Genomic DNA, 72,089 nt, shown 5'->3' with positions numbered 1-72,089 from the left:
AATTTCTCGTCTTCAAATATCTTCGATTTTTCAAAACAAACATGCAGTAATTTGAGCTCCGCAACGACGAACAAGATTCTGAAAGGGTAACGTAATTGAAAATATTCAGGACATATTTCCCGTGGAAAAGTCGATGGAAAAGGAGTAAATCACTTATCTCTAACTTATAGGAGATAGGGTAAATATTCAAGTTCAAGAGTGTAGAATTATAATCACCAGTCATGCCAATCCACTTAATGCAACGCTTATTTAAAGACTCCAACTTCTGAAGATCTGTTTTGCTTGCGGACCAAAATGGAGATGCATAAGATAAAATGGAGAGAATACAAGTTTTGTATAAATTAATTTTGAGTGATCTAGATGCACTCATCGGAACATTTCTTTTCAGCATAAAGAAGACCTTATAGCACTTCGAAATTTTGTCAACAACGTGGAGGGATCAACCTAAATTCGAAGTAAAAATAACACCAAGGTCTTTAAAACTTTGAATGCTATCAAGCAAAGTATTACCGATATAGAGAGTCGTTATGGAACAGTGAAAAAATGAGAGTATTTTGCACTTCTCTGGATGTAAATCAAGAAAATTTTCAGTGCACCACCGCTGTAGAGCGAACAAGTCAGTCTGTAAGGAAGTAGAGTTTACGCTGCAGTATTTGAGATCATCAGCAAAGAGAAAAGGAGAGGTGCTAAGGGTTGAGGGAAGATCGTTTACAAACAGTAAGAATAATAAAGGCCCTAAAATGCTACCTTGGGGCACCCCACTTGTCACTGAGACAATTTCAGATAGCATGCCATCTATGTGCACACGCTGGTAGCGATTGGATAAATAACTATGTAGAAGTTCTAGGAAATCATGATCAAGGCCATATGACGCAAGTTTATAAAGCAGCCGTTTATGTCGCACTGAATCGAAACCTTTCTTTATGTCAGCATAAAACACGGTAGTAAAAAGACCCTGATCATGACCTTCAAAAATATTATCACAAAAACTCAAAAATTGAGTTACAGTTAAACGCCGAAACATGAACCCATATTGCGATGACGAAACTTTGTACCGGATTTTCAAATAAACATGATCAAATAAAACTCATTCTAGACCTAGTGATAATTTCGGTAATAAGCTGATTGGCCGATAATTGGTAACATCAGTGTAACTTTCTTTCTTATGAAGAGGTGAAACATACGCAGTTTTTCAAGCATCAGGCTTTGTGCTTCAAAATATTCTCGTAAAGCGCAATAACCAAGGGACACAGTTGATTAGAGCAGTACCTTAGAAATGCAGCAGGTACATTATCACAGCAAACTGAGGATGAATCATCAGCAGAGCTTAAGAAGTTGAGAATTTTATCGAAAGAGATATCAATGGAAGTTAACGAAACTGACGAACAAGTATAGAGCTGTAACACATCGACCGAACAGGAGGGTTTGAAGACTGAAGCGAAAAAGCGATTAAATAAATTGGGTTTTTCTAAAATGGTGCGAGCTTTAAATGACCCCCAATGTAAGGTGCCAGGAACTTGTTGGAAATGCTCTTGAGAATTTTGAAACAGTTGTTAACATTCAAATTTGCAAATGAGTTGAGATAACATAATTTATCTAGTTCTAAGTTTCGGTCAAGCTCAAGTGCCAGAGAACTATGATCGCAAGCCGGGAATTGTCGTGTCTTTGAAGTTAGTTTGTTAATAAGGTGAACGGTAGATGAACTGTAGTAAAAAGGTAGTTGTTGTCGTTTTTTCCGTTTCAGCTGTGCAGATGGTGCCACTGCACCTGATATTGTAGGCATAAACAGAGTTGAAAAAATTTGGATAACTTAATGCATCGTAGCATGCATCTAGGAAACTATTAAAAGCAACGAAATTAAAAGAACTTCTGGATTAAGATGGTGGAAATAACTCAGCGTTTGTATGCATTGAAAATGTAACCCCAACGGCACGGTTATCAGAAAGTGCACAATCAAAGACAACAGGTTCATTTTCTAGAAAACGGTCAGTTAGAAGAATGTCAAGTATATTCCCACTATTATGAGTTGGTTCATGAATCAATTGCTGCAGATTGTAATCTTGGAAGATTGCAATCAAACTCTTGTCAAAGCTGGAAGAACTGAAGCTAATGCGCCAATCAATATCCGGTAGGTTTAAATCACCGCCAAGTAAGAAATAATTATTTAAACATCCAAGTTTTGAACATTCCGTCCGGTAAGCAGAATATACTAAGGATAGGAAATATTGAACTTCTGAACAGGGTTGCCTGAACCTACAAGATGCAGGAGGATTATATACTGTAGCAATGCATAAAACATATGAAGAACTCGAAAGTAAAGCAGCGCATCCAACATTAGAGTTGCAATGAACCGGTATGATATCAAAATGTGAATTTAAGGTAGATTTCATGGCTATAAGAGCACCCCCGTGTTCGCCATTTGATCTATCAGATCGAGCAATAACGAAATAATCAGAGAAAGGAAAAACGTGATTAAATTCGGTAGGGTCATTCAGCCACGTTTCGGAGGCACAGAAGATACCACAGTTCCACGAATTTAACAAGTTAACAACTTGTAGTCGTCTATTTAATGAAACAAAACTTGGGCAATTTAAGAACACTATAAATAATTCAGAATATAGTCCGTCTTCATTGGAATTTATTGGAACCTCTTGGCCATCCAAATAAAGTTTTAAATCTCTAATTTTAATGAGACTTTTGTCATGCCCAGATTCGCTAAGTTCAAATCGCTTTTTCAGAAGGGTTCTTTCAAGTTCTTGGCCAGTTTTTGTGAGGGACTTACTAAGGAATACGGCAGATGAATAGTCTTTCAGCTTGTAGGCTTTGCTCAATAACTTGCGAGCAGACCACGCTGAATTCAATTTTACAATGATACTTCGGGACTTTCCTGAATTGGGTTTCAATTTGCCCGCCCTATAAACGTCTTGAATACAACCTGAAGCATCCTTTTCAATAAATTCCAGCACAACGGTGACTAGTTTCGAATCAGCTTCGAATCGTTTTGCTGTGATTTGAGATGAGCTCTCAGGTATGCCTTGAATTCTGATTTCATCTACTTTATGGAGAGTTTCAGACTGTGCAGAGGTAGAGGGGTTGGAGATGACGGTTTGGACAGCAAGGGTGACTGGCACAGACTTGATAGATTTTTCTACCGCAGATATCGAATCGACAATTAAGGTAGTGGACTTCACCCTGGACAAGCCTTCGCGTAATAAACAAGTGAGATTGCTTTTAATGACAGTGGCGAAAAACTTATTCAATTCTTCAGGATTACAATCAAGCAGCTCGTCAATCGCAGGATAATAGTCCTTGGTAAACGATTACCGCCCACGTCCACTATCGCCGTCCACCATGACAATCAAATCAGTTGTCTCTATTTTAGCTCTTTAAAATAAATCAAGAAGAAGTATCGGAAATAAAGCAGAGAACGATAGAGTTAATAACCAACAACGTCACGTAAGTGAAGTGAATATATCTTTTGTTATTCTAGTTCAAATGCTGAGTACCATCAACCGGATCTCTAAAACCCCTTAGCATAGTGCTATCCACGTAAGTATCCGATTTGCCGAACAGTGCGCTCTGAAATGAACTTATCAAATAGCAGCTAGTGCTAATTAATAAGTTTATCACAACAATTTACCACAACAAATTTGCAAATGAGTTGCTCCAAGTTTTCAAATTGCTTTCTTGTTGAATTTTGACCCCCGTAACTTTACAAAAAAAAATCACAGGTGAAATATCTTTTCAAATTTGAGCTGAGGACAACAATATTTCTCGAATGATATTTAAAAAAATTCCGTCAAAAATGGCTAGTTAAAAAGTCGAAATTTGTCTGAAGAAAAAAACCCACCCCGAGCACAAATATTCCGTTAGTTTCGCATCGAAAGTCGGAACAATAAAAGATCTCGGATCTTTTCCACGCCCCCTCCCACGTTTGAATTTCAATTTCGAAAAACTATTTTAACCTTTTCCTGACGCAATGAAATTTTGAATATTGAACAAACTAATCATGGTGAACCGATTTTTTCTTTATAGTGTACATCGTGACATCATGCCTTTAGCCATAAAAACGCGTAAAACAACTAACAAAACAAATCTCGAAATGTGAGTTGAAAGTTGAAAAGAGGCGAGATCTCTTATTCAGTTTTCCCTCCTTTTTAATAAAAAAGTCCATTCATTTTTCAGAGAAAGAACCAACATGAGTTTTTTTGTTTGTTTTTTGAGGAAAACCGTTTTGCTCACGACTGAACCCACATGCATTTTTTAGTTTTGTTGCCTCATAGTCAAGCTATGAGCGTGGATCATGGTAGACCTGCTTGGGAAGCAATTGATCTTTCGACTTGAGAAACTGCACGTATCAACGCGAAGCTCTGAGTTTTCAGACTGGCCTCCAAATTGAACGAAATATTTTTTTTTGTCAATGAAATTTTATTGTTTTGATCTTTTTTGTCCCTACCAAGCATTTTGAAGTAAAAATGATTTAGTTCTCTCGTAATTTTTTGTTGTTGTTATTTAGACTCACAGTCGTGCCGCATTTGAGTTTCTGGGCTGTTAGAATTTGTAAACTATGCGCTAGTATTTTTTTATACTTGATAAAGCAAGTGTCTCAATCGGGAACTAGACTTTTTCTCGTCAACAAGTTTTGTTCCAAGTTTTTAATTTGCTTTCTCGTTGAATCTTAACAACTTCGAGGTTTCTTCGCAGTTGGCCTAGAGGTATCGCCATTGCCTTTGCATTCTAAGATCCGGGGTTTGAATCCCGTTCGCATCACGTTTTTTTAAGTGTGTATGCAATTGAAGTTTTTTTCCGGTAAAATTGATGTGGCGGACGTTAGCTTATCTGCTTAAGTTTTGTCGGCTTAGCTGCCATGTCACAGATTTGTTTTGTGCCGTAAGCAAGTATCTTGTTATCTTATTGATTGTAGGTTCAGGGGGACTTAAATCTTTTTAAAGTTGTACTGAAATAATTTTTTTGGCTCTACTGGTATCTGCTCAAAGATTGTCAGCTTTACAGCTTTATTTCTGCTCGGTAATTTTTGTTCCGTTGCCAATTTAAAAATCAAATGTCTTGCTCGGCATGTTTGTCTAGGATTTTTATTACAAGTGTAATGAAAATGAATGTGTTTGAGTTTGTTAAAGATTTTTTTAACCGATTTTCAAAAACGGGTGTTAGCGGAACGACGAGCTACTCCCCTGTATGCCTGCATTTTATCCTTGTCTCTTTGTACTTCAACCCTCTGTCTACATCCTTCGAAACAGTCTGCAGGGAAAATAATTGACCCATTTTATCTCAAAAGCTAGCCTCCCAAATCTGAGATTTTGATTTCAATGAAAAGAACGAGTTTTCAGAAAACTCCACTGCAAAGGCGGCTACCTCCAGAATTTTACTCACAAAGTTATGTCCCCGGGTAAAGTGAAATTTTTTATTTTTTGTCCGTTTTTTTTAACTCTTTGATTGTTCTCGGAAACTAGCCTGCCAAATCTGAGATTGTGGATTCACTTGAGATAACTGATGGTGGTAAGCTGCCCTGAATTAGCAGCCATTCACAATAGATTTATACAAAAAATATCGCACTCAGAAATGTCAAATTTTTGATTTTTTGACCGTTTTTCAAATTTTTGTTTCATCGAAAACTACCCTGCAATATGTGAGATTTTGAGTTCAAATCAAAATATGAGTTGTGAGAAGCCCCTTTGCATACGCGACTACTCCCAAGTTTTTTTTATACAAAAATTTTTGGCCCTCGTGAAAGTCAGTTTTGAAACTTCGACAGTATTTTGGAAACGTTTTGTTTTGACTCGAAAACTAAAGTGCTAATTCTCAGGTCAAGTGTTCAATCGAAAAATTCGGCTTTGGGATTCTACTCTAATTGAGCGGTCTGCTCTATGAAGAAAAAGTTTTGGATTTCGTACCGTTTATAAGAAGTTTTTTGAATTTTCTTAATAACTACTCTATCAAATCTGAGATGAAAAGTTCTATCGGAAGAACAGGTTACGAGAATTTTTCTGCAGAAGCGGCGAATTCTTATTTTTAGTAAAAGAAATTTTGTGTCCTTTGAAAAATTTCAGTGTCAATTTTTTCACTCTTCTCAATTATTTTTATTTGAGACACAACTAAGGTTTGGGCAAATTATAAATACGTAAAATTTCAAACATGTAGCTCCTGCTTTAGCTGGGCCCTCAAATGTCTTCTGTTGAGACTACTAAAGTTTTTGTTCGTCTAGGTTTTTAAAAACTTTTTCTTGTTTTTTGACCTCTTATGTTTGTGTGGTATCGCAAGTGGTGCGAACCTCCGCTTCGCCTCTGATAAATAATATTTTTGCATTTTTTTGAGAGAAATAAACTAGTTTTCAGTTTTGAAGCTTATGTATTGATGCTTTTGCGATTAATTTATCAATGCATTCAAACTTTATTTTGGGTGGTCAATTCTTTGCTGGGGAAATTAAACTTCGGTACAAGTTTTATCGACACACAGACAAATAGACACACAGACAATTTCATCGAGTTACACGTCGGAAGAAAACTATTTAAACGTTTTTGAAACTAAGCTTTCTGTTGTTATGTAATTCCAATTAAATCACAAAAGTAGCCAGTTGATTTATTAGAAAACATTAGCATGGTGCTATCGCAAAAACAAACATTCAAAAAAAAAACTTTTTTTTCAAAAAAAATTCCAAAAACTTAAGAAAAAAGCAAATGTTTGTCTCGAAACAAGTTTTTTTTGACGCTTTTCAAAACTAGCAAGCTGAATGTCAATACTTGTTGTGACCGTTTGGTGATCGTAATCAGAACAACAATACTTTCCGGCTCCTGTACACATATCACGCAGTTGTAACTTCGCAAAAGATCTATTTAAACAAAAAACTATAAAAAATCGTTTTCTGTTTTTCAATTTTGTTTTTCGATCTGTTTTCCAAAATTTGTGTGCGTGTGGGGTGGGAATAAAATCCGGATGAAAGCCATCTAGTAATCGTTTGATAAATGAATAAAGAAATGAGCAACTCGTGGTTTCTACGTTATTTTTGGTATCATATGTGAAAACCGGAGCAGTCAGCTTCCGGAACATGTCAAAGAAGTTGTCTCGATGAATGGTAACATTTTGGTTTTCTGGCTTATTGTTCCGACTTTCGATACGAAAGTAACAGAATATTTGTGCTCGGGGTAGGTTTTTTTTTTCTTCAGACAAAATTCGACTTTTTAACTAGCCATTTTTGACGGAATTTTTTTATATCATTCAAAAGGTATTGTTGTCCTGAGCTTAAATTTGAAAAGATATTTCACCTGTGATCATTTTTCGCAAAGTTATGAGGGTTTAAAGATTGCCATTTTGGCCAATTTGACCAATTTGGGACAATTAACGCGCAATATAATTCGCACTACTAACGCGTAAGCGGAGATTCAATCCGTCTTATAAATCGTTCCAAATTGGTTGAACGAAGCTTATTTGCCATAATTGATTTGTTACAAGGAACGAAATCTATCTTTTTGTAATTTATAATATGGCGTGTGGGGAGATGATTTTTATTAAAAAAAAATTTCAAATTTTAGAAAAAAAAATTTCATTTTATTTTATTTCATTTATTTTTTATGTATTACTGCTGCTCAATAAACCAATAAAACCTGATACGAGCAGTCTTGTTTATTTTTACTGTGGGACAAGGGACGGTTAAAGATATATTATTGTTCCGACTTTCGATACGAAAGTAACGGAATATTTGTGCTCGGGGTGGGTTTTTTTTTCTTCAGACAAATTTCGACTTTTTAACTAGCCATTTTTGACGGATTTTTTAAATATCATTCGAAAGGTATTGTTGTCTTGAGCTCAAATTTGAAAAGATATTTCACCTAAGATCATTTTTTGTAAAGTTACGGGGGTTTAAAGATTGCCATTTTGAGCAATTTGGGACAATTAACGCGCGATATATTTCGCGCTACTAACGCGTAAGCGCAGAGTTAATCCGTCTTAGAAATCGTTCCAAATTGTTTAAAAGAAGCCTATTTACCATAATTGGTTTGTTACAAGGAGCGAAATTTATCCTTTTGTACTTTATATGGCGTGTGGGGTGATGATTTTCATAAACAATTTCAAATTTTAGAATTTTTTTTTTCATTTTGTTTTATTTCATTGAATTTTTTAATGTTATTAAAAAGCAATCACTCAAAAAAAAGTCTCCAAAAACCTTAAATGGCAGTCGGAACAATCAAGGCTTCGCCCTGATACGAGCAGTCTTGTTGTTCCGACTTTCGATACGAAAGTAACGGAATATTTGTGCTCGGGGTGGGTTTTTTTTTTCTTCAGACAAATTTCGACTTTTTAACTAGCCATTTTTGACAATTTTTTTAAATCATTCGAAAGCCATTGTTGTCCTGAACTTAAATGTGAAAAAATTTTTCACCTGTGATTGTTTTTCGTAAAGTTATGAGGGTTTAAAGATTGCCATTTTGGCCATTTTGACCAATTTGGGACAATTAACGCGCGATATAATTCGCGCTATTAACGCGTAAGCGGAGATTTAATCCGTCTTATAAATCGTTCCAAATTGGTTGACCGAAGCTTATTTGCCATAATTGGTTTGTTACAAGGAGCGAAATCTATCCTTTTGTACTTTATATGGCGTGTGGGGGGATGATTTTCATAAAAAAATTTCAAAGTTTAGATTTTTTTTTTTTCATTTTGTTTTATTTCAGTGAATTTTTTATTGTTATTACTGCTCCATAAACCTTAAAAGGCAGTCGGAACATTCAGGGCTTCGCCCTGATACGAGCAGTCTTGTTTTGTGTTGGTGTACTCTTATATTCGTTGAAGGCATAGCATGTTAATGATCATTAACTGTCTTATTATTAATATCGGTTGTGAACGTGATTGTGACATCTTGATGTCTTAAAATGTAAATGTGAGCATACCTTAGCATTTGACTGTAGGATAAAGTTGGGAACTAAATATGAGAAACCTTGGAATTAAAAACTTAAAAGACTAATGGTTTAAAGACCATGAAGATCATAGAATATTCAACATGGGCCAGTCCTCAATTTTTGTCTTTGGTTTTTGTCTTTGGTTAAAGTTATTTGGTTAATTTGAGCGTGTAACAGAAATCTAACGTTCTAAGTGGATTTCGGGAAAAAATTTTAAATTGGGCGTAGGTTCCTCCTCTAGTGAGCCATTTAGGCTCTTTTTGAACACGGAAATTATGTTTTAATTTATATTTTAAGGCTCAATGGATGATGTTTTACTTCATCGGGGTTTTACTCAGTAACCTTAACTCAAGCATAGTCCGTCGTACTAGAATTCTGGGGACTACATCAAGAAATCTCGAATGCCGAGAGCATTCATGAGGTGGCAATACAACAAAAAAGCTTCCCTTGACTAACTGAAATTATAGTCGGGTCTGGTCTTCATTATTTAGAATATGAAGATCTTATACTTTGGATTTCAGAATGCGAAAAGTTTAGTATGTCTCGAGGGAAAACAGTTTCTTCCGAAAGATTCAAAAGCTTTGCACGTCAAAGAAGTTTTTATTGCCTGGTCTAAATGTGGGAGTTTTGATCAATTTTTTGTTTCTCTTCTCGTATTGTATGTTGAATCTTCGTACTGTATGATGAATCTTTGTATGTTAATTTTTTGTTGAATCTTCGTACCAAAAGGCTATTCAGAAGGATTTTGCTGTGAAGGCCCAAAATTGATTGTAAAGAAACTTTAGTAGTTCGTAAAAATATAGTTACACAATTCGCGATCTAAAAATCAGTCCTAATATTTTGAAAGCTTCGTTCGAAGCAAAATCAACCCTCAGTTTTTTCTGTAATAAGTACAAAGGCAGCAGAGAGCTTTATTTTGTGCCTTCATATATTAGAATTCTGTGTTGAAGTAATGGTTTGATGTTTTAGACACAATAACTCAAAGAGTATATGCTTATGAACGTCTTTGATATTATACCGCACTTGTCTTACGGAGTCTATTGGAACCTGATCTAAACTATATTTTATGATTGGATAAATTAAATGTTTTACCAATGTAAAGTATTTAATATTAACCAATCATGATCCATCTAACTAACAACCCACTTATTTGTAAGTGCTGAAGTTACTTGTAATTTCAGCACCAGAGAGATTTGAATTTAACTTAGAAATTAGTTGGACTCTCCCGAGCACTTCAGCAGCCGCAATAAACCAGTATACCCTAGATCTATTGAGCCTAGCAGAGACTAGTTAAACAACCTGAGACTAGATAGTATAAGAGTAAGATTAGGATCGGTATTAGACTAAGAAGTTGCACGAATCTATCCGGCCGAAAATAAGATAGCGTGACGAGCAGACGGTGTACCCTATCCGAAATTACTCTATGAGTTACACACCAGTCCTAACTCATCTGGTGCGACCATAAGTCTCGAACAAGACCTTATTAGATTAGAATTAACCAAAATTAGATTAGAAATTAGACAAAAACATTTACAAAATGTTATACGACAATAATTTAATTGAAATGTCTCTCCGACTCAATAGATCCGAGCCAATATTCCGAACCATAATAGAACTACCCGGAATTGGAAGAAGACATCGAACCAAAGACGACATACGACAAAGTAGAAACTTGCCGTATAGTTACATGATAGTTCGGCAAAAGCCAGAACAAACTTTTATATTTCGAATACTACTTGCAATGAATTTAGATTTCCATTTGCAAACATAAAACCTTGAAGTAAATCTTCAAAATCATTTCAGGCGCTAAACAAAATTAATATTATACAATAACGATTGATAAAAAGATCTAAGATCGTTTTCCTAAAATTCTGCAGTATTATACAAAACATGTTTGAAAAATATTTATTGGAAAATAAAAATAAAAATTAGTAGCATGACAATAAATGGTTAGTAATCATAAATCATCCTGTTGTTCCAGCTTCATCACCTAAAACATAACAGCAATCATCAACTCACTAATATCATAAAATACTAAATCCTTCCTTTACACAAATTTAAAACCTCATTAAAACTTAAAGTCACTTAATTTTAAAACCAGATCATCAAGGCTTATCCTTGGATCTTAAATCATTTTCTACTTCATTACATTTTAAATTTGATCATCAAGGCTTATCCTTGGATCAAACAGAACAACTTTGTTCTCCCCCACCCACTTAATTAGTGTCTAACGACCTCAAACGTCGATTCACTACCCAACCCTTTCTAAAGACCCAAGACTAATAGAAATTTTTAAACAAAACTAATCATTCAAATTAGGATAAACAGTGAAGAACTTCGGTTATTCATCCTTCACTTGATCCCCCCTCTTACCAGACCCAGGATAAATCTTAGACTTAGTAAGTTTAAAATAGTATCTAACGAACTACTCGCGTTCTAATTATACCTGAACCTTGTGGATCGATTTACTATTCTCCAACCCTTGAACACAATCACTACCCCTAAGTAAGATTAAGTAAGTTAACACCTTAGCTTATACTAGTCACGAGAAAGTAAAAATCATTCTTCGGAATCGATATACTTTTCTCTCCAACCCTAAACAAATAGACCCAGGTTAAGCTAACCAAAAAATCGTAAGAACTAACAGTTTAGGAAAATAGAAATCATTTAACAACCTTTTGCACCCGTCATCCTAAACCTTATGTCATTTAAAAACCTAGGGAATAAACAAACAATCGTTTTACACAATTGTGAAATAGATAACAAAAAATACGACCTTGTAATCACACCTCATACACAAACAGTTGGATACATTCGAACAAAACGACAAACACTAAAGAGAAAAATAATCACTAAACAAAGACAAATAACACGAAAAAGATTTTCAAAAAATCGAAACGCATTTTCAGAATCAGAAACCAACAGTTTAGACGAACTCTACAAACTAAAAGAATCAATAGATAAAAATTACCCACAACACGATCAATTATATTTTTCTGACTCAGAAACAACTTCAAATTCATCACAAAGAGGAAAAAGAAGAATAAAAAAGCAGTATAAACACAAACCAGTACATCTATACAACTGGAATCAACCAATTCGACACATTAATAATTACATATTAACAGTCATCGAACGAAAAAATGAGTTCAACGCACACCCCAGGTGACGAAACTCCAGATGATGATGAAATCTTTCCTTTTATAGTAGATGCAGATACTGATAGAGGACAACACATATTTTGTCAAAATTTACTCGTAAATTTATTTGAACCCGGAATCAGTCCATGTAAAACAGAGTTCCCCGATGTAAAAATCAAAAGACAAATCATAGATCACTATCTAAAAGATATATGCAACATAACACAACAATATGGAATCTACTCTATAGAATTCACTTCCCCAAACCATAATAATAGAACATACACTATTCAAACAGACGACCTTGATTTAGAATTTTCAAAAGTTTTTTCAGAATATATAAAAAGCATACAATACCATAACTCACAAAGAGCAAACTCCATTTTCACCAATGAAGTTTTCGCACTAATATATAGTTATATTTCGATATTAGAAAATGAACTCCCATTAACAAATGTCTCACCGACAGAAACATCTAAACATTTAAGAGTACGACATGAAATCACACTACTCTCTAGTTATTTAAACATCATTAAAGAAAATTTCACGAAAGACGACGTTTCACAACATACCAAACACGATTTACAAAAAATTTTAGCATGGTTCATAATAGATTATTTTACACACAATATTGATTTAATTGCACAAGCAAGAAAAAATTTTAGACCCCAAAACTCGAACGATGATACAGCTATCACAGAACAATCAGATTATGTTTGGGACCCCGAATGGTCTCATCCCGTATTTATAAACTTTCCACAATCAATCTCAAGTCAAGCAATAGGTACAATATCTTACATAAGAGATTATGTAAGAGTAATACCATTAACAATTGATGCAACACCATTAAACTATAATACATTTTTACCCGATACACAAAATAATAGTTTAAACTCTACAGTCATACACAATGAAAACCTCAATGGAACTAGGAATCTTACTCAACAAGATATACAGACACCATCACACTTCATAAATGAAGAAATTGTACACACAACAACTACACAACAAAGTATTTCACCAATACGCCCAAATTTAACAACACCAAGAAATACAAATCCTTCACAAACACAGGTAACCTTACAATCAACCGTTAAACCTTCGGTTGCCCCTAAATATTCACATATGGATTACCAAACATACAAACCCATGACAATACCATCAAAAACACGCAAAACATTCACTAGAAACAACTTTGCAGACCATAATTATAATTATACACATCCATCAAAAACAAATTATAAACCACAAAGAAATTTTAATCAATATACAAAACCTCGAAACTGGGATAACCCAACGGCCCAATATAATTCCTTAAATTTTCAACCAAATCCTCCACAGGATCGCAGTGAAAATTACCCATTTTTTCAACAAAATAAAAATAAAAAACAAACATCTTATCAAATGGATTATTTATCCTCAGATGAAGATTTCTTACAACCAGATATATTTGCACCAAATACTCAAGAATATCGTAGACAAGGAATACAGAAAACACGTACAAACCATAGAAATTTTTCTCCACAATCAATAGATGCACAATATCAACAACCAATTCAACAACCAAATCCAATTAATATACAATCTTTTCAACCAATTCAACAACAAAATCCAATGACTACACACTCGTATCAACCATCACAAATGCAAAATGAAATACCACTCCCGTATTATCTTCAACAACATGAAATAACAAGAAACCAACTTTCAAATTTTTCTCAAATGCCAAATGCAGCTGAATCATTACAAATGACAATGAATCCATACCTTATGGGTGGATCATCAATAACATCAAATAAACCCTTAATGGTTTTCACAGGAACAGACCCTGAATACTCTGTAGAAGATTACTTAAATGCAGTAACAGCAAATTTAATTTTAAATATTGGACCTGAACCAATTAACACGCCACTACATCAAAACTGGATACATCGACGCACAGCGTTGATACAAACAACCTTAGATGGCGCAGCCCAAAAATGGTTTTCAGTACTACCTCAAGAAATAAAATCAAACTGGAAAAGATTTACACAAGAATTTTCAAAAATGTTTGACTCCGAAAGAAACAAACAACAACAAAGAGTTTTATGTAATGAAATTCGCAGATTACCAAACGAAACCATCAAGCAAATAGCAGTAAGAATCAAAACACTAGTTCGAAAAGCATATTCACTAAATACACATGACTATAAAAACACTAAGATGACAGAAATCTTAATGATGACCTTAACACCACAATTAAGGAAAATAGCAATAAAAAAGAGAGCATCACATCCTTCTTCAATTCGAGAACCCGATTTAGATTTTAGAAAACTAGTAGACAAACTAGAACAAGCAGAAATCACAATGAAATTAGAAGAAACGGAAAATCTGAAATTACAATACGTTAACAAAATTGAAACGACTCCCACTAATATTAATAATATACAAGAATCAGAAACAGATCTCGTTGAAAAAATCACTGAAATACTCAATATTTACGAAAAGAACCCGAACTTTAAAGGCAAACCATCTTTCAAAAAATGGTGTAATTATTGCCGACGATACGGACATAGTATTTCCGAATGTAGACAAAAACAACAAGATAGTCAAAATAAACCTCAAAAATACAAAGAACCAAATAAATCATTTTATCAATACATGAAAAAAGATCAAAACCTACCAAACAAAAATGTATACAGCAACAACAGTTCAGGAAAACCACTCCCAAACAATACAAGCTATACAAGAAATCAATCTCCATATAACTCAAGTTATAGAGGAAGATCACCAGAACGAAGAAACACGTATAATTCATCACAAAATCACTACAATAGACCGAATAGTCGAAATAACTACTCCAGATCAAATTCAAATACACAACGATTTGTTTCTAGATCTAATTCTCAATCAAGAAATAACTATTATCCAAACAACCAATCACGAAATTCATCATACAATAGGAATAGAAACTACTCCTATAATCGAAACAGAAGTTATTCAAACAACCGAAACCAGAATTACCCGAACAACCGATCAAGGAATAACTCATATAATAGATCGAACTATAACAGACCAAACAATAATTACCAAAACAGATCGCGAAATAATTCACAAAACCGACACCCAAGTTATAATAATCGCTATCGAAATTATTCCCAATCACCACACCGAAATAATAATCACTACAATAACTCTAATAATCGTCACAGAAGCAGTACACCTAAACATCAAAGACAAATCAATCAAGTACAAGCTAACCCAGAAACAACATCAGACCCTCCAGGTATTGATGACACAGTAACTGATACGTTACAACTCAATCAAATAAACTGTACATCATCAGATTCAGAAAGTGATACTGAAAACACTCTTGATATCAATATGATAAAAGTCGAAAATGACTATGAATCTGTCATATATGAACAACCCTTTCCATCACATATATATGAAAATCAATCACAAATTCTTCAAAATCATTACACTACACCCATAAATTCCACACCAACGACGCAAGAAACAAATGAGATAAACACTACAAATCAAACCAATAAAAATACCAAAACAAAATGCTTGAATACAAACCACATTTATCAAAATATACAAAAAGAACAACCCAAAGAAAAAATTTGGACAATACCATTTCTCTTAGAAAGCCCAAGAAATAAAGAATTTCAACCACCAGACCTTGAAATAGATTTTTTAATTGATTCAGGAGCAGAATCAAACATAATAAACATTCCCACATGGAATGAAATAAAAATCTTACACCCAAAGCTAACACCTCTTGAAACCTCCAGCAAACTAGCGACAGCACAAGGATCAACATTGATAAACTACGGAAAAATCCAATTATTTCTCCTCCCTACCAGAACAATGGAACAAAGTAAAATTTTAAATAAGCCATTTAAACAAATATTCCATATCACCGATATTAAATATAATATCATTGGAATACCATTTATTTCAAAGTATATACCAACAATTAACATACTAAATAGTAAAATATTAATCAAAGATAAATATACAAAAACAAAAGAAACATCCTTAACATTTTTTCAAAGATTGAATAAACAACCACCATTCTTTTCAAAATTTTATCCGATATTTAACCAACAAAGAAAACACCTGAAACCACTATCAGGAAACATCTATAATTTTTCAATCAAACAAGTTCACCAATATGATAAAGCACAAAACAAACAAAAATTTTATATGTCAGATTTTGAATTCAAACCGATTCATAAATTTTTCAAAATCACAATCTCTTCAATAAAATATTTGAAAAATTCGAATTCAGATATCATCTCCTTACATGTCTATAACAACACACCTTACCAAGTAACATTACCATTAGGACTTTTAGGATATTGTGAAACCAACGCAACAATATCACCAATACACGAAAAAGCCTATCGCGTAAATAATATACTCCAATTACTAGATATTTGCCAATCTACAATTCTTAATGAAGAATTATCTATAAATAATATAATAAGTAACGAAAACAGAAATACGGATTATTTCACAAAAACTCCATATTTCAAACCTACATTCAACATCAGTAACTACACAGAGGACCAACAGAAATTTTTAACAATGTTTAATTTCCAACATTCACAAATAACACAAGACGAATTTGAAAAGTTAGCCAAACAGCTAATTCAATATTCATCAGTCTATGCAACATCAAAATTCGATGTTGGCAAAATCAGTTCATCACTACATCTCCCATTAAAACCAGACGCAGTTTTCAAAAAACAAAGAGCAAGTAAAGTACCAATTCACTTACATGATAAAGTAAACAGATTACTCGATATTTTAGAGCAATACAACATTATATCACCGGTTAATAAAGAAGAACAACCAAAAGGCAACACATTCATCAACCCCGTTATCATTCTAGCTAAAGGAGAATCGTTAAAAATCGTTCTCGATGCTAGATACCTCAATTCACTCATAGATGAATCAAAATGTAATTGGCCCATTGAACCAATACAAGTTATTTTAACAAAAATAAACGGCAAATACTTCACAACCGCCGACATGAATAGTGCATACAATCAAATGCCACTAGATGAACAATCACGACGTTTAACACAATTTGTTATCGGAAACCAACAATATGAATTCAACCGCTTATTCTATGGAATATCCATAGGACCAGCAGCATTTTCAGCCTTTATGAGCAAAATTTTTAGACCACTAATACTCAAGAAAAACGCAATCACCTATTTAGACGATGTTTTTATGCAATCACAAACAAAAGACGAAATGTTCAAAGTTTTAGAAACATATCACCAAATACTTCAGAACGAAAATCTGAAGGCCGCCCCCGATAAATCACACTTCTTTTTGACTAGAGTTAAATTCTTAGGACATAATATAGAAAGAAAAACAATCACTCCACTGAAATCACGCATTGACGCTATTCAAAAACTTCAACCACCAACAAATAAAAAGAAAATCCAAGAGTTCCTTGGAATGTTAAACTTTTTAAGTAAATATGTTTATAAAATGCAATTATACCTACGACCATTTTATAACATCCTTAGACAACAAAACAACTTTGAATGGAATACAGAACATCAAACACGATTCGAAGAAATAAAGAAACTTTTAACTGAACAAATTTCAAACACAATTCCAGACCCTGATCAACCATTTTATGCAATGTGCGATGCTTCGAACTTTGGCATCGGCGCAGCATTATTACAATCACATAATGGTACAAATAAAATGAACCTCATATCAGCAAATTCTCGATTATTCACTCAAGCAGAGCTACGACTCTCAACTCTAATGAGAGAATGTACAGCCATAATATATACACTTACAGAATATGAATTTCTGATACTTGGATCAAAACATCCCACAGTTTTGTTCACAGACCACAAACCAATCATCTTTCTTTTTACACAGAAATCTAACCCAAACCACCGAGTTTACAGATTTCAACTAATTCTAATGAAATTTCCAAACTTACATATAGTTTGGACTGCAGGAAAAAATCTTGCATTACCAGACACCTTAAGTCGAAATACACCACCTGAATTACTTACACGAAAAACAACAGTTGAAATACCCAAAAATATAAAATTCTACCTTGCAGAAAACGAAACATCACCTCGATTAGAATGCAAATATGCAGTAAAAACTGATATTGAACAATCACAAATAAATAATTTACAACATTTCCCACTTTATTTAGATTGTCAAAATAATCATTATGAAGTTGACCTACTTGGAACATCAACTTTTAAACCAATTCCATATTCTCAATGGATAAAAAATAACACCCAACAAAAACGAACAAAACAACACCTACCTAAAAAAGACCATTTTCCACTAATTGAAAAAGAAGATTTAACTGATAAAATAAATTTATCAGGACCACAAACAAATGATTCAAAATACACAATAAATCAAGTTTTTGACCTTCACGACCCACTTGATACGATACCATTATCTAAATTAGAAATCGAAAACATTTTTCTCCCCCCAACAGAAACAATTACAATTTCAACACTGAAACAATATCAAAACCTTGACCCAGTAATTCGACAACTAAAATCATGGCACAAATATAAAACTAAACCTATCAAAGCAGATTCAACCATTCTAGGAAACAAAACACTCCTCCGATACTTTCGCAAGTTTAACAATACAACAATTAACGAAAATACAGACCTTTTAGAGTACAACCTTAATGAATCTACAGTTCCCTGTCTCCCTATAAGTATGATTCTTATAGCTTTTAATATTTCACATACACAAAACATTAAAGGACACTCTGGATCAGAGAAAACATATTCAAATTTTATACAAAATTTTTACTTCCCAAATGCACCAATTTGGATAAAAGTACTATGCAATGATTGTATAGTATGTCAATTAAATAAACCTTACCCAAATCAAAAACAAATAGCACAAAAACAAGATTTTAAAGGACAAAGTTTATACTTTAATCATCGTATCTCATTTGATACTAAAGGACCAATTTCACCCTCATCAGAAGGAAACTCCTACATTATGGTAATTGTTGACGCATTTACACATTATGTAGCACTTAACCCAGTACCACATTGTAACGCTTATTACGCATACACAACACTTTATGAACACTGGATAGCAAAATTTGGACTACCAGAAATTTTAGTCACAGACAATGGTACAGAATTCATAAATAATGAAATAATAACACTATGTCATTTATACAACATTAAACACAAACCACGTACATCTCATGCACCTTGGACAAACGGCTTAGTCGAAGGTATGAACCGTTCACTACAAGAATATCTTAGATGTATCATCAACGGAAATGATACCAAATATACCGAATGGTCAGCAGATGTAAAATTATTTCCATTAGCATATAATTCACAAATCACGACAACTTTAGGAATGTCACCATACGAAATGGTTTTCAACCAAAAGCCACGCAAACCAATAATGTTTACAGCAAATTCCCATAAAAACGCACAAGGTTATTGTCAACCAAATAAAGACTCAATTTGTTATAACCTACCATTACATACGCACGATGAAGATCATTTTCATCACCCACAAATCCTTAAATTAGCCTCCGGTACACACACCGAATGGATTTTAAATAGAGATAAGAAACACAATGAAATTTACCAAAAAATAACGAAAAAGTTATTACAAAGACAAAACATAAATGAACAAATCAATTCACGTTTTACACCAGCTTCCGATTTAAAAATTGGAACATTTGTTTTAATACCTAATTTTAATACTCAAAAAGGAATTTCTAAAAAATTACAACCCCTCCGAAAAGGACCCTATCAAATAATTGCAAAACCCACAGATGTCACATATAAAATTATCGACTCAAACAAAAAAGAAATCGTTCAGCATCGAAACAACCTATTACCTTATTACCCAAAAGAATACGCACTCCGCGAATTAACCCAATTATATTCTTTCACAGGATTAAAAATTATTCAAAACGAACCACATCTGAAAAACACAGAACAAAATGATAACCCCACCGAAAATCAAAACACAAAACCAATCGCTACCAAAAACAATACACAAAACCATAAAGAATCTCCAAAACAAAGAAAAAATAGAAAAATGACAGAACAAATAATACCCCAAGAAGAAATAGACAAATCAGAACATAGAAAGACAACAAGACTCCGAAATCAACCACGTAAAAACTACAAAATGTTCATCCCCCAATCTAAAATATTAAAGAAAGTAGAATTTAAAAAGTAATTTTAAAATTTTATACTTCACAATCTTGAAACCTCCGTAACATTTTTCATTTCCATTTTTCAAAATAACATGCTCACAAGTACGCAATAATTCTAGTTCAAAATAGACCAATAGGATTCATCCAATCCGCCACTTTCTCTAACTCAAACTAAGATCAATTAGACGAATAATCTAGAACTCCAGGCACATCTCTAACTATAACTTTACAACCTCCAGGTCAAAAATAAGCAAACCACTCCAACTTGACAGCTAAAATAAATATCACCATAATACCGTACCCCTCCCTTATCTAATAACCCAAAGATCAACAATATTTCCCCAACTCAGACCACGAATACCCCCAAAACAAATTTGATAACTTAGCCTAAAGTCACAAAATGAAGATTTTAATTAGCCTAAAGTATAAAAATCTCACCATACCCCGGATCATTTGACAAACAAAAATAAAGAAAAAGACGACCTCCCAGTCACCATGAAAATTGCCCCCAACAATTTTTTACGAAACTCAACCCACTTGTCAAAAAACTAATAAATAATTCGACCACACTAGAAAATCGCCTCAAACAGCAAAAAATATTCGACAAAGAGATCATTTCTTAAATGCTTTTCTCTCAAACAGTCGCTCAAATATTTATCAATTTTAAACATTTTTTTTCAATACTTCAAGTCTTTATAATCTTTCTTTTTGATATCATCGAATCTTTTCTAATAATCATAATAATTTTTTGTAACATTTTTTTAATTTTCTACACAATAATTGAACTATTCCTCCAACTTTCCAAAACCCTTGAATATATCCACAGGTACGATTTTAACAACTTGTCTAAATGATACGAACAATTTTCAGTAGAACTGATATTTTTTTATTGTTTGTAATTTTCATAACATTTCTATCATCCCTCATTTTGACAATATGTAAATGTATAAAGAAAGCAATCATTACATTTGCCCTAGCAACAATTTTTCTAATTCTTTTTTTAGAAGAATATTATAATAAACATAAACCCTCTCACTAAAGTAACAATTTAAAAATCCATCAAAAATTGCTACCCAACAGTCACAGAATCAGTCTTCACCGACATCATCCCAAGATAATCCAACACCACCTTCAACTACTCAAAACCCTCAAACATCTACACGAATTTCTTTTCAAGACAATCCATACACCTTTGAAGAAAGGCACGCTCGTTTATCTGAACCACTAGAACCAGTTCAACGACAAGCATCCCTAAGTGAACCAACATATAATCTTTACCCAACACTACCACAAGAACTAAGTAGAATACGAAACCTTAGTCAAAACCAAAACACAGCAGAAATAAATAGACAAATTATACATCCTCGACGAAATAGAAATTTTCAAACTCCCCGAGTTCATTTTGATATACCTCAATCCCCAACACAAACCACTCCAGAAAACACCACTGGTATCACACCAGAAACTCCTACACTTTTTTCACAACGAAGCACTTCAAGTCTACCTTCAGACTACTTAGGTTCAACACCAACATCTGAACAGATACGTGAAAATCCCTTTAACCCCCCAAACCTAACATCACGACTGCCATATTGGACTACAAATTCATTCACACAAGGTGAACCAAATTTAGTCAATGACCCCATAGATATTTCTACGGATACAACAACATCCTCATCACTACCAGAAACATTATCACTACCATCAACACCATCAATAAGTCAATTTTCACCACTACCCTTTAACTTAAATTTTCCAAATAATCTCGACGCCAGATATCGAGAACAATCATCAATAAATATTCCTTTAAGATTAGATTGGAATACATTCACAGCACCTCCACCACTATTTGGACAACATCAAGAAAGTAACCGCCTTCATAACTGGGCACTTAATAGATTACAATATCGCCAAGATATTCACAACGATATCCGTGATCACAATATTCAAATACTCCAACAAAACAGTTTACAATTAAAATTTGAAATCACAGTTAAGTTAAATAATATTACCCAACATCCCTACCCATTAAATCCACCTAACATAACAGCTCAATCACTACCACCACCGTTTATAACTACTGAAGTAATATACAAATACGACAGATACACTAAAAACACAATTGGTTACATTACATTTTATAATCCATACTCAGGATTATCATACACATGTATATTCTAAAATTATTAATTTTTCTCCAAACCCTTTTTCTAATAACCTCAAATCAAAATATAAACCCTTCCCCTCGTACAGGACCACAAGATTTATTAGTAACACATTACGATTGCGAAGAAAATGAACAAAAAACACTACATAAATATGCAATCAATCAGGTATCACAATGTGAAACAGAACCACAAGCTATAGAAACCACAGATATAATAGCAACACTCTATTCAAAAGCCCGAGCAACAACAGTTACAGGTTATAAATTCACAGCAACATTTTCCGAAAAGAAAGTACATTGTTCACAAGTCTCGAACGGAAACAAAAACCGACTTGACCATGAATCATTCTACCAAAGTAATATAGAACGTCTTTTACATCTCAATCCCGACGATTGTAAAAATGAATTACTTAGACTAAACATCACAAAAAATAAAAACTCCCAAAGAAAATTAGTTAATTTTCAAGTTTTTTCAGACTCTGTACATCAATCACAACTTGAAAGACACCAAGGACATATAAGACTAGACGAAAAATACCCGTATAACGGCGCACACGGACGATTAACCTATGACCTACATGATAAACACTGGATACCACACATTGGTATAAATAACCCATCAAACTGCAAAGCAGACACAAAAAATAAAGGATACCAAGAAATAATGTTTTTCGATTGGAAAATACAACTCGAAAAAATACAACTCACACGAGATTTATCTGATAATACAATGATCTATCAAGGAATCCGACTACCTTGTAAAAATGATCAAGGATATTGCGACCCTACAACGAGAACACAAGCAACAATTGTTTGGTTCCCCGAAGACACATGTACAACATTTCAAGTAGCAAAAATACACGCTCGTATGATAAAATTTCACGAAAAATATTTCATACAATCAATTCCATATGAACAAGTCCATCCATCACGCAAACTAAGTTCCGATTTTCGAAACATAGACAATATAGAAAATAAATTGACACGTTTTCAAATATATCAAGAAACAGAACTTGCATGTAAATACAGGAATCCACTTCACAGAACACAATACTCTGAAATATTAGTTGAATATGAAAAAGGATTCGACATGACCACTGGTAAAGTAAAAATCGACCCATACGCCACAGGTCATCCTCTAAACGAAGGAACATCCTATATACCAGTTAATTTTGAAAAAAGCAACGGACAACCTGGTGGACATCTAAAACCTTATGACACCAGAAGCACACGCTTACAAGAATTATCACTAATGAATACTACATATTTTGGTAATATCCACTATGATATTCATTTGGATATGAAACTAGACTATACAATTAGCCGCATTTTTCAAGAAATGTCACTCTCTGAATTAGAAACACTACATCAACTATGCGAATTAGAACGAACACAAATACTACAATCACTTGCACTAGCAGTATTAAAAATACCCTACGCAGGATACTTATTATCAGGAAATAGATCAAATTTTTTAGACTACGAAGGAAACATCTTATGGTTTTATACTTGTACTAAAAAAGTATCACCACTATACGTTTTTGAAGATAAACGATGTTATAAAAGAATTCCTATCTTTTATAAGAATAAAGTACATTTCGTGGATACACTTTCACGAAGAACATATTTCTGGGATACCGCAGTCCCATGTGGATCAGAAAATAGCCACAATGTAGTACAACTAAACCCTGATGAAAACAAATATTATCTTCTCACTCCATATCCCACATTAATGCAATCACTCAAAAAATTTTCACCAGAAAGCATTCGCGCTATTGCTCGAAACCCAAATATAGACTTACAATCAATAGGAATCTATTCAAAATCAGATATTCAACATCACATTAGAACACAACAATTCCAAGAATTATTAACACAAATGGACACTATACAAAGACAATCAATAGACCAAAACTTACGCAAACTTGCAGAAACCGCAGGATTTGCCGATATCTACACGCAAGACTATAGCGGATATTTTAAAGACATAAAAGATTATATATATCTAAACGGCGAAAAATACCGTCCCCAAGATATATCACCAATTAACATTTTTAGCTTTGTTACACTCAAAAATGAGATCCTAGATTTTCTAGGATGGCCCTACTACATCTTAGAAAAATTGACTATTTTATACGCAATGTTTAACTTTATTGGATTTCTTTTCTCACTCTTAAAAGGAATCTACAATACATGTGCTATACACACACAAGTAAACAGACAAGCAAGCGTAGCACGCATACTCTTTGCAGGATTTTTTGGAATTTTTTCCACATCTATAAACAAAATTCTTTTAGACGCACAAATAAAAGAATATAACACAAAAATAACAACACGACAAAATACATACGACGAAGAACATAACAATGTCGACACACAGCCAACGGCACCACAATTACCACCCCTACCAAATAACCATCCACTATCCCTAGCCCCGCGAAATTTTAGAAATTTAGCAATCACACATAATCCAAATTTTCGACTCACCACATCACAAAGTCCCGTCCAACATATAATGACACATCCATCACAAGATGATAATACTTATGAACAAATTATTGAACAGCCCCATACCACCGCTTTTCAATCTCAAAATAATAATTTTTTTAGCCCACGATGAGCCGCCAACTTGGATCACTCCATCGATCAAATTCCCATCCAACCAACCTTACCTCTTCAATCCCAATAATACCACTTTTTGCTTTTCCGCCACCCGATTTTCCATCTAGCAATGTAACATCAGGCATGAATTCCGACACTAACTCACAAATTTCAGTTTTATACTCCATTTCACAGCTAAATAACCCGAATATTGAAACCCCCGACGATTTTGCCGACTCAGAACCATCTCCATCCAATAATTTTCATAACCCTTCTCATTTTTCTCAACCTCCTTTTCAACCCATATTATCAAATAACCCTGACCCAATCACTCCTACACCCTCTTATGCTTCCCAAGTTACCCCAACCTACTCCTCATACCATTCTGACCAATCATCTCCAGACACCCCCCGAATCTCCCCAGAGCTAGACAATTTTATTACCCTCCAACAACAACCCTACCACCTTAACACCCCGACCATAAACCAAATCTCCTCCACTACAAATTCATCCAATCCCCCTACACCCTCTTCAAATTATACCGAATCATTAGCACCATCATCCACATCAACTGAATCCTCACTCAACACTAATAGAGCTTATCGCACTTTTAAAAGAAAGTTCCCCAACCATCCTTTCCCAGCAAAACCAGGAACAGCCCGAGAATACATCAACCACCCCCAACATACTAACACTAGAGAATTTTTAGCCATCACTTTACCCTCATTTCCACAATACACCTTAAACACCCCTCATGACGCTAACGAAACACGCAACTTTGTAGACGAATACGTTTTAATGCCCACTCTCTCTTGGACCTCATACTATCATTTCACTAACCCTCTTTGCTTACCTTTAACTAACACATCCATTGATATAGACCGAAACAAAGACATGCTATATCGACTAACTACACCACTCACCGCTAGACAATTTACTTACGTTGGATATAAAAAATCACTAAAAATACACACTGCACCTAGAGCTAACGAATACACACTAGAATACTATGATCACAACATCATCAGAGCTAACCAAGATCAATTCTTAGACGACGATCGCTTCGCTAACCCACAAATCACCGAGAAATTTTTCATCAAGACACCATATGTATTTACACTAAACATCTTCGACCGAAAGTTTGATCACATTATTTCAGAAGCACTAACAAGCACACAAGCGTACGAAAGTTTTAAAGAACGCTTCCAAATCTTTTCACTAACCTTTCATTTCCTTGCACCACACGAAAGAGATTTACACTGCTCACACGATATTATGTTGCGAACTAAACAAACACATACATACAGTTACTATCGTTTCATCCAAAATCACTTTGACTTCCACACACCCTCTAGACAACCACACCATCGCTTTCAATTCATCAATTCAAAATACACTTCACCGTATTTCCTAAATTTCACATATTGTATTAAAAATACTAACCTTCATGGTATTCTTCGTAATTATGACCCCATAACCCAAATGTATATTTTCTGCCCCATCACCAAGACCTTCAACGCAGAAGAATCCCGACCCTTCCTTATCCCGCACGAGTTTGTACAGCCTATAGAAATCCCCATTTTAGAATTCATCCACAACACTAAATTTAACCACAAGTTATATAACTTAATCCAAAACACACCTTATGAGTTTGCAGTAGGCACTGAAGAACTAACCACTATTAAGGCACTTCAATTGCTTTGGCCACTACTTCAAACTAAAAATATCATCCGCATCTTAGCTAAACTACTAACAACTTCAGAACTAATTCACGATATCTTCCCCCACGGTTTTTTCCCCGACGACTAACAGGTAAGTATGAACTAAATGAATATTACTAACTAATTAAAATATTGAAAAACTCACCATTCCTTATTCATGTTTTCTTTAGATTTTTAGCCTTCATCTTCAATCATCTGAAAAATTCACAAAAGAAAAATAAAAAATAGCAAACTTCTTCAAAACTATTTAAAACCCTATTTAACTTTTGCACCAACAATTAAATAAATATAATACCAATGCAGTAAATTAATTTATAAAATTTTCCCCTAAAAGCAGTAAATCTACATATGATGAAAATTTGTATCTTAAAATTCCCCCATTACTAGCAGTAAATTTCCAAATTCTATGCAGTAAATTAATAAAATGCAATTGCAGTACTAACCTTTTGATATTTTCATTCATTCGCACAGAAATTCTATCCACACTCGCACAGCTCGCCCACGAAGAATTGTTTAAAATAATGAATTTCAGTTTCAAGTTTTCACACTCAACAACTCTAACAAATAATAACAAGTTTCAAACTTTCCTTTAACCCGGTTGGAAAGGAATCATATACTAAACAAAACTAACCAACGCAGCTTACTAAATACCACAAATCATAAAATAACAGCATGACTAAGAAAAGGAAACCAACGGTACCCAAACCGGATTAACCCAGTTTAAAACTGGATAATTTATTCTTTTGAAGACTATTACAAAGTCTTAGAAAGAAATAATAAAACACAAAAAAGTCAAAAGACAAACCCATACCACAAACAATTTGCTTTTTGGAAAAAGTACATAACCAACAAAACATAAGTAAAACCACAACAAACCCAACATAAAATGTTGTCACATAACAGGACCCCTCATAAAAACCGCATGAAATCATACTCCCACACCTGGCCTAACCCACCAGGAAAGGACGTCCTGAGCATGCTCTATAGCCGGCCTAACCCACCGTGCTACATCCACGCTTTGTGACCACACCTTTATTTTTAATAAGAGCTACTCAAGGGTGAGTAACTCTTCAAAATAACCGAACTAAAACAAAAAGCTTTTGTGAAAACAACTAACTAAAATCATAATTAAAAAATATTAAATTAATAAAAGTTTTATAAAATGTAAAATCACATGATGCAATATATAGATCAGAATACAACACCAAGGACGAACATCAAAAGACAAGACGACCTCACTACACTCGAGAGAGAATGACCAACTATAATCGATATGCCGCTCACAATCACAACTCAAAGGATTTAGAGTACGACTTGACCTCGCAGAAAAGGACTTCATTGAACTAGACCAATGACCACCTCGATGTTCAAGTATACGTACAGATCCGAGTAACCAGGCATCCCCTCCACGCACAATCTCCACGCCATTCCCGAGCTAGATCAAACACAAAAGAAGTTCTCTCCGAAGAACAGAAAAACCTGACATAGCCAACCATTCTGAAACCAGAATTGATGCTGTTGCAGAGACTCAGTCGTTGTCACAAGAAGAACACAACGTCTTGTGTCCTCAATTCCAGATCCCTGGAACTTCCTTAACAAAAAGGAAACAAAAGAAAAATGATGTTCGCCAAATACCAACGTCCATCATCCATCCTTGAACTACAAAAGAACTGTTCTAAAAAACTCTGTAAAACCCGGATGGGTGGAACCTGATCTAAACTATATTTTATGATTGGATAAATTAAATGTTTTACCAATGTAAAGTATTTAATATTAACCAATCATGATCCATCTAACTAACAACCCACTTATTTGTAAGTGCTGAAGTTACTTGTAATTTCAGCACCAGAGAGATTTGAATTTAACTTAGAAATTAGTTGGACTCTCCCGAGCACTTCAGCAGCCGCAATAAACCAGTATACCCTAGATCTATTGAGCCTAGCAGAGACTAGTTAAACAACCTGAGACTAGATAGTATAAGAGTAAGATTAGGATCGGTATTAGACTAAGAAGTTGCACGAATCTATCCGGCCGAAAATAAGATAGCGTGACGAGCAGACGGTGTACCCTATCCGAAATTACTCTATGAGTTACACACCAGTCCTAACTCACTATATGAGTCGAAAACCTTTGTTTGAATCAATAGGGATGCCCAAATACTTCAAGAACTGGAAAGCTTAGATTGCTGGAAGCACTTTTTGATGCAACTTTCACCTGATACATTTTATTTAAGCTCAGAGAAAATTTATCGACATTAATTCAAGTGCCGTTTGCACCGAGATCACTTTTTGAATCATCAATAGAACAATTGATACCTGTAATTTAAGTTTCGTCCGCAAACAGCAAAAACTTCGCATTTTGTACGTTTTGGGAAGATCATTAGTATAAATGAGAAAAAGCAAAGGTCCAAGAAAGGAACCCTGGTACGCCGCCTTCAACTTTTAGCCAGCTTGAATGACAGTTTCCTGTTTTTGTTCCGACTTTCGATACAAAAGTAACGGAATATTTGTGCTCGGGGTGGGTGTTTTTTTTCTTCAGACAAATTTCGACTTTTTAACTAGCCATTTTTGACGGAACTTTTTTATAACATTCGAAAGGTATTGTTGTCCTGAGCTCAAATTTGAAAAGATATTTCACCTGTGATTAATTTTCAAGAAGTTATGCGGGTTTAAAGGTTGCCATTTTGGCCAATTTGGGACAATTAACGTGCGATATATTTCGCGCTATTATAGCGTAAGCGGAGACTTAATCCGTCTTAGAAATCGTTCCAAATTGGTTGAAAGAAGCTTATGTGCCATAATTGGTTTGTTACAAGGAGCGAAATCTATCCTTTTGTACTTTGTATGGCGTGTGGGGTGATGATTTTCATAATAAATTTCAAATTTTAGAAAAATTTTTTTTATTTCGTTTTATTTCATTGAATTTTTTAATGTTATTACTGCTCCAAAAACCTTAAAAGGCAGTCGGAACATTCAGGGTTTCGCCCTGATATGAGCAGTCTTGTTGTTCCGACTTTCGATACGAAAGTAACGGAATATTTGTGCTCGGGGTGGGTTTTTTTTTTCTTCAGACAAATTTCGACTTTTTAACTAGCCATTTTTGACGGAATTTTTTTATATCATTCGAAAGCTATTGTTGTCCTGAGCTTAAATTTGAAAAGATATTCTACCTGTAATCATTTTTCGTAAAGTTATGCGGGTTTAAAGATTGCCATTCTGGCCAATTTGGGACAATTAACGTGCGATATATTTCGCGCTATTATAGCGTAAGCGGAGACTTAATCCGTCTTAGAAATCGTTCCAAATTGGTTGAAAGAAGCTTATTTGCCATAATTGATTTGTTACAAGAAGCGAAATCTATCCTTTTGTACTTTATATGGCGTGTGGGGGGATGATTTTCATAAAAAATTTCAAATTTTAGAAAAAAAAATTTCATTTAATTTTATTACATTCAATTTTTTGATAGGTTATTACTGCTCCATAAACATTAAAAGGCAGTCGGAACATTCAGGGCTTCGCCCTTATACGAGCAGTCTTGTTACTATTTGCTTTCGATGTTTCAGATAGCTTGTAGACCATTTGTGTATGACCTATTTTTCCTTACATATGCAATTGTTTGAATAGCACAGTGATTCAGGGTGTCAAAGGCTTTCTTAAGTCGAGAAAAATTGTTGAACTAGGAACGTTTTTTTGTTCAGTCTTATCTACTCGCTTGCTTCTCCTTTTGCATCAATAGTGCTATTCTGTTTCTCGAAATCCGAACTGGTTAATCAGCGATTTCGATTCGAGATATCTATAAACTCTGTTGTACATGGCAAATTAAAATATTCTGCTTCACGTTGTTCAAACAGCAATGGGTTGATAACAATTACAACAAATTTAAATCCTTCTTTTCAAAAAGTGCAACATTTTGAAACGACATTTTAATCAGAGCGATCAATTATGGCGCAACTGAGTAGGTACAACCAGGTTAGTTTTTTGGCAATACCTGATGATGTCTTGCTTGTCGAGTTTGAGATGATCTGTTCCATTTACATATGCATCAATTTTAGATAAACTCGTGGAGAAAATTGGTTCGTCTATGAAAAAATACTATTTACACTGGATATTTCACAAGCTAAAAAACCCACTATAGTCAAAAAAAATTGTTGAATTCGGATTTAATCTCATTCAAGGAAGAAGTTGTATCATCATTAACTTTAGGTACTGAGCAGACGCTCTTCGTTAGTCATTCCTTTCAGTTCATTTATTAAACCACTGAGCCACGAGTCACCCAGACATAACTTAAATAATATTTTATATAAGTAGTCTTTCTCCCCTTTACGATTATCTTTTTTCGGTTTTACCTCATAAATTTTCAAGTGGAATTCTCGCTGCTTGATTTTTCGGTCTCGAGACTATATCTGGTGAACTCCATTTCTTTTGGAAATGAGGTGTTGAGAACCAAGGATGTTTTAACTTTATTGCCATAGAGCAGTCGTTTTGGTTTAATAAGTGGTGCAAGTCTTTCTAGAACTGTTGTGTATTTATTCTGAAATATTTTGAACAAATGTGATACAAATTTGAGTTTGAATTGAACATTTTGTGCTGTTCTGTCCACAGGAAAGAAGTTTTTTCAATTTTTATAGGTGATTTTATAAGATATATTGCAAAAATCAGAGCTTGATGAGTCGGTGCTTCTATCCATTGATTAAAATTTGAGCAAAATTGGATACTGATCTGAGGATATTTGATTAGTAAAAATTATGGAGTTTTTGGTGAAAATATGACTTTAGAGGATATGACTTTGCTGCTAGATTATTCAACTCTCTTCAAATTCTCAAGGAAGAAGAGCTTTATTGATCTTGGCAGATTATACACCACTATGAGAAGAGGTGCGTTTTCATATTTACACAACATTTCAATGAACTCGTCATTATTGACAATAGTCCATCTATAATTTTGACTTAGTTTGTACTTTGAACCATGACATCTCCACCCCCGAGAAGTTCTGGGGTTGTTGAGTGTGTTGATATAACCAGGTATTTTAAAGCAACTCGGTTCATCATGAGTTTAAAGCCAAGTTTACAAAAAACATATGGGCTGGTTACTCTTAATGTTTACACAAAAACTTAACTTATAAATGGTATCTTATAGCATCGCGTGTCAAATGTTAATCATTTTTATTAGTCAGCAGCTTCGTTATTGGTAGCATTTCCAGTTAGTTCGATGCAAAAGGCTGCCTTCTGAACCTGTGCTGCATAGCTCTTTGGCCTTAAGTGTTTCTGTCAATCAAACCATGACATAGTCTATCAGGTCGTATGGCTAACTCTTTTGCGCCTTCAGATCACTCTGCAAAGAATCATCTACAAAAACGTTTGAGATGCTTCTTAACCGCTTCATGGATGCAAGATTTGTAAACGGAATTGCGTTGATGATATTTCGTGTATGCCTCAAGAATGGCATCGGAGTGCCTACTTTGGAGTGTTCTGGAATATGTTTGTTCTCACGAGGAAATTCCTTCAGCCCTCTTGTCCTTTTTTTCTTAGCAGTATCTTTGAGCTCATCAATTTCATTTTTAGAACTCAGAACTGAACATTTAGCCCCCATCTGGTTCATTAGTGGCTGAATTGTTGGTAGTAGCAGCGCTATCGTTTTCTTTGGCATAATTTTTAACTGAATATCGTATTTGCTCAGTTGTTGAGATACAGAAAATTGTTCACTAATCGCTTCCAAATAAGATCTTTCGTTCGTTATTTATAAACTTCACTACCATAACAGGCGGGTTTGCGAAATAAGTACCACAACTGAATGGAAGACACGCCTTGAGATGATGTATTTCAATGCTTACTTGAAGAACGTTGTTAATGAATGCTAGTGTGTCGTGCCAAGTATGATCCATGTTGACCCAGCGGAAGGTTTCGGAAAATCAAACAATCTTTGTACTCATATTATTCGAGTACGATTGACCTTGATGTGAATTTGCCTCATCTCTGATTCCAGTTGTTTGATACGCTTTTCTGTCGGTTCCCAAGCTCCTTTTTCTTAACCCCCTCTCATATAACCCCAAAATCAGATAACCCCACTACAATTTAACCCCTTTTTAAAACCAATTGTTAGAATCAAAGTGAAAGTTACTTGAAAAGGATTCGGAACCGTATCGTCGGTAAACATCAAAGCTTTAATTGCGAAAAATTTTGCGAACCAAAATGAGTTAACATGCACGCTGCTAAATGCGTTTTAGATTTGAAATCATATTCGAAATTGCCTGCTTCGTTGATGCAGCAAGACATTTGCTTGCATTGGTCGCCAGTAAAGCTTTCTCTATTTTGGGTTTTATTTCCATTAGCAAGCTCTATTTAATAAACTATCCAACATTTAGGCAGATAATGATTTGGTAATAATTGGATTCCGTAAGTGCGAATGGCAAATTATTGAACGCCAAAACCTAAAATCCAAAAAATGTGGTGAAAAACAAACTCTTAAGAGACGTATTACGGCTTAAGGCGCAATCAATTTGCTGAAAAACCTGTTTAAAACACCTTTTTCTTAGGTGACACAAAATTTGAGTTACCTTGGCGCTAGAATAAGCGTTTCAAAAAGATTTCAGATCCATCACTGAGCGAGATTACATTTTTGCTGTTTTGAAAAAAATCGAGATGTAGCATGTTACTGAAGTCCACGTAGTTATTTTTAGACATTTTATTAAGTTTAATGATGTAAAATCCTGTTTCAAGTTGTTATGCAATTTGACTTATTTTTTATACAAAAATCCTGTCGCGTTATTTTTTCTTCAAACTTGTTCAAATGTTTTGTGGTCACGCTGGTTGCAAAAATAAGCGCAATAGCACTTTCAAAAACTATAATAATAAATTATATTTTATTGCTTGTTTGCCTGATATCATTGAGTAAATAAGGAAAAGCGCACTGTTTCCTATCCTTTCCTCTCTGAACGGGACTTTTGCGTGAGTGCTGCAGTATTTTCAATCTCCATAAATAATACATTCCATGGCGTTTTATGTTGTCGAATAAGCGCAAGAACAAAACATTTCAAATCAAGTAGCCGCAATTTTAATGGTTCCTGTTTTCCTTGTCCTTGTCTTATTCAGCCGTTGCTTTTTACCACTCCATAAATTGTGTTGTGCATTCAGGAAGTTCCATTGTTTTTCCCAAAAACAGAAAATATATATTTGTTCTTCAGAAAACCGCTTAATTATTTGAAGCTTGACTAAATTCTAAATTCAACTGGACAGAAGGAGGGTAAATATCAAGTTAGTTGAACCATAAAATTGACTGCGAGGTAAATATTTTTTAGCTTTATTTTCAGACGCGACTGAGTTTTTATACTTTTTTCGCCGAAACTTTATCCATGTTTCGACGTTTCAACCAATTGCGACCAGGGAAGCGCTAATAGTAGAAGCAGTAACCGCTAAGTGAACAAGTTCAAAATTTACATTTAAACCGAACAAGGGGGGCTACGACTAGCGAGTGTCTGAAGATTATACAGACCAATTCAGAAGTTTTTTTCTTTCTCTTTTCAATTTTCAGCCAATTGTGTCAAGTTCATATACTTAAAGCGGCTATCTTAACTACCACTAAAATGGTCCAATTTGTTGATCGACGTTTTTTTGTTAGAATAAAAAGTTACTTTTTCGCTACCTTTGTTCTTTGGAAATTGTATTTAGTTTATGTTAATTCCACTCTCATGCTTTTGTAATTAAGTTTATTCGAATGTCTTTGATTTTAGGGCAGCATTCTGCAATCCAACTGGTTTCGTTCGCTGTCCTCTCCGAGTAGCTAAAAAATTTGTTTAACTTATATTTGGTTAATATACCGTTTTGTAACAACGAGAAATCAATTCTTCTTTTTTTAGGGATTTATCTTCACCGACCCTATGAAGCAGATTACTTTTTTTTCGCTCATCATCAATGTCCAAAGGAACAAGTTTTCAATAGAGCAAATGAATTGCTGATTTGACACTGGTTGTCTTTTTTTACACCTTAAAACACTAAAACAAAATGGTAATGAAAATAAAATGACAAAAAAATCAGTTTTTGACCGACTCAAAAGCTTAAGATCACCGAATTTCTAACAATTCGGAATATTCTATCTTTCAATTGAGAGGAACAAAACCTGATTTCAATTACCCTGACAAAACGAATCGAATTTTAAATTGTAATAGCGTTTGTCTCGAATTGAGTGGATTTTAGACTAAAATTTATCAAACAAAAGTTTTTCATCAGGAATATTATGGTGAAATTGTTTTGGCAAGTTTCGATAGAAATTTTAACAACTTTCTGTTCCTGTCCGTGAAATAATTTGTTAAAAAACCAAAAAACTTCCTTTTAAAATGTTTTCAAAAAGTAAAGGCCACTCTGATTGTGTATTTTGAGATCGACTTTTTGGCACAAACATTTTTACATTTTCAAAATACTGTTGCTTTTTTAGCTAAAAAAGTTAATGTAAGACAAACTGGGTCTTTTCTGATTTACGGCTCAAATGTTTATTGTGCAGCTTTTCCTCCAAATCATTGTTAAAAACGGAGTTTAAAGTTTCATCTCAAAAATTTATAGAAGCCGTGATATATTACAAGCGGCAGCTTCAAGTTAAATAGCTGGATCATTCTGTGTTATACTCAAAACAGTAATTTCTTAAAAAGCAAGTGACTTTTGATAAGCAAAGAAACTACACTTGTTTCCCTGTAAACAACGTTTTTTTGACAAATTCTGAAAATACATGAAACATGCAGGATTGTTACTCGATTTCTTGAAAGTTCAAATAAATTACCTACTATTTCATTTAAGCTATTGATTAATTATTTTCAAATATGTGTTATGATTTGATGTTGATTTTTTTCGGATTTGTCGTTTTCGTTCTAATTTCTGTCGATTGATTTTCCGTTTTTTCTAGATGCTATTTATTTTATCTGGTAGAATTATCAAGTTTTTTTTCCGAAGCTTGGGTTTTTTATCCTAATTCAAGCTGTTTTTCTAGAATTGAAACATGTTCTGTAATTGGTAAATTAGTTTTTTTTTCGGTTAAAAGGGTATGGACTCAGTTATATTTTTATAGTCAAGTTTTGTTTTGTATCTTCAACGGAGAGTTTTGGTGTTATTTGCGTGTTTCGTAAGGAATTGGTCGTCGAAACATTGAGTTTTAAAGTTTGATAGCTTGAATTTTTTTATGACTGCAGTTTCATTTTCGGCTTAACGAGGGTTGACCCAATTTTTGCGCCTCAGTTGCCGCTTGCTCAAAAATTTTCTTTTTTTGTTAAGGCTATTTTTGATAATGATTTGAGACAAAAATATGAAATTATTGTAGATGTATTTTTTTCGGCTTTTTAAAGTAATTTTTCTTTTAAATATCTTGATGATGCGACATCTGTTTTTTTATTCAATCTTTTGTGATGCAATGCTGTTTTGTATCGCAAGTGTTGCGAAGCTCTGTTTTGGTTCTTTGTAATATTGTTTTCAGGGCCAAATTATTTGATAAAAAAGCGAACATTTTGATTTTTTGAATAAATTTCATCTGGCATAGTAATGTATTTTAAGAAAAATTATTTTAGTAATAGGTGTAATCATATGAAAAAAATGAGTATATTATGCCTTATAGTTCTTAAATAAATGCATGCACTTTTCTATTATCTCTCAAAATTGCCACTTATTGTGATTGCTCCGTAAAACGCTTGAAACTGCCCGTTTGTACTTTAAATCACTTAAGGATAATGCAGGTTGTCGAGTGATAAAATACTTTAAGATGTGATTCGACAAAATAAGCTAAGAGGAGGAAGAGTGGATGAATTTTACTCATTCTGCATGGCAAGTAATGCAACTAAAATACAATTGTTTCATGTCGTTGAATTTTTGGAGGAAGCTAGTTAAAAAAATCACTCTTTAAAAAATCATTTACAAATGAAAAAGTGATAAAAAAAGGAACGGTAGTCGGAACAACATAAGTCAACGGCAACGTAATGAGCTATTACCGCTACGCAAACGGCTCTTATTCTCTGCTATTTTCCGTTGTATTAAACTGTTGGGCTCTTCTGTCGAACTCTGCTGTGAACAACGTTTTTTTCACAAGTTCTGAAAATACATGAAACATGCAGGATTGTTCCTCGATTTCTTGAAAGCTCAAATAAATTATCTCCTAGTTCATTTAAGGTATTGATTAATTTTTCAAATATGTGTTATGATTTCATGTTGATTTTTTTTTCCGATTGGTCGTTTTCGTTCTAATTTCTGTCGGCTGATTTTCCTTTTTTTAGATGCTATTTATTTTATCTTGTAGAATTATCAAGTTTTTTTTCCGAAGCTTGGGTTTTTTATCCTAATTCAAGCAGTTTTTTTAGAATTGAAACTTGTTGTAATTGGTAAATCAGTTTTTTTCGGTTAAATGGGTTTGGCTTAAGTTATATTTTTATAGTCAATTTTTGTTTTGTATCTTCAAGGGAGATTTTTGGTGTTATTTGGGTGTTTCGTAAGGAATTGGTCGTCAAAACATTGAGTTTTAAAGTTTGATAGTTTGAGTTTTTTTTATGACTGCAGTTTCATTTTCGGCTTAACGAGGGTCATTCTAATTTTTATGGCCTCAGTTGCCGCTTCCTCATTAATTTTCGATTTTTGTTAAGACCGTTTTTGATCATGATCTGAGACAAAAATGTGTTTTTTTCGACTTCTTAAATAATTTTTTCTATTAAATATCTTGTAATGCGACTTCTGTTTTTTTCTAATCAATATTTTGGGATGCAATGCTGTTTTTGTATCGCAAGTGTTGCGACGCTCTGTTTTGGTTCTGTGTAATATTTTTTTCAGAGCCAGATTATTTGATAAAAAAGCGAACATTTTTAATTTTTGAATATATTTCATCTGGCATAGTAATGTATTTTTAAAAAAATGATTTTAGCAATAGGTCCAATTAAATGAAAATAAAATGAGTATATTCTGCATTATAAATCTTAAACCAGACTGCTCGTATCAGGGCGAAACCCTGAATGTTCCGACAGCCTTTTAAGGTTTATGGAGCAGTAATAACATTAAAAAATTCAATGAAATAAAACAAAATAAAAAAAAATTTATAAAATTTGAAATTTTGTATGAAAATCATCCCCCCCACACGCCATACAAAGTACAAAAGGATATATTTCGCTCCTTGTAACAAACCAATTATGGTAAATAGGCTTCTTTTAAACAATTTGGAACGATTTATAAGACGGATTAACTCTGCGCTTACGCATTAATAGCGCGAAATATATTGCGCGTTAATTGTCCCAAATTGGTCAAAATGGCCAAAGTGGCAATCTATAAACCCCCGTAACTTTACGAAAAATGATCACAGGTAAAATATCTTTTCAAATTTGAGCTCAGGACAACAATACCTTTCGAATGATGTTAAAAAATTCCGTCAAAAATGGCTAGTTAAAAAGTCGAAATTTGTCTGAAGAAAAAAAAACCCACCCCGAGCACAAATATTCCGTCACTTTCGTATCGAAAGTCGGATCAATTATATGTATGCACTACTCTATTATCTCTCAAAATTGCCACTTATTGTGATATTGCTCCGTAAAACGCTTGAAACTGCCCGGTTATTCTTTAAATCGCTTAAAAATAATGCAGGTTGTCGAGTGATAAAACACGTTAAGATGCTGTTGAACTCGTGTAAATGCTTCACTGTTTAAAATAAATGTATATTGGCGAGATACTCAAAACAAATCAAAAGTATTTTATTGAGTATTCAATTGTTTTGAAAGTTAATTTGTGAATAAATGTTCGACAAAATTTGAATGACATATGGCATAAAGCAACATTTTAAAAATCATTTGTTATGTTTACCATGCCAAGATGACACGCAACTAATAGTTCTGTGGCGCGTCTTCAACAAACTTCGCTGTCTGTTATATCTATTTGAGGCTAAAAGGATCACAATTTTGCAAATTAATATCACAGCAAAATTAATTCCCCTTCTCCTAAGTTTTCCAATCCCAGATTTTTTGGGAGTATCAAAATGTGCTTAATTTTTCATTGTCAATCTGATAAACTGCAGGCTGCATAGCCGCCAATTACGCCTGTTTTTGCTTGCGATTAGCAAGCGTCATTAAATCGGAATATAGACTTTTTCAGAATTAAAATTGGTTAAACAGAATCATTCGAGTAATTGGACAGCATTTTTACACCACTGACGCGTTGACATGCTCAAAGGTTTGAAACTTTTAAACAAACTAGTAGATTGCTGCTATTACATTACAAGTGACATGAGTTCTCAAGTGACTGAAGTGACACAAGTGACTGAAGTATTTTGAAAAAATCAACTGTCGGTTTTTCATGTGTCTGCATTAATTTTGTCGGCTCAGTTTGCACATAAAAATCTTTCTTGAGTTTTAATTGTTTTTAACTGAATTGGAAGACATTTTGATTTATTTTTGTAATTTGTAATAAAGAAGATTTTAAAGTTTATATAATTTCCTGTTAAATTTTATCCCTCAAACCAGGGGCGGATCTAGGATTTTCTCGAGGGGGGGGGGGATTTTCAAATATTTTGACGATCTTTTTTTAGGTCAACCAAATTGATTTTTCGAGATCTCCTAAAGCAGTAAGAGCAAATTTTTGAAAAAAACAGGTCAGAAAAGGCGTTTTTGGGCACTTTTTGAAAAACTTTGAGCAAAAATTGCTCCCCCTCAAAGTTTGTATATATTGACGCCGAAGGCGCATTTAGAAAACTTTTGGTTTCCGTCGGCCAAAAATGAATTTTTTAAAAAGTACCAAAGGGGGGACCCTTTGGGTCGGCAGGGGGTCGAATCCCTGAGGGGGGAGGCGTCGGCTCCAACCCCCCCCCCCCCCCCCCCTAAATCCGCCCCTGCCTCAAACGGTGTATTCGTTCTACACAACGGTTTTCTGTTTTCTGCACAACGGGCATGTACATTAGTATAGTCAGCCTAGTTACTACTAGATAAGTTTTGCTTCAGTGCTAAATTAGCGCTGGCAATATCGTTTTATGAAATTTTCAAATTAAAGTTCATTCGTTGAGGAACGTGAAGAAAAATTTTTTAGTAGAGAAAGAAAGCAGAGTTTTTTTGGTTTTTGTTTAATTAATTTTTTTGATTTGGTGGTTTTTGTGACGTTTCCTGAATTGCCATGTTATGTTTGGCATGATTTTCTAATGATGTATCGCAAGTGATGCGAAGCTCTGCTTTGTCTTTGTGTTAAACTTCAGTTACCAATCGTTACATAAATTTTAGATGCTGAATTTTTCACTCGAGGCGCCTCTTCTACTTTTTGGGAAAGAAATTTTGTTTCATGTTCTAAAGCAGTTTTTTTCTCTTTCGTATCAATTTATTTCATAGATTTGATTTGTTTTCATTAGCCATTCAACGGAGAATGAGCTATAGGATTTTTAAAGAACAACAATTAAAATAAAGAAAAAAACAAGGACATAAATTTTTTTTTATCATTCCATAAATATGAATGAATTTTTCTTTCAATTTTATAATGAGTTTTGTCCACAGTTTTTGTTGATTAGTTTTCTGGAAAGGTCCATTGAAAAAGGTGAACTATTAATAGAATGAAGAGTAATACTTGCTAAAACAATGTTACAATTGAAAATATAATTAATTTTGTGCTTCAGCCTCTCTTCAAAAGTTGTCTAATTGCGTCTAAAGGATGAAAAACGCTCAGGTCAATACGGCGTTTTCACTTTTGTGATAAGCAAGGGTATTGCAACCAGGTACTAATTTTTTTCCCGTAAATAACTTTATTCACAGAATGATCTTTGTAGTAGGAATGGTAAAATATCTTTTTGGACATGCTCAAATTCTTGAAATTCAAAGAAAACTACCATCATTTAAGTAGTAATTAGTTAAAGACTGTTTCAGGCTGTAATTAATTTTTCAATCAAAATCTGAAATTTTTTTCGGGATCATGGTTTTTGTCCTAGTTTCTGTCGGTTCAATTTCCATTTTTTTAAGCGCATTTTTTTTATCTGGTAAGATTTTAATCGGCTGATTTTTCAAAGCATGAGTTTTGTTCCAATTTAAACAGTTTTTATCATAACTGAAAGCTCAGTAATTTGTAAATTTACCAAGTCTGATTTGAGTTTTTTTCATTTTTTTAAAAATAATTAAACAGCTTGCTAATTCCGCTTCGTCAACTTTTATTGCGTAGTTTTGAGGGCAAAATATTTTTGCATACAATTATGTGCTTCAGTATGGATGAGTCGTAAAAACTTTTTCAAAAAAAGACATTTTTTGCAACAGTTTTGTTTTCGGCTCAAAAGGTTTCGACCCACAATTTATCGCCTTTTTTGCCGCTCGGTGAATCGTTTCCAATTATTTTTAACGCTTTTTATGAACATCATCTCCTACAATCATGAAGCTTTTGTAGTTGTAGTTTTTCCAACTTTCTCAAGTTATATTTTCAAGCAACTTAATTTTTCAGAATTGTTTTCGACATCTGTTTTTTTTCTACTGACTATAATGTAGCGCGATTTGAAATTTTTCAAGCTAGTTTAAACTCGTTGTTGTTTTCTTCCACAGATTTTCATCAAAGTTTGTCATTTTTTTTGATTCGGTGTCTTTGTGTTTCACAAGTAGTGCAAAGCTCAGCTTCGCCTCTGTGTCTGATGTTATTTTCAGAATCCGAATAACGAGTATAGTTTAATTTGATACCACTTTGGGCCCCCTAAGAGTTTTCTTTGAGGTACTCAAAATCGACTGGAAAAAAAAAATTTTACAAAACGAGTCCCACGCCATAGTTCCTTTCCCCCCATAGTTACGTCCCCGCTCTCTTCGAGATGAATCGTAACAATACATGAATGGTATGCTAGTAGTGTTCAGCGTCCATTGATTTTTAATATTGAAAAACAATGTCAAATGGAACCAGCATAGCCGGTTGCTGAACAAGTAGCACAAAATGTTCGACCATATCCTTAAAAAAGTACATAAGTTTTCTTTTTTTTCAACTTTGTCTAGTTTTTTCTGAGTGGTGCGATAAACGGATGTGAAGAAAGCTCAGAACTAAAGCATATTCGACAATCACAGTAAATAAGGAAATTTGGGCATTAGTTTTCTCAAAAAATGAAAAGAAAAAATCATAAAAAATTCGAAAAATTCTGTTTTCTACTTTTTGTACAATGCTTTATTTGAAAGTTCGAAATTTTTATTCTCAAGACAGCCTTAAAAAACTTTTGAAAACTTTTGGGAAAGTTTTTGGAAAGTTTTTAATATCAATCAAATTCCGACTGAAATGGCTTTATATGATATATTACTCAACCCTTCCGATGATTATTTGTGGAACGTGATTTTGAATGGAAAACAAAAACAAAGAAGAGAAAAAACTAAAACACTTCCGACCACCAGTTTCCTCCCCATTTTCAATGTTCGGATCAAAAACTTTCTTTAGAATGGACTTCTTACTTACAAAATAATTTTATATTCACTGAATTGCAAATCTAATCTGACGCAATAATTTGAGCTTCCAACGCGTTTTTTTGGTATATTGTTTTAGGAGAGCTTGGAAAATCAATTTGGTCAGTCGGGAACTATAACTTTTTTCGAAAATTGGCACCTCCAAAAGTCCTCGATCCGCCCCCTGCGCTTAGAGACTTTAAATATTTTTTCTCGAACTTCAACTTCCATGTAGCTGCTTTTCCTATGGCCAATCGCAGAATAGATGTTTTTTAGCCTTGCGCTAAGCAGAGTGTTGCAACCGGTATCTAGATTTTTCCCGTAAGTAACTTTGTTCACAGGATAACCTAAATTGGTGGTCATCTCCAAATCTTTCATCAACTAACAGATAAGTTTTGAGCAGTATACCCTCCCTCTTATAGTCCTTATTTTGAGTCGTGTGAGATGAAAAAAAGTTTTAATTTAATGCTTAATGCGTTCTGTTCTGAGCTGCTAAGTTTTTTTGAAAACAATTTTTTTACTCAAAGAGTTTTACAGATCGTTTTGGAGTATGCGATATTCAGATCCATGGCTTCCACAATATGCTCCAACTTGTCTGCTAGCATTCTACTCTATTTTTTTTCTAGGAGAACATGTTAATTTCATAAAACCTATTGGTTAGTAAAAACATTTCTAGGAACGATTACTTTTACAAACAACTAATTATATAAGTTAAACTGCACGTGGCAACAATTATTTCATTATTTTTTAATTAGTTTTCCAAAAGAAAAAATATTGTTAGGTGTTTCTGTAGAAGCTATGTCTTTATTTTTTCTTTGAAACTTCGCGAGATGTGACGAGTCTGATTTCTTTTTGAAGTGAATTCCATTTTTAAATGCATTATCTTGTCGCTGATTTTTTACCCTTTTTTGTTCTTTACCGACACTCTTATTGCAACCTAAGCTGCTTTTTTGTGCATTCAGCAATTCTCACTGATGGTACAAAATTTTCAGTGCTTTTATTTAATGCTGCAATCATGATTTTATGAAAATTTTCAATTGTGGGGTAATTTTGCTTGGGGGAAGTTGGGATATTGCGTAAGATATCTCAGATTATTGAATTAGACTAAATTGGAATATAGCGAAATTTCCAATAGCTAAAAATATTTTGCATTGATATATTCAATTTTATTTGTAACATCCTCCAAAAACATTTGTTGCGATTAACGAAAACTGTCTCAAGAAAAAATATCCGTGTCATGTGTAAAAATATCCCAGTTACTTATTCGGAAAATCAGACCAAAATATATCACTGCTGGTTGATGTTTTCGACATTATTCTTACATTCTCTTACAGTGAAACCTCTGCAAAATTATAGTCCCTGTATGATAAAGCATAAATGTCAATTCAAGTCTCCATTTAGTACAAACTACCGTTGACACCTGCAATTTATATCTCTCCTTTTATTGCTTTCTAATCAATTCCGATTTTTTCAGCCTCCTTCATGGAAAATGGTGCAAATTGGGTCGAAGCAATCAAATGAATGTTCAAATGGCCGATATTTCTAAGTATGACTTGGTTGAATAGAATTTTGAATAGAATTTTTACCTGTTATGAAAAGTTTGGTGTGAATGCGACTAAACATTGCAAATTTTCCCGATATTCATCACATCATGCGTTTATTTTAAAAAATTTTCTGTGGTGTAATAGGCAATACCTGAACTTTTAGCTCGAAAGTTTTTTCCGGTGTTATTGATTGTATCCGGGAGCTGTTATTTGCGTGAGGTCAGTTTTCGTCTTTCAGTTTTTCTGTTGAAATAATCGGCCATTATGACGTTGGGGTCTTTCCACGGCCATTTGTGAGTTTTTGCGCGATGTAAAAAAACTATTTGAAGGAGATTGGGTTGTCCTTTGTCACTTTCAATTTGGAAAAAGGAAGCGATTTTTACCTGTCAGGCACAAACGTCGTTAATCGCGTTCCAATCAATTCCACTTCTCTTGATAGGCGAGGAGAGCTGCTTCTGATATCATGTTGATTCCTTTGTCTCTTTCTATCTACTACAGTCCCTGAATTTAAAATTTCCCTGAAATTAAAATTACCCTCAGTTTGTAGGAAGAAAAATGAGAGAGTTCAAATCTTCTTGTGCCAATAATTTACGCTCTTTTTACGTCAAGTGTGTTGCGTAAAAAAGACACCAGTCGTTTTCGGGCGGGCGATAATTTAAGAAAATTCACTATGGGATTCATATCTTGTCTAAGGTGGAGGGGTGGGGGCTAAAATGGGTTTCAAGTATTTTTTGCATATTTATTGCGTCAGCTTAAAGTTGCAATTCAGTATTTATAAAATCGTTTTTTTAAGTTACATGCCTATTCTGAAGAAAGTTTTTTTGTTTCGACCATTGAAAATGGGGAGGAATTTTGCATTCGGGTGTTTTAGTTGTTTTGGTCTTGCCAATAAAAAAATTAACCACGAGCAAAAATTCACCAAAAAGTTTTATTTTAATATATATTTTTCGTGAAAAAGTTGATAAATGTACTCCATTCACTTTTGCTATCAAATTTCTAGGCTTTTGTTTAGATTCAGCGATGAGACAGAAAAAACGAAACAGAAAAAACGACGAAAAAATAAGAACTTATTTGTAGTTTTATTAATGAATGTGGTCGGAACATTCTCTGTTACTAGCACAGCAACCGACTATCCTGGTTTTCATTTGTCTTTTGTAAATTACCTTCATAAAATACAGAACTGACTTCAGCTTCTTTTCAGTCTTTTTTGTCGCACTGTTTAAGAAAAAACTTAGAAGAAAAAAAGTACTTTGTTGGGTAAAGTGTTCATTGTATAGCGTGGCGACGTGGGAAAAATACCAATTTTCCCAACTTCGGCGTTCATTAACGCATTAACCATGTGAGTGATTTTGCTGGCGTTTTTGGCTGGTAAATAGAATGGGGTGCTATTCTCAGGGCAGAAAGACCAAATGATAGAATGTTTTCAACCAATACAAATTTTTCCAACAGTCTTAAGGTACTTGTCACTGTTCAGATCGAGTGTAAATTTTCGTTGCATTTTTTCTTCAGATTTTTGAACACCGAATTCTGATTGGCTTAAATGAGTTTCTGTCATTTGGTCTTTCTCCTATGAGGGACTCCCTAAAACAGGATTTATAATAGGCATAGTCTTTTTGAACAAAGAAATAGACGTCTATTTTACCAAAATGCAAATAGCTCTCAGCCCAATTTTATATTGCCCCTTAAGTCTGCGTCTGAATGTGAAATGCAAATTTGCTGTCTTGGTATAAGTGTGGGTGGTGTAATATAACCACGCGCTTCGAAAACTCGCAAAGCCTAAAAACAAAAAAAAAAACTTGTTCAAATCGAAATATGCGCTTACTGCTTTTGCGTTGGGTAGGTCACAGAACTTTACTTGGTAGTTCACAAGATTTCTGCATAAAGTGTTAACCTGGTCTTAAGTTATTTTTTTTTCGTCTGTTAAATCTGCACTTGTCACGTACTTAGCTCAAGTTGGTATGACTAGTTGCTGATTGGAATTTCTACTTTTCGTCTGATTAGGACTGTCTCGTTTTATGAAGTTACAAATAAAGCAACCAGTGAGAGATTCAAATACAAAAGTAGTTTACCCAGCCAGAATTGTTTTTCTCAAAAGAACGCACGTTTGGGTGCAGAGGTCTGATTATACATGCTAAACGTAAAAATATACCCATGTTTTGATTAACTCTTGCTTTCAGATTTGATTTCCCAGAAGATTTTTGTTTATTGCCCGGAGTTGTCTCTTCAAACTAACCTAGTAAGCCTATTGAGTTAATGGCTCTTGAGTCTTTTCGGACATACCCCCCCCCCCCACCCTCATTCTCATAAATGATGAAAAAGAAAATCAGAAATTTTATGACGAACTTGGATTGATATTACAGAAAAATTCAGAATTTGAATACATTACATTACATGCCAAAGCGAAGCATTTTCACCTAATTTAGCCTCAAACGGGTTCTTTTCTTTATTTTTTGCCGTTTTCTCTACATTCACTCTATAATTATCAGACTAAATGCGGTTTTTATTGTCGTTTAATTTTCATGTTTTGCTTTAGCTCAACACTATTTTTTTTTGTTCCGAAAGAATATTAACTCTTCCGGATCAACTTTTTCTTAATAATTAGGGGGGGGGGGGGAATGGTTCGTTACAATTTATCATAAGGAGAAAATAGTACAGAAGTTCCGATATATTTTGCCGCGTTCAGAAAATTTCGACGAAATGAAATTCAGCCAAACGTATGCAAGCAAATCGGCCAAAGATAATTCAGCCAATAAAAGTGACCGCCGCAGTCGCGCCAACGTGTTGCGAGCTTGCCATCAGAAGCTAGAACTCTATACGAAATTTAGAGCCGATTGTCGACCCACCGGTAACCTTAAACCGAGAAATAACTCCAATTCCTATTTGTTTTTCTTTCGAATCTAGCGTTTTGAAAACTGGCTGAATTGTCTCAAAGTGAGTTGTCTGTATAATTTCAGCTGAAATGTCTGAATTTCAAGTTGGCTGAATTGCCTTTAGCCGAATTGTCTGTGCGTCATATTTTGCGTCTAGTAACACATTGTTTGGAATAAATTGCATCAGGAATAGGTTTGTTGTGAGTTTTCAGGTGCTTAAGCGTTGTGCATAAAAGACCAAAACTACGTGCGCTTATTGGCAACTTTTGACCGCCCTCAGTTTTCACTGGTAAAAAAATGTGCCAAATAAAATCTTAAAGGTTCTGGTTTTAATATAAATTCTCTTTTTCTCTCGCTGTAATTTCAACCAATCAAAAGCTTCAACATAACAAAAAGGCCAGTTTTGGGCGGTATAACAGAAAAAATCGAAAACATTGAGCAGTGTCACATAGCTGCAATCTTGATCGTCCAAAAAATTGTCCTCAGTTTGCCGAAAGTTGATTGCACTTGCGATAGCAGGTGTGTTGCAACCGGGGAATAGACTTTCCGTAAATAACTTTGTTCTCAGGACTCATCCGGACTTTACCGCAACAAACTTTTGTGCCTGTTACAATTTCAAATTATCCATTCTATTCAAAAATTGTTTTTTTTTTTTAAATTGGTTCTAGTTTTACTCAATTTGTTAAAATAACATTTTGTTTCTTCTTTTGGTCTAATAGGTTTCGGCATATGTTATATCGGCTTCTTGGCCTCATATGACGTCATTCGATGATTGTAAACAACTTCTGTACGCGTTGCGTAATATGACTGTGTGAGGGCGACCTAAAAACTTTTTATTTTTGTAAATATTTTTATATTCTTGTTTTTTTTTTTGGTTTAAAGAGTTCCTAATCAGTTAATTTTACCGCTCGATAAATTTTTTCTGATGCTAATTTCACATTCTTTTGTCTTGGCTTTTTATAGCTAGTTTCTTTCTTTTTGTTATATCTATTTTTTTGACATTTTCGATTTTTTTTCGATTATGTTCTTAGCGGTTTTCGGGGCCTGATCGCCATTTACGATGCGAGCAGAATTCAACTTAGGTTTTTTGCTGTTTCTAATTTGCTGCCTACATTTTTTTGCCAAGTTTTTCATTCAATGAAGTTATTTTTGAGTTTAATGTTAGCTTAGTTTTTTTTGGATAAAAATAAAAATACGCTGTTTTAGTTTTTCAAAAATATGACTGAAAACCCGTAGTTTTTCCGGTCACATTGTTAGTTTGTAATAAGAAGATAGGGTGGTTTTCATTTTTGAGCAGATTGCTAATTTCATAAAGACCCATATTTTTTTTGCACTAACAAAGCATAAATATTGTTTTTCTTTGAAGGTTAAGTTACGTTCAAGTTGAGTATTACAATTACGCCCTAACTTCTTTGTTATGAACACCCTTGAATAGAAGTAAGTAAAAATAAGTATGGTGTTTTTTAGCGCAATTTGAAGGTTTTGGTTACTTCACAGAAATATATGCCGTATCATCATTTTTTATGGTTATTACACTTGCGAGAGCAAGTGTCTTGCTATCGGTATTTAGACTTTTTCCCGTAAACAATTTCGCTCGAAACTTTTCAACGTGCTAAATTATTGAATCCTTAACATTTTTCATGTTCCCTCCAACTTGGTGTAGTGGTATTGCAGTCGACTTTAAACCCTAATGTCTGGGTCTCAAGTCTTAGCCCGACCCTTTTTTCAAGGTGCGCAATTAAAAAAATAATTTGCGGTAAGCCTAGTTGTGTCAGCCTAGTTGCCAACTCATGAATTTTGCTTGCGCTTTGTTACAGTTTTCATTGTAGTTGCAAGTGCTGCAAGTGTTGTTCATTGTAATTTCAAGTGTGACTTGAATTTTCATTTTTTCGACCGAAGCTGTGTCTACTCAAAGATTTTCGGGTTCGTTTCCTTTTTGTTACTTTTGTTCCGTTCCTTATTTAATAGTCAAATTTCTGACATGTTTGCCTAGAATGAACTTCTATCGAGTCATGGGAAAATTCAAATTTTGGAAGACCTAATTTATTCAACTTTTTCCTTTTTTCGATTTTTTTTCTTTTTATGTATGTGTTGTACCGCAAATGGTGCGAAGCTCGGGTTCGCCCCATTGTGTTTCAATCTGAACTTAAGTCACCTCCTCTTAACTATTTCAGGAAACCTAAAGAGTGATGTTTTTTTAGATATTCAATAAGGAGTCAAATTTGTAGATCATTTTGGATCAACAGCTTGAATCAAGCTTAAGATATGGACCATTTGCAACTCAGCCCTGACATGAGAGTTTTTTTATGAATCAGCCTGCACATCAGAAATGTATTGATTTTTTGAAGGAACAATAGCAAGATGTTGTGCTAGTAGAACATAATTGTCCTGTCAGAGTATTCATGGAGAAAAAAAAGTTTTTTTTTCTAGCTGAGATTCAAGCCCAAACCAAAAAATAATCACTTGCAGCTTGATAACGTTTGAAATTTTTTTGTTTAAAAATAATGAGCGTAGTGAGTACTCTTATATAGATCTTGCTGATTTTTTTATTTTTTTTTCTGGAAAATTTAAAATTTGTTCACGCTCAATTTTAATTTCTCGCGGTTTGCTTGTGATTTTTTTTAAGTTCATTAAGTTTCTAACGTTAAAAGGAAGAAAAACTCCACTATCGAACAGCAAAAGATTAAAAGTCACGAAAAACGTGATCGACTTCTAGTTTCGAAAATGGAAATTACTTATCAGATTTTCCAGCGAAAAAAAGTTTTGCCTGTTGAACCAGTTTTCTCAAACTGTTTTGATTTAACAAAAAAGTGTCCATGATAAATTGTTCTACAAATTTGAAGAACTTCTAGGCCATCTATTTTTTTCTTCGAAATTCAAAAGTTGAAGATTTTTGAAAAAAAAGTCCGTTTTTTTTTTCAGTTTCCTTGCGTTCATTACTCTTTTCCAATCTTCGATTCACTATGTTTTTGTCTGTTTTTGGTCCTGGTGAGAGTGTTTGGTGTCTTGTCTGGCTATGCGATATACAGCCAATCAAAGAATGAAAATTTTGAATCATTTCGAATCTTTTCATAACTCCATTATAATTTTCACTAAGCGCAATTAAACAAAATTTGATCAAAATCAAAACAAAGACTTCAAGCCTGTCTCATTAGTGTAACAAAAGAGCAATACCACGCCAAGCTTGGGTACTTTGATGGTGATCGGGATGCCAAATGACATCGTCCCTGGACTTCACAATTTTTGCACTGAGTTCCAAAAAATTTTTGCAAGTGCTTAATCAAAATTTGTTTCGAAAATCAGAGGCAACATAATTGAAAGGTAGGCATTTTTATCACTTTTTTCTCCCACTGCAAAGAAATGATTTTTCGGCGTCTTGTGTGTGCAGTATATTTTATTCGATTCATTGGACAAGTGTCTCAAAATCATAGCAATCATTTTGTATATATGGGATATGAGAGCGGGAGGGGGGAGGGGGAGGGGGAGGGGGAGTCGGGAGGGAGAAGTTGAGGGGGCGAGGTTGAGGGTAAGGGTTAGGGTGAGTAGTGTATGGGTGTTTCTCAAAATATTGCATAGTGGTAACAGAGCAATCAAATCGACGTTGACTGCAAATGGCTGTTTAAACAAGTCTTGCAATATAACAGACCTTTCTTTTATGGTCAGAGTCAACCAATAAACCAAGTGCCTATCGCGCTGATACTTTTAAGCTCCCCTTTTCAAGTGTATAACCTTTTTCAATACTCCCTGAAAGAAAATCAAATCCAAGCCACCTTCTTCATCAACATTTTGCGCATACATTTCACAGCTTCGTGAATTTGGAGGATATGTTAATTTTTGCCTAGTAACAATACTACTAAACGCGTCGCAAAGCGACAGCAGTTGATAAATTTTAATTTAGGGGAAGATTATCAGTTCCTTTGGGCTGGAATTTGTGTCTTCATTTTTCTACTCTAGTTGCAGCGGTGATATTGTTCGTACTTTACCATTACACTTAGCTGTTTTTCTTACCATCCGCTGAAAGAAAGATTGATTTCAACCTCAAATTTTGTTTCTGTTTCAAGGCACAGCAAACAATCGCAGTTTAAAAAGACTCTTATAACCAGATGAACGTCATTACATTACATAACTTTAAGCTTAAACAAATTCACTTACTACATTTTCATTCAGTTTGGTCTTGCTCGAACACTTTTGAAAATCAGTCTCAATTTACTCAAGATCGAATATTTTTAAATTGTTGATCAGTATTATCAGAGTACAATAGCGTTTCATATATTTTGGTATCGTGACCATTCTGATTTTGATTAAAAATTGGCGCCATTTACATATCCATAGACTTCGATAAATAATAAATTTTCCTCTGAAGCAATTTTTCATTTTATAAAATAGTAACTAAACTAGTGGAGAACGTCGGAAAATGATGTCTGGCTGTGAACAAAAATTAACACTAACCAAACAAATCTTCGCCAACATGGTGCAATTTTAAAGGGAAGTACCCGGTGTGTAATTGGACAAAAATCGGCGGGGTTGTTTATTGAGCCCTGCAGATATTGCTTAGTGGATCCGCCTTCTGTGTACTGTTACTGTTTTGTTGTTGGTATACCTTTTGTTAGTTGCCAATTTAACCTGCCTGTTGGTAGGTGAACGCTACGGGGGGTTATTTATACCATCCCAACCCGCTCTTCTCTGTGATGCACGCAGCGGCCGCAACCTCAGAATTCCTCTCCCATTCCAATTCGGACAGTAGCTTCTCTCCCATGACAATAAATTCCCCGGAGTTATTCAGCTCACCGCCTCATCATCATCACGTGAACTCTTCTTCCCATCACGCAACTTCGCACGCTCACGTGCAACCATTTCACACGTTCACGCCGCATGGAAACACAGATGATTCAAACTCAACCGTGACTGGTCTGTTTCCAACTTGCCCCTCACCTGTCACGACTGCGTCGCCTTCTTCACCTGTGTCTACTAACGGGTACTACCAGGGATCGAACCACCAACCCCCCGCTTACAGCAAGCACCAATTACCCACTATGAGCGCGGGAAACAATGTGCAAGCTATGCAGAATTTGAAGTTGGACAACAAGCAGCAAATGCCAGGAGGCGATTCTCCCTTCGAAGGAAAAGGAAAACTAAATTTACAGCAGCAGAGCAGTGGCATCGGGTCTGCGGTGTCGCCTGCTGGAACTCTTGGTCAACAACCGGGCAATGGAGTTGTGCCCAGTCATCAATCGAGTGGAAGCAATCCTAACTTCCAAAATGATTCTAACTCGCAGCTTTACGCCAACAATGGAGCCCTGATGAACCAAAGAGTTAAGTTAAACGTGGGCGGCAAAATATTCGAGACCCTTTTATCTACACTTCAGAAGGCAGGTGAAGAGTCAAACCTTGGTAAGGCATGTTGTTTATTGGTAATTTTGTAACAAAGGTTTGTAGAACAAAAAAACTTCGAGACAAAATGGCCCTGCAGTGATGTTTAGTTTTGCTCTTAATTCATTTGCTTTTCAAACTATATCAAAAAAAATTCCTGCTGTGTGCCTTATCGCTACGTTGTGGTAGGCAAACTAAAAGTGTCTCACGGAAGGCGTTTTGGATATCAAGTTTGAATCTCCATCCCGAGCAGTTTAGGGGGAAAATATGAACTTGGTTGCAAGTTGGAGTTTCTAGTTCGTCTGTCAATAAGTCAATAAGCAGCTGAATCGAGTATTTGAAATGCAGCGCTAAGCCATTGCAATTCAAATTAAAAAGTGAATGTAATATTTGTAATTGATCTATTAGGAAGACAGCGGGGGTCTTAGGATGCCGACATTACTCAACTTTTTTTCGTAAATTAATCAAGTTATGTTCTTAAACATGGGGAAGTTTTAGACATGGCAAGTCAATTGTTTAGTTTAGTATTTAGTAATTTGTGTTTGATCTTCTCTTTTCAGCCACTGTGGCCAAGGAGGCTGCGATGAAGGATCTGCCCATGTTCATAGACAGAGACTCGGACACTTTCTCCATCTTGCTCAACTACCTGCGCACAGGTGTAGTCAGAATTCAAATGCTTCTCTAATTTTTTTTGAATCTATTTGGAACTACACCTGGAAATTTATATACTTTTGTAGTTTTTTTAAAGGAATTAATATAGAAATATTCTTAAACTAATCGATTCACATTGGTAGAACATTTGGGTAATCATATTGACGCCTAATTAAAAACGCCACAACGCACCGCGATGAAGAAAAACTAATTGAGATGCCAAGTTGCCCTAAAAATGAACAAATACGCCCAGCTGATGTGCAAGTAGCGCAGAATGATTTAGCATAGCTTTATTGCCAAAACTTTTTGTTCGCTATTTTTCTGCTGTTTTTTAGTCTTGAAAGGTGTTGAAACTAAGCTTCATTTATTAGATTATATGTAAAGAATTAAAGTAAGAAAAATAATGAAATCACAATGAAGCGGTGAGATTTTTTAAAAATGTGTCCTGATTAAGAAGACTATACCCCGCTGTAAAGGAGTCTGAGACACGAAACTCGAAACAAGACCAGTTTTTCTCGACACAGAGAAATTTTTGATTTTTTTAGGAATCCGCATGGCGACTAGAACGGATATAAAATGGTGACTTACTCTGCCACCTTCCAGTGTTCCTTGAGGTATCTGATGCAGTGGTGTCCGAATGACAGAAGGACCGAATGGTGGAATTTTTTAAAGAAATTTTTTCACTTTTCTTGAAAACTACTATTTTCGAAAACTACTTGCTAAATCTGATATTAAGTTCTATCCATAAAATAGGTTGTGGCATCTTCCATGCCTAAGAGGCTATTCCCATGCTTTTGTAGAAAAACATTTTGAATTTCTGATCGAACTACCCATCCAATTATGAGATAAAAACGATAGCCGGTGCTGTGCAAGTAGCACAGAATTTTCCAAACATATGCTTAAAAAAAATAACGATCGTTTTTTTGTGCGAAAAATGACTAGAAAAACAAAAAACCTTGTTGAAAAAAACTTTAAAATTTAATTAAAAATAAGTCAAATCGGTTTTTCTCGGCACAGAATTTTTTTTTTGAAATTTCTTGGTGTTGTTCGAATCACGATTGAAAGGGTTTTAACATGACATTTCATTCAACCCTATCCGATGAGTATTTGTGGTACCCGATTTTTCGTGGAAAACAAAAGTTAAAAAAAAACTAAAACACACCCGAATACAAAGTTTTTCAATGGTCGGAACTATATATTTTTTTGAAAGAGCGAGTAGTAGATGTCTCCTAAAAATAAGCGGCTAATCCCCTAAGAAGCAGAGAAATTACTATTGTTGAATTTTTTGAAAAAACAGATGCATCCAGCAATAGCTAGGCCACTAGTTTATTTTCAAGCGACCGTGGCACAGATGGGAGTTATGGGGTTTGAAAATTGTCAATTTGTGGCCATCGAAGCGCGGGATTTTTCGTTCTTTCAACGCGTAAGCGGTAAATTAATCCATCACCAAATAATATCAAATTCAATCTTGATTTGAGCTAGTTGTTTTTATCACTGCATTGATAGACAAAAACTATGTCAATTGGGTTTATATAGTATGTGTGGGGGCTCTGTTTATATAGTACCGGGGAGGGGCTGTGTATAAGTGGCTCTCTATGCTGGGGGGGGGGGGGGGGGGGGGGGCTCTCTGTACTGATCAGTTTAACCACTTCGATTTCAATTAATTTTCATTTTTTTGCTTGCATATGTGAAGTGAATCTTCGTCTGTGTAAGCAATCAAGTTAAAACTAGAATTAATTCGTTTGAAGCAACATACAACTTTTAATTTTTTTTGTGCAAATTTGCTTCACATTCCGTGTCCATTCGGTAACTGGCACTTAATTATGCATCTTTCTCGGTCATACTTAACTGTTTGATAGGTTAAAGTAGTACTTGATAGGTTTCATCATCACGCATGCATTGATGAGCATTTGAAATGGTAATAAAAACAGCATTCTGACTCATAGAAAGCAAAAACTGTTGATTTTTACTTTGCGCTTGAGATAAAAAAACTTGTTAAAAGTTCATTTGCCCAATAAAATGTCTTATTATTTGTAGGGCAATTACTCATCCCCTCCTGGGCGGATTTCTCCACGGTGCAGTTACTCAAGTTGGACGCCACCTTCTACGGGGTGCACAATGCACAGTACCTGCACTCACTCGACCACTTCAACATCCTCAAGAAGTTCAACTACTCCGTCAACGTCAAGTTCCTAGTCCCTGAACTCATAGTGGCCGAGATCAAGGTACACGCTTCACACACTTTTTGCACACATTACTCAAGACAGTAATGCTATAGGTTGATAAGTTTGATTGAGACATAAATATATGGGTTTAACTGCATGACAGCAATTTGTTAACAATATACTTAACGCTCTTGACATAAGTTGCTGCTTATTATCAGGAACAACTTTTTTGAAGTTTTCTGCAGTGTTTTCAAATATGATAATGTCAGCACTAGCACTTTTTCTCTTCTAAACAAGCACCTCAAATTACGATTGCAAATACAAGTAAAAAGTATAAAAAAATTATTACAACTACTTAATATTTCAATTTACGTTTTAATTATTTCCAAAAATTGTGAATCAGGCAACTGACAATTAAACAAAAATTGTTCAAATTAAGCCATTTGCTCAAACAGTATGAAAATCGTAGAAAAGTTACAGTATGATAATCATAGAAAAAGTGATTTAAATGGTCTATGTAGTTTCTACAGAACTCAAAGAGTTACTAGAAAAGGGGGCTGGAGCAAAAGAGCGAGGGTTGAAATGTGATGAGTTATGTTGTTTTTGTGTAGGCGGCGACTGAGGGTGTGAAGCGGAAGGAGGCGGAGAGCAAGTGGCTCAACTGGTACAAGGAGGACATGCTCTCCTTCGGCAGAGTGTTCAAGGCCAGCTCCATCTCCTCCTTCAACGCACACTTCATCCCACCCCACTGGTGTTCCCTCAAGGTCATTTTGTTTTCAAACTAAAAAACAAGTAGATTGAACTGAATTGAACCGGCGACCTTAAACCGGACTGTTTTGTATTGGACTGTTTTTTTCTTCTTTTCATGATTTTTTGGGCTATTTTGTATTGGACCGTTTTGTATATGCACCGAATTATTCAGTGAGAAAGAGGTACATATACAATATTTAACTCACAGGGATCGTTTGACTTTTGAATAATTTTAAATCTTCCTCAGTTTTTATTTTCCTAGTGATTAAAAGACCCAATCATGATGCTGATAAGACATCAGATTTTCAATTACTCAATTATAGTTGGACTTTTGGTTGCGAATGGACACTCAATCTCCAATTCAAGAGTTCAAATCCTCCTTTGATGCTCTTGCTACCATTGCGTATCGAACAAATCTCCACGTTTTTTTTTTCTAACATCGCATTTTTCTAACATGACTATTAATTGGTTGTTTAGGTTTGCTTCGTTCTGTGGAACACTAACTGCAACAAGGATCACATTGCCCTCTTCATGAAAGACCTGTCCAAACTGCACTACATTGAAAACTTAGAGGTCACAGAAATATAGCAGAGATGTACAAACAATTTTATTTATCCTTTTTTATCAGTTGATTGCATCACTAGTGATGATTCAGTAATTTATAAATGCACAAACCTACACTGTAGTTAAAATAAATTTCCCTATTCTTTATTTTAAATGCGAGTGAGGTTGCTGAATGGTGGAGGGGTAAAGAGGTTCCCCCCCCCCCCCCGCAGTATTTTGATCCTGTCCACCCAAATGATCATTTTTTGCACAGTTGCCGTATTCAATTTTGGCTGCCTGATCCGGAAACTGTTTCAAATATAGCTTCTGAAACTGTATAACTTTACTTCAGTTCTCGCTGAAATGAGTTAGGATGGATCTCTAACTCATAGAGTAATTTCGGATAGGGTACACCGTCTGCTCGTCACGCTATCTTATTTTCGGCCGGATAGATTCGTGCAACTTCTTAGTCTAATACCGATCCTAATCTTACTCTTATATCTACTAGTCTCAGGGTGTTTAACTAGTCTCTGCTAGGCTCAATAGATCTAGAGTATACTGGCTTATTGCGGCAGCTGAAGTTCTCTTGGAGAGGCAACTAATTTCTAAGTTAAATTCAAATCTCTCTGGTGCTGAAATTACTTGTAATTTCAGCACTTACAAATAAGTGGGTTGTTAGTTGGATGGATTATGATTGGTTAATATTAAATATTTTACAGTGGTAAAATATCTAATTTATCCAATAATAAAATGTAGTTTAGATCAGGTTCCACCCATCCGGGTTTTACAGAGTTTTTTAGAACTATCTTTCTTCTCTGCAATTTGAAGGATGGATGATGAACGTTGGTATTTGGCGAACATCATTTTCTTATCCGGTTCCTCTTGAGGAAGAACGTTCCAGGACGCTGGAATCAGGGATAGGAAGTTATTGTTTCGTCATTCGACAACGACTGTGATCCCCAATGAAATCAATCCGATTTCAAGATGGTTTGCTATGTCAGGTTTTTCTGTATTAGTAGAGGACTATTTTGTGTGTAGCCTCGTCTGGGAATGGCGTGAAGATCGTGTTTGGAAGGGATGCCTTGTAACTCGGATCTGTACGTATACTTGAGCATCGAGGTGGTCATTGGTCTAGTTCAATGAAGTCCTTTTCTGCGAAGTCAAAGCGTACTCTAAATCCTTTGAGTCGTGATTGTGGACGGCATGTCGGTTGTGTTTAGCCATTCTTTTGTGCGAGTGTGATGGGATCATCTAGTCTGTGGCTTTTCGTCTTTGTTGTTGTGTATGATCTATATACTGCAAAGTCTGATTTACATTTTATAAAATTATGTTAGTTCGGTTTTTTAATCATGAATTTAGTTAGTTGTTTTCACAAAAGCGTTTTGTTTTAGTTCGGTTATTTTGAAGAGTTACTCCCCTTGAGTACCTCTTATTAAAAATAGGAGTGTGTTCACAAAGCGTGGATGTAGCGCGGTGGGTTAGGCCGGCTATAGAGCATGATCAGGACGTCCTCTCTGGTGGGTTAGGCCAGGAGTGGGAGTATGATTTCATGCTGTTTGTTTGAGAGGTCCTGTTTTGTGATAACGTTTTAAGTTGGTTTTATGTTGGTCTTTCTTATGTTGTGTCCTTTTTTCAAAAAACAAATTGTTTTTAGTATGGGTTTGTCTTGCGACTTTTTTGTGTTTTATTATTTCTTTCTTAGACTTTATAACAGTCTTCAAAAGAATAAATTATCCAGTTTTAAGCTGGGTTAATCCGGTTTGGGTACCGTTGGTTTTCTTTTTTTAGTCATGCTGTTATTTTATGATTTGTGGTGTTTAGTAAGCTGCATTGAATAGTTTGGTTAATATATAATTCCTTTCTAACCGGGTTAAAGGAAAGTTTGAAACTTGTTATCGTGTGTTAGAGTTGTTTTTAGTGAAAGCTTGAAACTTAAAATCATTTTTTAAACAATTTTTCGTGGGCGAGCTGTGAGAGTTTGGATAGAATCATCGAAACTTGATTTAGCAAAATATGTGCGCCTAAACTTGATCTTGGATGTATCAAAACACTAATCAAACACTAATATTCACTGTCTATACTAAATGTTTTCCAGCAATCATGTGTTGTTCACTTCTTCAGATTTGTTGATTTTGAAAAAAACTGTTAAGTTAACTGACCTAACAAAAAATTTTGACCTGTTTTTGGGTTTGGGTTGTTTTAAAAAATTTCAGAAAATGAGTTATGACCGAAGGTGGTTAACTCATAGAGTAATTTCGGATAGGGTACACTGTCTGCTCGTCACGCTATCTTATTTTCGGCCAGATAGATTCGTGCAACTTCTTAGTCTAATACCGATCCTAGTCTTACTCTTATATCTACTAGTCTCAGGGTGTTTAACTAGTCTCTGCTAGGCTCAATAGATCTAGAGTATACTGGCTTATTGCGGCAGCTGAAGTTCTCTTGGAGAGGCAACTAATTTCTAAGGTAAATTCAAATCTCTCTGGTGCTGAAATTACAAGTAATTTCGGCACTTATAAAAAAAGTGGGTTGTTAGTTAGATGGAATAAGATTGGTTAATATTAAATATTTTATAGTGATAAAATATCTAATTTATCCAATATTAAAATGTAGCTTAGATCAGGTTCCACCCATCCGGGGTTTACAGAGTTTTTTAGATTTATCTTCCTTTCTGTAATTGAAGGATGGATGATGAACGTTGGTATTTGGCGAACATCATTTTCTTATCCGGTTCCTCTTGAAGAAGAACGTTCCAGGACGCTGGAATGGTGGATATGAAGTTGTTATCTTGTCATTCGACAACGACTGTGATCCCCAATGAAATCAGTCCAATTTCAAAATGGTTTGCTATGTCAGATTTTTCTGTATTAGTAGAGAACTGTTTTGTGTGCAGCCTCGTCTGGGAATGGCGTGAAGATCGTGTTTGGAAGGGATGCCTTGTAATCTCGGATCTGTATGTATACTTGAACATCGAGGTGGTCATTGGTTTAATTCAATGAAGTCCTTTTCTGCGAAGTCAAGTCGTACTCTAAATCCTTTGAGTCGTGATTGTGGACGACATGTCGTTTGTGTTTAGCCATTCTTTGTTCGAGTGTGATGGGATCGCCTAGTTTTTGGATGTTCGTCTTTGTTGTTGTGTATGATCTATATATTGCATATTATAATTTACATTTTATAAATTTTTGTTAATTTGGTTTATAGTCATGATCTTAGTTAGTTGTTTTCACAAAAGCGTTTTATTTTAGTTCAGTTATTTTGAAGAGTTACTCACCCTTGAGTACCTCTTATTAAAATTTGAAGTGTGGTCACAAAGCGTGGGTGTAGCGCGGTGGGTTAGGCCGGCTATAAGCATGCTCAGGACTTCCTTCTCTGGTGGGTTAGGCCAGGAGTGGGAGTATGATTTCATGCTGTTTCTTTGAAAGGTCCTGTTATGTGATAACATTTTATGTTGGTTTTTTTTCTGGTCTTTATTATGTTACTTTGGTTGTGTCCTTTTTCAAAAATCAAATTGTTTTTGGTTTGGGTTTGTCTTACGACTTTTTTGTGTTTTATGATTTCTTTCTTAGACTTTATAATAGTCTTTAAAAGAATAAATTATCCTGTTATAAGCTGGGTTAGTCCGGTTTGGGTACCGTTGGTTTTCTTTTTTTAATCATGCTGTTATTTTATGATTTGTGGTGTTTAGTAAGCTGCATTGGTTAGTTTGGTTATTATATAATTCCATTCCAACCGGGTTAAAGGAAAGCTTGAAACTTGTTATTGTGTGTTAGAGTTGTTGATAGTGAAAGCTTGAAACTTAAAATCATTATTTAAACAATTCTTCGTGGGCAAGCTGTGCGAGTTTGGATAGAATTCTTGTGCAAATGGATGAAAATATTGAAAAGGTTAGTACTGCTTTCTCATTTTATGAATTTATTGCATTGAATTTGAATTTTACTGCGTTTTAGGGAAATGTAAAATTATAAATTTTCATCGAAATTAAGTTTACTGCTTCATGGGGGAATAATATATAAATGAAATTACTACACTTGGTATGAATTTTACTACATTATTTAGTGCAAGAAATTAATGAATTTTAAGATAATTTAACAAGTTTGTATTTTTATTTTTCTTTTCTGTTTTGTAGGTGATTGTGGTGTGAAGACTAGAAATATAAATCAAACATTGATAAAAAATGGTTAGTACTAATTTAAATTTATTAGTTAAGAGTATTTCAAATTATACTTACCTTAATCTTCTGGGAAAAAGCCGTGGGGGAAGATGTCGTGTATCATATCTGATGTTGTTAGTAGTTTTGCTAGTATGCGTATGATGTTTTTAGTTTGTAGCAGTGGCCAAAGCAATTGAAGTGCTTTAATGGTGTTCAGTTCTTCGGTGCCTACTGCAAACTCATAAGGTGTGTTTTGAATGAGGTTATATATCTTATGATTATATTTAGTATTGTTAATAAATTCTAAAATGGGTATTTCAATAGGCTGGATAAAATCATTCGGGATAAGGAAGGGTCTGGATTCTTCGGCGTTGAATGTTTTCGTGATGGGACAAAATATATACATTTGGGTAACTGGGTCATAGTTGCGGAGGATGCCGTGGAGGTTAGTATCTTTGATGCAATATGTAAAATTAAGGAAAAATGGTGACGTGTACCTTGAGTTAAGAAACTGAAAGCGATGGTGAGGTTGTCTTGATGGGTGTGCAAATCAAAATGATTTTGTATAAAACGATAGTATGTATATGTGTGCGTTTGTTTAGTGCGTAAGATAATATCGTGGGAACAGTGCAAATTGCGTTCCTGTGGTGAAAGAAAGTGAAAGGTTAGTGAGAATAACTGAAATTTATCGTAGAAGCTCTCGTATGCTTGAATATCAGCTACTGATTCTGAAATAATGTGGTCATTCTTTCTATCAAAAACATTAAGTATGAAGACGTATGATGTTTTGATGAAAAATTTTTCTGTTAGTTGCGGGTTTGCGAAGCGGTTTTCATCTAAAAATTGGTCTTGATTAGGGCGGATGATATTATGATCGTAGTATTCTATTGCAAATTCGTTAGCTCGGGGTGCAGTGAATGTTTTTAGTAACTTTTTATATCCAACGTAAGTAAACTGTCGAGGTGTTAGTGTTGTGGTGAGACTATATAACATGTTTTTGTTCTTTTCTATGCTGTCATGAGTATTTTTTAGTGGTAGGCAAAGGGGGTTAGTAAAATTATAATAAGCTGTCCAATGAAGTGTTGGCATTAAAACATGTTCATCTACAAAATTGCGTGTGTCATTAGTGTCGTTAGGTGTGTTTAATGTATATTGCGGAAATGAGAGTAAGGTGTTTTCAAGAAAATTTTTCGTGTTGGTGTGTTGCGGGTGATTAATATATTCGCGGGCTGTTCCGGGTTTGGTCGGGAATGGGTGATTTGGAAATTTTCGTTTAAAAGTGCGATAAGCTCTGTGAGTGCTAGTGGGCGTTTCGGTGGATGTGGATGATTGTGCTAATGATGGAGTGTAAGCTGAGGAGGGTGTGGGAAATTGGTGGATTTGAGGATGTTAACGTGGATGATAGTTGATGTATTGAAAGAGTGTTGGGGTGTATTAATTTTTGTTGTAAAGTTATAAAATTATCGAGCTCCTGGGAAATCTGAGGGGTATCTGGGGAATTATTATATGATCTGTCGGAAGGAAGTGGAGAATAGGCTGGGGTTACTTGGGAAGCGTAGGAAGGAGTGGAAATGGTTGGGAGTGGATGATTAGATGGGATTGGTTGAAAAGGGGGTTTGGAAAAAGCTGAGGAGTTGGTCTGGGTATAATTTGAGGGAGATGGTTCGGAGTCTGCAAATTCGTCGGGGGTTTCTACATTAGAGTTATTAAATTGTGAGATAGAATATAAAACTGAAATATCTGAGTTAGTATCAGAATTCGTGCTTGATGGTATAATAATAATCGGAAAATCGGGTGGTGGGAAAGCAAAAAGTGGTATGATTGGGATTGGAGTTTGGAGGTTGGCTGGGTGGGAATTTGAGCGATGGAGGGATCCAAGTTGTCGGTTCATCGTGGGCTAAAAAAATGATTATTTTCAGATTGAAAAGTGGTGGTGTGATGTTGTTCTATAATTTGTTCATATGTATTTTCATTTTGTGAATGATGTGGTAATATGTGTTGGATGGGACTTTGTGTTGTATTTGGTCTAAAATTTGGATTATGTGTGATTGCTAGGTTTCGAAAATTACGGGGAACTAGTGATAATGGATGGTTTTGTGGTAGGGTTGGTATCTGTGGTGCTGTAGGTGTTGTATCTACATTATTATGTTCTTCATTGTATGTGTTTGGTCTCGTGGATATTTTTGTATTATATTCTTTTATTTGTGCATCTAAAAGTATTTTGTTTATTGATGATGAAAAAATTCCAAAAAATCCTGCTTATAGTATACGTGCTACACTTGCTTGTCTGTTTACTTGTGTGTGTATAGCGCATGTGTTATAGATTCCTTTAAACAGTGAGAAAATAAATCCTATAAAATTAAACATGGCGTATAAGATAGTTAATTTTTCTAAGATGTAATAGGGCCATCCTAGAAAAGCTAGAATTTCGTTTTTTAAGGTGACAAAACTGAAAATATTTATTGGTGAAATATCTTGTGGTCTGTATTTTTCACCGTTTAAATATATGTAGTCTTTGATATCTTTAAAATATCCGCTATAGTCTTGTGTATAAATGTCTGCGAATCCTGCGGTTTCGGCAAGTTTTCTTAAATTCTGGTCAATTGATTGTCTTTTTATTGTGTCCATTTGTGTTAATAATTCCTGAAACGTTCTAATGTGATGTTGGATATCTGATTTAGAATATATTCCAATTGATTGTAGATCAATATTTGGATTACGAGCAAAGGCTCTGATGCTTTCGGGTGAAAACTTTTTGAGTGATTGCATTAATGTAGGGTATGGTGTAAGGAGATAGTATTTATCTTCATCGGTATTTAATTGTACTTCATTGTGGCTATTTTTTGATCCACATGGGACTGCGGTATCCCAAAAATATGATCGTCTTGAAAGTGTGTCGACAAAATGTACTTTGTTTTTATAGAATATGGGGATTCTTTTATAACAACGTTTATCTTCGAAAACATATAATGGTGATACTTTTTTGGTGCAAGTATAAAACCATAAAATGTTTCCTTCGTAATCTAGAAAATTTGATCTGTTTCCTGATCATAAGTATCCTGCGTAAGGTATTTTTAGTACTGCTAGTGCGAGTGATTGTAAGATTTGTGTTCTTTCCAATTCGCATAGTTGATGAGGTGTCTCCAATTCGGAGAGTGACATTTCTTGAAAAATTCGACTAATTGTGTAGTCTAACTTCATATCTAAGTGGATATCATAATGAATATTACCAAAATATGTGCTATTCATTAGTGATAGTTCTTGTAAACGTGTGCTTTTACTGTCATGTGGTTTTAGTTTTCCACCAGGTTGACCTGTGCTTTTTTGAAAGTTAACTGGGATGTATGATGTTCCTTCATTTATAGGATGACTTGTGGCATAAGGGTCAAATTTTATTTTTCCAATGGTCATGTCGAAACCTTTTTCGTATTCGACAAGTATATTAGAGTATTGTGTTTTATAAAGTGGATTTCTGTATTTACATGCAAATTTTGTTTCTTGATAGATTTGGAAACGTGTTATTTTTTTTCTAAAGGATATTTCTAAAATCATTACTTTGTTTTCGGGATGGGCTTACTTGTTCGTATGGAATTGATTCTATAAAATATTTTTCATGAAATTTTATCATTCGAGCGTGTATTTTTGCTACTTGGAATGTTGTGCATGTATCTTCGGGAAACCAAACAGTTGTTGCTTGGGTCCTTGTTGTAGGGTCACAATAACCTTGATCATTTTTGCAAGGTATTCTAATTCCTTGATAGTTCATGGTGTTATCTGATAAATCTCGTGTGAGTTGTACTTTTTCGAGTTGTATTTTCCAATCGAAAAACATTATTTGTTGATATCCTTTATTTTTTGTGTCTGCTTTGCAGTTTGAGGGGTCATTTATTCCAATGTGTGGTATCCAGTGTTTATCGTTTATGTCATAAGTTAATCTTCGATGTGCGCCGTTATATGGATATTTTTCGTCTAATTTAATATGTCCATGATATCGTTCAAGTTCTGCTTGATGCACAGAATCGACAAAGACTTGAAAATTTACTTTTTTTCTGTCTGTGTTTTTATTTCTTGTTAGATTTAGTCTGAATAATTCATTTTTACAATCATCGGGGTTTAGATGTAAAAGTCGTTCTATGTTACTTTGGTAAAACGATTCGTGGTCAAGTCGGTTTTTATTTCCGTTTGAAACTTGTGAACAATGTACTTTCTTTTCGGAAAATGTTGCTGTAAATTCATATCCTATGACTGTTGTTGCTCGGGCTTTTGAATACAATGATGCTATTACATTTGTAGTTTCTATAGCTTGTGGTTCTGTTTCGCATTGTGATACTTGATTTATTGCATATTTGTGTAGTAATTTTTGTTCGTTTTCTTCACAATCATAGTGTGTTACTAATAAATCTTGGGGTCCAGTGCGATGAGAAGGATTTGTGTTTTAGTCGGAAAATATTAGAAAAAAGATGTGTTGAAATGTTAATATTTTTAGAATATACATGTGTATGATAATTCTGAGTAAGGATTATAAAATGTTATGTAACCAATTGTGTTTTTCGTATATCTATCGTATTTGTATATTACTTCAGTGGTTATAAATGGTGGTGGTAGCGATTGAGTTGTTATATTTGGTGGATTTAATGGGTATAATATTGTAAAATATTGTTAAGTTTGATCAAGATTTCAAATTTTAATTGGAGACTATTCTGTTGAAGTATTTGAATATTTCGTTCACGAATATCTTCGTGGATATCTTGTCTATATTGTAGTTTGTTGAGTGCCCAACTGTGGAGTCGGTTACTATCTTGATGTTGTCTAAATAGTGAGGGAGGCGCTACGAATGTGTTCCAATCTAATCGTAAAGGGATATTTGTTGATGATTGTTCTCGATATCTAGCGTCGAGGTTATTTGGAAAATTTAAAGGGAAAAGCGTCGGTGAAATTTGACTTAATGATGGTGTTGACGGTAGTGATAATGTTTCTGGTAATGATGATAGTGTTGTATCCGTAGAAATATCTATTGGATCATTCACTAAGTTTGGTTCACCCTGTGTATATGAGTGTGTTGCCCAATATGGTAGTCGTGCGGTGGGATTGGGGGGTTAAAGGTATTTTCACGTATTTGCTCAGATGTTGGTGTTGAACCTAAGTAATCTGAGGGTATACTTGAGGTGCTACGTTGTGAAAGGAGTGGGGGAGTTTCTGGTAATGTACTATTTGGGTTTTCTGAAGTAGTTGGTGTTGGTGATTGGGGTATATCAAAATGAACTCTAAGGGTTTGAAAACTTCTGTTTCGTCGTGGATGTATAAATTGTCTATTTATTTCGACTGTGTTTTGGTTTTGACTAATGTTTCTTATTCTGCTTAATTCTTGTGGTAATGTGGGGTACAAATTATATGTTGGTTCACTTAGAGGTGCCTGTCACTGAACTGGTTCTAATGGTTCGGATAAGCGAGCGTGTCGTTCTTCGAAAGTGTATGGGTTATCTTAAAAAGAAATTCGTGTGGATGTTTGGGGGTTTTGGGTAGTTGTGGGTATTGCTGGATTTTCGTGGGATGATGTCGGTGAAGACTGATTTTGTGATTGTTGTTTAGCAATTTTTGAAAGTGTTCGATTGATTTTTTCTAGTGGGAAGATTTATATTTATTGTAGTATTCTTCAATGAAAAGAATTAAAAGGATTGTTGCTAAGGTGAATGTGACTATTGCCTTTTTTACACATTTGCACATTGTCAGTATTAGGGATGATAAAAATATGATGAAAATTACAATTAGTAAAAAAAATATCTGTTCTACTAAAAATTGTTAGTATCATTTAAATAGATTGTGAATTATCGTACCTGTGATTATGATCAATGATTTGGGAAAGTTGGAGATATATTTCAAATAGGGAGTAGAAAATTAAAAAAAATTTTGCAAATAGTTATTAAGATGATTATAAAAGCTTCAAAAGTATCAAATAGAAATATGAACAAAAAATTGAATAGTATGAAAAATTTTATTAAAAGATTTAAGATTGTATATTTTAAGATTTTGACTGTTTGAGAGAAAATCATTTAAGAAATGATTTCTTCGTCGAATATTTTTTGTTGTTTGAGGCGAAATTCAAGTGTGGTCGAGTTATTTATGGAATTTTTGACAAGTGGGTTGAGTTTTGTGAAAAATTGTTAGGGGCTAATTTTATGGTGTTCATGAGGTCTTCTTTGCTTTATTTTTATTTGTCGGGTGATCTGGGGTATTTTTGAAATATTTGTACTTTAGGCCAAATGATTATGGTCCTTTTTTACTTTAGGTTAATTTGTTATTTTTGGTTTGAGGGTTTTTGAGGTCTGAGTTGGGAAAATATTGTTGATCTTTGCGTTAATAGATACTGGAGGGTTGTAATATTATGGTGGTATTTATTTTAGTTGTCAAATTGTGACGGATTTAAGTGAATCCTATTGGCTGAATTTGAACTAGAATTTTTGCATGTTTGTCAGCATGTTATCTTGAAAAATGAAAGTTCAAATTGATCCAGAGGTGCAAAAATTATTTATTTTAAAAGTAAAGTTGTTTTTGAAATTCAACTTTCTTTAATATTTTAGATCTGTGGGATGAATGTTTTGTAGTTTTTACGTGGTTGATTTCTAAGTCGTGATGATTCTCTTTGTTCTGATTTTTCTACTTGTTCTTGTGGTAAAAGTTTTTCTATCATTTTCCTATTTTTTCTTTCCTTTTGAGGTGTTTTTGTGTCTGGCGTTTTTGTATTGTTTTGAACTGTGGTTTGTTTTTGATTTTGATTTTTATGATGGACGTTGTGTTGTTCATCTATTTTTTTTTCTGTATGTGGATGATTTTGAATAACTTTTAAACCTGTGAAAGAATATAATTGAATTAATTCGCGTAGTGCGTATTCTTTTGGGTAGTAGGGCAATAGATTGTTACGATGTTGAACAAATTCTTTTCTGGTTGAATCTGTGAGTTTGTACGTTACGTCAGTAGGTTTGGCAATGATTTGGTATGGTCCTTTTTGAAGTGGTTGTAATTTCTTAGAGATTCCTTTTTGCGTATTAAAGTTAGGTAGTAAAACAAATGTTCCAATTTTCAAATCTGTGGCTGGTGTAAAGCGTGAATTAATTTGGTTGTTAATAGTTTGCCTTTGTAACAATTTCTTTGTTACTTTTTGGTAAATTTCATTATGTTTTTTATCTCTGTTTAAAATCCATTCGGTATGTGTGCCGGAGGCTAATTTGAGAATTTGTGGGTGATGAAAATGATCTTCACTTTACATCTGCTGACCATTCTGTGTATTTTGTATCATTTCCATTTATGATACATCTGAGATATTCTTGTAGTGAACGGTTCATACCTTCGACTAAACCGTTTGTCCAAGGTGCATGAGATGTACGTGGTTTATGTTTGATGTTATATAAGTGACATAGTCTGATGAATTCATTATTTATGAATTCTGTACCGTTGTCTGTAACTAAGATTTCGGGTAATCCGAATTTATCTATCCAAAGTTCATAAAGCGTCGTGTAAGCATAATAAGCATTACAATGTGGTACTGGGTTGAGTGCTACATAATGTGTCAACAATGACCATAATGTAGGAGTTCCCTTCAGAAGATGGTGAAATTGGTCCTTTTGTATCGAATGAAATGCGATGGTTAAAATATAAACTTTGTCCTTTAAAATCTTGTTTTTGTGCTATTTGTTTTTGATTTGGATAAGGTTTGTTCAATTGACATATTATACAATCATTGCATGATACTTTTATCCAAATTGGTTCATTTGGGAAAAAAAATTTTGTGTGAAATTTGAGTATGTTTTCTCTGATCCGGAGTGTCCTTTAGTATTTTGTGTATGTGAGATGTTAAAAGCTATTAATATCATACTTAAAGGAATACAGGGAACTTTTGAATCATTTAAATTATATTCTAAGAGATCTGTATTTTCATTAATTGCTGAGTTATTAAACTTTCGAAAATATCGGAGGCGTGTTTTATTTCCTAAAATTGTGGTATCTGCTTTTACGGGCTTAGTTTTGTATTTGTGCCATGATTTTAGTTGTCTAATTACTGGGTCGTGATTTTGATATTGTTTTAAAAGTTCAAGTGTAACTTTATCTGTCGGGGGGAGAAAAATATTGTCAATTTCTAGTTTTGACAAGGGGATTGTGTCAAGTGGGTCATGAAGGTCAAAAACTTGGTTGATTGTGTATTTTGAATCCTTTGTTTGTGGTCCTGATAAATTTATTTTATCGGTCAAATATTCTTTTTCAATTAATAGAAAAAGGTCTTTTTTATGCAAGTGTTGTTTTATTCTCTTTTGTTGAGTATTATTTTTTATCCATTGTGAGTATGAAATTGGTTTAAAAGTTGATGTTCCAAGTAAAACAACTTCGTAGTGATAATTTTTGCAATCTAAGTAAAGTGGGAAATGTTGTAGATTATTTATCTCTGATTGATCAATATCAGTTTTTACTGCATATTTGCATTCTAATCGGGGTGATGTTTCATCTTTTGCGAGATAAAATTTAATGTTTTGTGGTATTTCAACTGTAGTTTTTCGTGTGAGTAATTCAGGTGGCGTATTTCTACTTAATGTATCTGGTAATGCAAGGTTTCTTCCTGCTGTCCAAACTATATGTAAGTTTGGGAATTTCATTGGAATTAGTTGAAATCTATAAACTCTATGATTTGGATTTGATTTTTGTGTAAAGAGAAATATAATTGGTTTATGATCTGTGAATAAAACTGTTGGGTGTTTTGATCCAAGTATCAGAAATTCATATTCTGTAAGTGTATAAATTATAGCTGTACATTCTTTCATTAGAGTTGAGAGTCGTAGCTCTGCTTGTGTGAATAATCGTGAATTTGCTGATATAAGGTTCATTTTACTTGTTCCACTATGTGATTGTAGCAATGCTGCGCCGATGCCAAAATTTGAAGCATCGCACATTGCATAGAATGGTTGATTTGGATCTGGAATCGTGTTTGAAATTTGTTCAGTTAAAAGTTTTTTAATTTCTTCAAATCGTGTTTGATGTTCAGTGGTCCATTCAAAATTTTTTGTTGTCTGAGGATGTTATAAAAAGGTCTTAAGTATAATTGCATTTTGTAAACATATTTACTTAAGAAACTTAACATTCCGAGGAATTATTGGATTTTCTTTTTATTTCTAGGTGGCTGAAGTTTTTGAATGGCGTCAATGCGTGATTTTAATGGAGTGATAGTTTTTCGTTCAATATTATGTCCTAAAAATTTAACCCGTGTTAAAAAGAAGTGTGATTTATCGGGGGCTGCTTTCAGATTTTCGATCTGAAGTATCTTATGGTATTGTTCTAAAACTGTAAACATCTCGTCTTTGGTTTGCAATTGCATAAAAACATCGTCTAAATAGGTGATTGCATTTTTTTTGAGTATTAGTGGTCTAAAAATTTTACTCATAAAAGCTGAAAAAGCTGCTGGTCCTATGGATATTCCATAGAATAAGCGATTAAATTCATATTGTTGATTTCCAATAACAAATTGTGTTAAACGTCATGATTGTTCATCTAGTGGCATTTGGTTATATGCACTATTCATATCTGCGGTTGTGAAGTATTTACCATTTATCTTTGTTAAGATAACTTGTATTGGTTCAATGGGCCAATTGCATTTTGATTCGTCAATTAGTGAATTGAGGTATCTAGCGTCTAAAACTATTTTTAGTGATTCACCTTTTTGCTAGAATGATAACTAACAGGGTTAATGAAGGTGTTTCCTTTTGGTTGTTCTTCTTTATTTACTGGTGAGATAATTTCGTATTGTCTAAAATGTCAAGTAATCTTTTTACCTTGTCATGTAAGTGAATCGGTACTTTCTTGCTCTTTGTTTTTTGAAAACTGCGTCAGGTTTTAACGGAAGGTGTAGTGATGAACTAATTTTTCCAACGTCAAATTTTGATGTTGCATAAACTGTTGAATATTTTAACAGTTGTTTTGCTAATTTATCAAATTCAATTTGTGTAATTTGTGAGTGTTCAAAATTAAACATTGTTAAAAATTTTTGTTGCTCTTTTGTGTAATTTGTTATATTGAATATTGGTTTAAAATATGGTGTTTTTGTGGAATAATCTGTATTTCTCTTTTCATTACTTATTATATTATTTATGGTTAATTCTTCGTCAAGAATCGTTGATTGGCAAATATCTAATAATTGGAGTATATTATTAACGCGGTAGGCTACTTCTTTTATAGATGAAGTTGTAGCATTTGTTTCACAATATCCTAAAAGTCTTAAGGGTAATGTTACTTGATATGGTGTATCGTTATACACGTGTAATGAAATGATGTCGGAATTCGTATTTTTCGAGTATTTTATAGATGAGATTGTAATTTTGAAAATTTTGTGAATAGGTTTAAATTCGAAGTCTGACATAAAAAGTTGTTGTTTGTTTTTACTTTAGTCATACTGATGAACTTGTTTTATTGAAAAATGATATATATTTCCTGATAGTGGCTTCAGGTGTTTCCGTTGTCGATTGTGAATGGGGTAAAATTTTGAGAAAAATGGCGGTTGTTTGTTTAATCTTTGGAAGAATGTTAAGGCTGTGTTTTTTGTTTTTTTGTATTTATCTTTGATATGTATCTTACTTTTTAAGATGTTGATTGTTGGTATATATTTAGATATAAATGGTATGCCAATGATATTGTGTTTAATATCAGTAATATGAAATATTTGTTTAAATGGTTTGTTCAAAATTTTGTTTTGTTTCATTGTTCTTGTGGGAAGAAGGAATAATTGGATTGTTCCGTAATTTACTAATGTTGATCCTTGTGCTGTTGCTTATTTGCTAGAGGTTTCAAGAAGTGTTAAATTTGGATGCAATGTTTTGATTTCATTCAATGTGGGAATATTAATTATTTTTGATTTTGCTCCTGAGTCAATTAAAAAATCAATTTCAAGATCTGGTGGTTGAAATTCTTTATTTTTTGGACTCTCTAAGAGAAATGGAATTGTTTAAATCTAGTCCACATTTTTTCTCTTGGTTGTTCTTTTTGTATATTTTGATAAATATATTTTGTGTTTGAGCATTGTGTCTCGTCTTTTTTATCTGGTTTAATTAACGTGTTAATTTCGTTTACTTCTTGTGTAGTTTGTGTATTATCAATGGGTCCAATATAGTAATTGTGGAGGAGTTCCAATTGATTTTCTTATATATGTGAAGTGAAAGGTTGTTCATATATGATAGGTTCATAGTCATTTTTGACTGTTATCATATTTACTGAGATGGTATTATCTGTATCACTTTCTGTATCTGATGATTCACAATTTATATGATTTAGTTGTAATTCGTTACTTCCTGTATCATCAATATCTGGAGGGTCTGAAGTTGTTTCTTCATTTGTTTGCACTTGGTTTATGTGTCTTCGATGTTTTGGTGTGCTACTTTTGTATCGATATTTCGAATCGGGATATCGGTTATTATTCCTATGTGGTGACTGGGAATAATTTCTGTATCGATTATTGTAACTTGAGTTTCGATTTTGTGAATTATTTCGTGATCTGTTTTGATAATTATCATTTGATCTGTGATAATTTGATCTGTTATATGAATTATTCTTTGATCTTTTGTTTGAATAATTCTGATTTCGATTGTTTGAATAATTTCTATTTATATTATGTGAATAGTTTCTATATCTGTTGTATGATGAGTTTCGTGATCTATCATTGGAATAGTGTCTATTCCTTGGGTTTGAATGGGAACTGGATTCAGAAACAAATTTTATTGTATTGGAATTCTATCGTGAATAGTAATTTTGGCTTTTTTGGCTATTCGATCGGTTTATCTATTTAGTGAGAAATTTCGTGTATTTCCTCGTTTGGGTGATCTACCTCTATAACTTGAGTTATATGGTGTTTGATTTCTTGTGTAATTTGAGTTGCTTGGAAGTGGTTTTCCTGAACTGTT

General features: G+C 34.1%; 2 protein-coding genes across 12 annotated transcripts in view; one reads left to right on the top strand and one right to left on the bottom strand.

Annotated features, from left to right (window-relative positions):
- Positions 1-3,636, bottom strand: part of LOC134845678 (replication factor C subunit 2-like) — a 196,430-nt gene extending 192,794 nt beyond the window's left edge. The window contains exon 1 of the mRNA XM_063862722.1: positions 3,615-3,636. The gene's annotated coding sequence lies outside the window, so the exon portion shown is untranslated. The remainder of the gene's footprint in view (positions 1-3,614) is intronic.
- Positions 3,637-33,699: 30,063 nt separating this feature from the next.
- Positions 33,700-56,177, top strand: LOC134845886 (uncharacterized). 11 transcript variants are annotated; one of them, XM_063863008.1, is made up of 6 exons: positions 33,700-33,982; positions 51,168-51,921; positions 52,461-52,556; positions 54,589-54,776; positions 55,328-55,480; positions 55,944-56,177. In XM_063863008.1, the coding sequence occupies exons 2-6, from the start codon at positions 51,219-51,221 to the stop codon at positions 56,052-56,054; spliced, it is 1,251 nt and encodes a 416-aa protein (XP_063719078.1). In that variant the 5' UTR covers positions 33,700-33,982; positions 51,168-51,218; the 3' UTR covers positions 56,055-56,177. The 11 variants fall into 11 exon arrangements, with proteins under 11 accessions (XP_063719078.1, XP_063719077.1, XP_063719070.1 ...); XM_063863007.1 differs by having other exon boundaries at positions 33,700-33,993; XM_063863000.1 differs by having other exon boundaries at positions 33,700-33,993; positions 50,429-51,921.
- Positions 56,178-72,089: the final 15,912 nt, after the last annotated feature.

The sequence above is a fragment of the Symsagittifera roscoffensis genome, chromosome 5 (assembly GCF_963678635.1).
Source record: "Symsagittifera roscoffensis chromosome 5, txSymRosc1.1, whole genome shotgun sequence".
In the NCBI taxonomy this organism is placed as follows: Eukaryota; Metazoa; Xenacoelomorpha; order Acoela; family Convolutidae; genus Symsagittifera; species Symsagittifera roscoffensis.
This window is presented reverse-complemented; position numbering and strand designations above follow the sequence as displayed.

Coding starts and splice junctions, on each gene's coding strand:
- LOC134845886 (XM_063863008.1), top strand. CDS start 51,219: ATGCACGCAGCGGCCGCAACCTCAGAATTCCTCTCCCATTCCAATTCG. Junction 51,922..52,460: donor AGGTGAAGAGTCAAACCTTG/GTAAGGCATGTT, acceptor TTCTCTTTTCAG/CCACTGTGGCCAAGGAGGCT. Junction 55,481..55,943: donor CCCACTGGTGTTCCCTCAAG/GTCATTTTGTTT, acceptor TTGGTTGTTTAG/GTTTGCTTCGTTCTGTGGAA.